General features: G+C 38.9%; 1 protein-coding gene and 1 pseudogene across 2 annotated transcripts; both read left to right on the top strand.

Moving 5' to 3' along the window:
- The first annotated feature begins 6,252 nt into the window (after positions 1 to 6,252).
- LOC133767314 (small ribosomal subunit protein uS2-like) lies at positions 6,253 to 7,185 on the top strand (annotated as a pseudogene).
- Positions 7,186 to 38,524: 31,339 nt separating this feature from the next.
- MYL1 (myosin light chain 1) lies at positions 38,525 to 60,073 on the top strand. Of its 2 annotated transcripts, none has more exons than XM_062201764.1 (7): positions 38,525 to 38,644; positions 51,580 to 51,607; positions 55,508 to 55,651; positions 57,909 to 58,082; positions 58,566 to 58,643; positions 59,252 to 59,294; positions 59,826 to 60,073. In XM_062201764.1, the coding sequence occupies exons 1-6, from the start codon at positions 38,525 to 38,527 to the stop codon at positions 59,278 to 59,280; spliced, it is 573 nt and encodes a 190-aa protein (XP_062057748.1). In that variant the 3' UTR covers positions 59,281 to 59,294; positions 59,826 to 60,073. The 2 variants fall into 2 exon arrangements, with proteins under 2 accessions (XP_062057748.1, XP_062057756.1); XM_062201772.1 differs by lacking the exons at positions 38,525 to 38,644; positions 51,580 to 51,607 and adding exons at positions 50,504 to 50,552; positions 51,304 to 51,328.
- The last annotated feature ends 12,016 nt before the right edge of the window (positions 60,074 to 72,089 follow it).

Genomic DNA, 72,089 nt, shown 5'->3' with positions numbered 1-72,089 from the left:
TATGATACTGAATCAAAGTGATGAAAATGTTTATATTTTAACTTTTCCTTAATACATTTGTATCTCGATGTATTACATTTCTAGACCAAACTGGTTTGTATGTCTCTGTTGCTTCAGCAGGAGGAAATCATTATAAAGAAAAGAGTTATTGAAAATGGTCCATGTTGTGTAATTCCCAAGATAAATGGGCTGGGTAGCAAATATTTCTGTTGTGAACTGTTTTATACTGAAATATGCGTTATTAAATCCATTTGTTGAACACAAAATAAATTATATCTTCTAGTTTTTTATAAATACACAGAAAATAAGTATTATTTATTTTCAACTTATTGTGCAATAGTACCTCATACATTTATAATCCTATATAGCTACATCTAGTACCCATCAATCAACATTTCCCCATCCCTCCCTATCCACTCCCCTCCCTCAGCCTCTGGTAACCACCATTATATTTTTATATATGAGATCACCTAGTTTTTTAAGATTCTGCAATGAGTGAGATCACATGACACTTATTTTTCTCTGCTAGGCTTCTTTCATTTAGCATAATGACGGCCAGCCAGTTCCATCCATATTGTTGCAAATGACAATATATTATCATTTTTATGACTGAGTAATATTCTACTCTCATATGTACATTTTTTCGAGCCATTAATCAGTTGTTGGACACTCAATTTGTTTCAATTTCCTCGCTATTGTGAATAGTGCTGCAATACACGTGGGAGTGCAGATGCTTCATTTACAGATGGGTTTCTATATCCTTGTATACACACCCACGGGTGGGATCACTAGATTGTGTGGTGGTGTTCTTTTCAGGTTTTTTAGGAATCACCATAGTGTTTTCCACAATGAACATATAATCTTACATTCCCATCAACAGTGTTCAAAGGTTCTCTCATCTCCACATTCTCAACATGTATCTTTGTCTTTTTGATAATAGCCAATGTTACTGAAGTGAAGTGCTATCTCATTGTGACTTTGATTTGCATTTCCCTGATGATTAGTGATATTGTGCTTCCATGTACCCATTGACCATTTGTATATCTTGCTTTTAGCAATGTCTGTTTAGATCTATAGTCCATTTTCTAAATTGAATTGTTTACTATTTGCTATTGAGTTGTTTGAATTCTTTATGTATTTGGGATATTAATTTCTTGATAGATATATAGCTTGAAAAGTTTTCGCCCAGTCTGTGGGTTGTATTTCCATTCTGTTCATTGTTTTCTTTGTTATGCAGAAAGTATTTAGTATGAAGAAATACCTTTTGTCTAGTTTTGCTTTTATTTCCTGTACTTTTGGGGTCTGATCCTGAAAATCCTTGCTGGTCTCAATTTCCTTCCCTATATTTTCTCCTAAAAGTCTCTTAAGTCTTAGGCCTCACATACAGGTATTTAAATCATTTTGGGTTTATTTTTTAAAAGCTAGTTTATTCATTTGAAAGGCAGAGTGATGGAGAGAGAGACACACACAGAGAAAAAGAAATCTTCCATCTGGTGGTTCACTTTCCAAGTGGCTACAATAACCTGGACTTGACCAGGCTGAAGGCAGGAGCAAGTGACTCCATCTGGGTCTCCCACATGGGTGGCAAGGGCCAAATACTTGGGTCATCTTTCACTGCTTTCCCAAGTAAATTACCATATAGCTGGATCAGAAGCTGAGCAGCTGGGACTCTAACTGTTGCTCCGAATTGGATGCCAGCATTATAAGCAGCAATTCTGACCACTGCATGAGAAGAGTAGCCCCTTGAGCTGATTTTTATAGATGGTATAACTTAGTTTCATTCATATACAAATTCATATACATATACGTGTGTGTGTGTGTGTGTGTGTATAAATTCTATGCTCCCAACACCATTTATCAAAGTCTTATTTGATGTTTGGAATACTTAATTTCTTTTTTTTTTTTTTTGACAGGCACAGTGGACAGTGAGAGAGAGAGACAGAGAGAAAGGTCTTCCTTTTTGCCATTGGTTCACCCTCCAATGGCTGCCGCGGCCGCCGCGCTGTGGCCAGTGCACCGCGCTGATCCGAAGGCAGAGCCAGGTGCTTATCCTGGTCTCCCATGGGGCGCAGGGCCCAAGCACTTGGGTCATCCTCCACTGCACTCCGGGCCACAGCAGAGAGCCAGCCTGGAAGAGGGGCAACCAGGACAGAATCCAGCGCCCCGACCGGGACTAGAACCCGATGTGCCGGCACCGCTAGGCAAAGGATTAGCCTGTTGAGCCAAGGAGCCGGCCAGGAATACTTAGTTTCTAATATTTCTGTTTGATTTTCTTCAACATATCTATCTCTTTGCAGAATTTCCCTTCTGTGTCATGTATGTGTTTCCTTATTTCACTTAACAGCTTCTCTGTTTTTGAGTAACCTTACAATCCTTCTTTTGAATTCCTTTTCAGGCATTTCATCAGTCTCCCTTTCACAGTCCAAGATTAGTGTATTGTGTTCCTTTTGGGGAGTCATATTGCCTTCTTTGTTCATGTCTCCTGTGTTTCCATGTTTGTTTTGATGCATCTGTAGGATCACTTGTTATATCTTCTAGGTGGGATTTTTTTCTCAATTGGAAGATTTTTTTTTTTCTTGGAAATGTGCTTCTGTGGTTTGTGGACTGCCCAAAGCTTAAACTGGAGTTACAAGGCTGTGTGCTGGGTGGGTCCAGGGAGCTCTGGCCACCATTTGTGGACTGAGCAATAGTCCAAGTTGGGCATGATGTAACATGTCTGGCTTCAGTCAGTAGTGGGAGGGAATGCTAGGGGTGGCTAGTGTGTTAACAATCCCAGCCCTTCTCTATGCCAAGAAGAACCAGTTGGCTGACAGTCTCCAGTGAGTTCATGTTGCCTGTGCCCTGAACCCATTCAGGCATCATACAGAACACCAACTCATTTCTTAGTGTGTCTCCCTACCCCTCTGGGAGACTTGTCCTCCTTGTCAGGAAGCTCCGAGTCTCTGCAGATGATGTGGGTGCACAGGAACCTAGCCACAACCTGTACCCAGTTCAGCTCCACGGTCTACGCCTAAAACACGCACAGTCACAGGATGCAGGGATCCATTCTTCACTCTGTGAGCTCACCCATCCCCTGCACAATCTGCCCATCATTCCCTGAGTCAAGACAGTGGTTACAGTTCCACTCCAGCAAACTGAGTCTGCCACTTTAGAAGTGGGAAGAGAGGGATGCACCATGGCTTCCCTTCACGGAGTAAAGTAGTTACTCAGCACCCCACCAGTTCTCCAGGCTGTAATCAAAGCCAATGAGGACCATGGAATTATCCTTCAGTCAAAATCACCAGTTATGGGGGCCACAGCAGCCTCTCTAACCTTGCCCTCTGAATATGGTGCTTCCTGTCCAGGCACGGAGTATGTATATTCATGAGGCACTGATAGCATGTGGCTGGCCATTTCCCATGTCTGTTCTCTCTCCTTTCTGCTCCACACAGTGTCTCTGTTCTGTTCTGTCTGTTTTCCACTAAAAATTGTACCTATGAAACACATTGAAATTGTTCTTTTTATATTAATAAAAGTAAAAACAAATTTTTAAGGAAAAAATTTCTCTCAATTAGTTTCCTGAGAATGTGGTCCTTCTTTTAATTTTCTTATATATTTCTTTCTTTTTAAAGTTATTAACAAAAAGATTTCATGCATTCCATAGGTTCAGTTCAAAGAAGATAATCACACTTCCCTCACTATCATGCTCCCCTCCCTCAGCCCCCATCCCTCCCTCATCTATCTTTACAAGTTTTTGCAAAGATATAATTTTAATCCACTCTGTATTCACAGTCTTAATTTGCCATTAATCATAATATTCAACAAGTAAAAAAGTAGGAAGTTCTTTGTTGTATCTTTTTCTGACTTTGGAATTTAGGTGATGCTGCCCTCATAGAAGGTGACTGGGAGGATTTTTGCCTTTTTAATTTTTTTCAATAGGTTGAGAAAAATTGGAATTAGTTCTTTTTTAAAAGTTTGATAATTGGCCGGCGCCGCGGCTCACTAGGCTAATCCTCCACCTTGCGGCGCCAGCACACCGGGTTCTAGTCCCGGTCGGGGCACCGATCCTGTCCTGGTTGCCCCTCTTCCAGGCCAGCTCTCTGCTGTGGCAAGGGAGTGCAGTGGAGGATGGCCCAAGTCCTTGGGCCCTGCACCCCATGGGAGACCAGGATAAGTACCTGGCTCCTGCCATCGGATCAGCGCGGTGCGCCGGTCACAGCGCGCCTACCACGGCGGCCATTGGAGGGTGAACCAACGGCAAAAGGAAGACCTTTCTCTCTGTCTCTCTCTCTCTCACTGTCCACTGTGCCTGTCAAAAAAAAAAAAAAGTTTGATAATTGTGGCCAGTATTGTGGCTTCAAGGGGAAATCCATATCCTACCATGTTGGCATCCAATTTGGGTGTGAGTTTGAGTTCTAGATGCTTCAATTCTGATCCAGCTCCCTGCTAATGTGCCTGGGAAAGCAGCAGAAGATGGCCCAAGCTCCTGGCTCCCGGCTTTAGTCTGGCCCAGCCCTGACCATTGAGGCCATTTGGAGAGTGAATCAGTAGATGCAAGATCTCTGTGTGTGTGTGTGTGTGTCTATGTGTGGCTCCATCTCTCTGTATAACTCTGCTTTTCACATAAATAAAATAGATATTGAGAAAAAAAGTCTAGTGGAATTTATCAATGATGCCATCTGGCCCTGGTATTTTTTGTTGGGAGGGTTTTTTTGTTTTTTTTTTGTTTGTTTGTTTGTTTTGTTTTTTGGTTTTGTTTTTTTGACAGGCAGAGTGGACAGTGAGAGAGAGAGACAGAGAGAAAGGTCTTCCTTTGAGGTTGGTTCACCCTCCAATGGCCGCCGTGGTAGGCGCGCTGTGGCCGGCGCACCGCGCTGATCCGATGGCAGGAGCCAGGTACTTATCCTGGTCTCCCATGGGGTGCAGGGCCCAAGCACTTGGGCCATCCTCCACTGCACCCCCGGGCCATAGCAGAGAGCTGGCCTGGAAGAGGGGCAACTGGGACAGAATCCGGCGCCCCGACCCGGACTAGAACCCAGTGTGCTGGCGCTGCAAGGCAGAGGATTAGCCTATTGAGCCACAGCGCTGGCCTGTTGGGAGGGTTTTTATTATGGGTTCAATGGCCATCTTGGTTATTGTTCTGTTTAGGTTTTCTATGTCTTCATAATTCAATTTTGGTAGATTATATGTGTTCAGAAATCTATCTATTTCTTCTAGATTTCCAATTTGTTGGTATATAACTGTTTGTAGTAATTCCTGATGAGCTTTGTATTTCTCTGATATCTGTTATTACATCTCTATTTTCATCTCTGATTTTATTTATTTGGGTCTTCTCTCTCTTTTTGGTTAGTTGGGGCATGGAGTCATCAGAAATTACTGCAAAGAGCTGTATGCCAGCAAACTGGGAAATCTAGAAAAATTGATAGATGCCTGGACCTGCCTAAATTGAACCATTAAGACATAGAATACTTAAACAGACCATAACCAAGTCAGAAATTGAATCAGTAATAAAGGCCCTCCCAACAAAGAAAAGCCCAGGAGTGCATGGATTCACTGCTGAATTCTACCAGACATTTAAAGAGAAGAACTAACTCCAATTCTTCTCAAGCTATTCAAAACAATTGAAAGAGAGTGAACACTCCCAAATTCTTTCTATGAAGCCAGCATCACCTCAATTCTTAAACCTGAAAAAGATGCTATTCAATACAATATTGAAAGTTTTAGCCAGAGTAATTAGGCAAGAAAAAGAAATCAGGACATACTAAGTAGGACATACTACAGGGCAGCTGTAATCAAAAGAGCCTGGTACTGGTACAGAAACAGATGGATAGACCAATAGAACAGAATAGAAAGGCCAGAAATCAATCCAAACATCTACAGCCAACTTATATTTGATCAAGAATCTAAAACCAATTCCTGGATCAGAGAGTCTATTCAACAAATGGTACTGGGAAAACTGAATTACCACATCCAGAAGTATGAAGCAAGACCCCTACCTTACACCTTACATAAAAATCCACTCAAATGGATTAAAGATTTAAATCAAGGACCTGACACCATCAAATTATTAGAGAACATAAGAGAAACCCTGCAAGATATTGGCACAGGCAAAGATTTCTTGAAAAAGACTCAGAGGCACAGGCAGCCAAAGTCAAAATTAACAACTGGGATTGCATCAAATTAAGAAGTTCTGTACTCCTTTCCGCGCTGCCCGGCGAGGGGTCCATACGGCATTGTTCTTGGTTCCCAGTAACTTAAGGGGAAGCTGTCACAATGTCCGGAGCTCTTGATGTCCTGCAAATGAAGGAGGAGGATGTCCTCAAGTTCCTTGCAGAAGGAACCCACCTAGGTGGCACCAACCTTGACTTCCAGATGGAACAGTACATCTACAAAAGGAAAAGTGATGGCATCTACACCATCAATCTGAAGAGGACCTGGGAGAAGCTTCTGTTGGCGGCTCGTGCTATTGTGGCCATTGAAAACCCTGCTGATGTCAGTGTGATGTCCTCCAGGAACACTGGCCAGAGAGCTGTGCTGAAGTTTGCTGCTGCCACTGGAGCTACTCCCATTGCTGGCCACTTCACACCTGGAACCTTCACTAACCAGATCCAGGCAGCCTTCCAGGAACCACGGCTTCTGGTGGTTACTGATCCTTGTGCTGACCACCAGCCTCTCACGGAGGCCTCTTACGTGAACCTGCCTACCATTGCTCTGTGTAACACAGACTCTCCTCTGCGCTACGTGGACATTGCCATCCCGTGCAACAACAAGGGAGCCCACTCAGTGGGTCTGATGTGGTGGATGCTAGCCCGGGAGGTTCTGCGCATGCATGGTACCATCTCCCGTGAACACCCCTGGGAGGTCATGCCTGATCTCTACTTCTACAGAGATCCTGAAGAGATTGAAAAAGAAGAGCAGGCCGCCGCTGAAAAAGCTGTGACCAAGGAGGAGTTTCAGGGTGAATGGACAGCCCCAGCGCCCGAGTTCACTGCTACTCAGCCTGGGGTTGCTGACTGTCTGAAGGCGTGCGGGTGCCCTCTGTGCCTATTCAGCAGTTCCCCACTGAGGACTGGAGTGCTCCGCCCGCCACTGAAGACTGGTCTGTGGCGCCCACTGCTCAGGCCACTGAGTGGGTGGGAACAACCACTGAGTAGTCTTAAGCTGCTTGTCATGGAAATGAGGTTGACGGAAAATAAACACCAGTTTCTACAGGAAAAAAAAAAAAAAAGAAGTTCTGTACTGCAAAAGAAACAGTCAGGAAAGTGAAGAGGCAACCAACAGAATGGGAAAAATATTTGCAAACTATGAAACCAATAAAGGATTAATAATAAGAACCTACAAAGACATCAAGAAACTCCCCCACAACAAAACAAACAACCTACTTAAGAGATGGGCCAAGGACATCAATAGACATTTTTCAAAAGAGGAAATTCAAACAGCTAACAGACACATGAAAAAATGTTCAGGATCACTAGCCATCAGGGAAATGCAAATCAAAACCACACTGAGGTTTTACCTCACCCCGGTTAGAATGGCTCACATACAGAAATCAACTTAACAATAGATGCTGCCAGCACCTTGGCTCAACAGGCTAATCCTCTGCCTAGCGACGCCGGGACACCGGGTTCTAGTCCCAGTCGGGGCGCCGGATTCTGTCCCGGTTGCCCCTCTTCCAGGCCAGCTCTCTGCTATGGCCCGGGAGTGCAGTGGAGGATGGCCCAAGTGCTTAGGCCCTGCACCCCATGGGAGACCAGGAGGAGCACCCGACTCCTGGCTTCGGATCAGCACGGTGCACCGGCCGCAGCGCGCCAACTGCGGTGGCCATTGGAGGGTGAACCAACATCAAAGGAAGACCTTTCTCTCTGTCTCTCTCTCTCTCTCACTATCCACTCTGCCTGTCAAAAATAAAAAAATAAAATAAAATAAACAACAGATGCTGGCGAGGAAGTAGAGGAAAAGGCACACTAATCCACTGCTGGTGGGAATGCAAACTGGTAAAGCCACTATGGAATTCAGTTTGGCGATACCGCAGAAATCTGAATATAGCCCTACCATACAACCCAGCCATCCCACTCCTTGAAATTTACCCAAAAGAAATTAAATTGGCAAATAAAAAAACTGTCTGCACCTCAATGTTTATTGTAGCTCAATTCACAATAGCTAAGACATGGAAACAACCTAAATGCCCACCAACGGATATGTACTCTATAGAATACTACACAGTGGTAAAAAAAAAAAAAATGAAATCTGGTCATTTGCAACAAAATGGAGGAATCTGGAAAACATCATGCTGAGTGAAATAAGCCAGTCCCAAAGGGACAAATATCATATGTTCTCCCTGATCGGTGACAACTGACTGAGCACCTAAAAGGAAACCAGTAGATGTGAGACTGACAATATGAGAAGCACAGCCCTTGTCCTGACTGTCAAGAAAGAGCTTACTCTTTTATTCTTTTTAGTATTTTCTTTTTCTACTTAATACCATTGGTTGAAGGCTTTACTTGACTCAGAATTATTCTGAGGTGTTTAAATCCAATTGAAGATTGATTCCTGTTAAAAAAATAACAGTGGGAATAAGAGATGGAGGAAATGTACAGTTCAGCACAAGTTCCCTTGGACTTACCCCTAAGGCTAAAGCTACAAACTTGCCATGGACTCCAAATCCCATTAAGATGGCAGGTACCAATGCCATATTACTAGTTAACGTGATCAGTTAAGTTCATAACTGATCATAAAGATAGGATTAAGTGTCAAAAGGATCACATAAATAATACCAAGTGTCTGCTAACAATAATTGATAGAATTAAAAAGGAAAGAACAATCCAACATGGGAAGCAGGACACACAACACTCATAGAATGGCAAATGCCCTAAACAGCACTCTGGCTTCAGAATCAGCCCTTAAGGCATTTGGATCTGGCTAAAAAGCCCATGAGAGCATTTCAGTCTTGGAAAGCAAAGACACTATGGCAAAAAATGACCTACATGAAAGATTTCTGTGAGTGAGATCCCGGTGGAAAGAAGGGGCCATCAAAGAAGGAGGTACCTTTCTCTGAAGGGAGGAGAGAACTTGCACTTTGATTATGGCCTTGTCCAAGGTCAGAGTTTGTGAACTCAAGAGGCTTCCACAGCCTTGGCAGCTCATGGCAAAAGCCTCGGGTGACTACTGACGTCATAAATAAGAGTGTCAATTGTTAAATCAACAACAGGAGTCACTGTGCACTTACTCCTGATGTAGGACCTCTGTCCTTAATGTGTTGTACCATCAGAATGAATGGTAAAACTAGTCTTCAAAAAGTACTTTATACTATGTGTTTCTGTGTGGGTGCAAACTGTTGAAATCTTTACTTAGTATAGAGTTGATATTCTGTATATAAAGATAATTAAAAATGAATCTTAATGAAAAATGGGATGGGAGAGGGAGTAGACTGTGGGATGGTTTGGGGTGGGAGGGCAGGTATGGGGATAAGAACAGCTATAGTCCAAAAGTTGTACTTACAAAATTTATATTTATTCAATAAATATTTCTATAAAAATAAAATAAATACCACAGCAGGTTAGGTCTGGTTACCTAGTTTCTCTGAGAAGAGGCTTTGTTAAGAACAGGATACTTGGACACACGGTTCCATTTGCCCTCCCTACTTGAGAATGAGAGGATTTTTCTGCAATGTTCATCTGAGTATCTGAGCTCTAGAATACAAGTGTGGACTCCCGCATGGCTGAATCTCTGCAGTGTTTAGAGTTAAGACTTTCTGGTTTTTTTGTTTTGTTTTGTTTGTTTGTTTTTGACAGGCAGAGTGGACAGTAAGAGAGAGAGACAGAGAGAAAGGTCTTCCTTTTGCCATTGCTTCACCCCTCAATGGCCGCTGCAGCCGGCACACCGCACTGATCCGAAGCCAGGAGCCAGGTGCTTCCTCCTGGTATCCATGCGGGTGCAGGGCCCAAGTACTTGGGCCATCCTCCACTGCACTCCCAGGCCACAGCAGAGAGCTGGCCTGGAAGAGGAGCAACCGGGACAGAATCCAGCGCCCCAACCGGGACTAGAACCGGGGGTGGCGGTGCCACAGGTGGAGGATTAGCCGAGTGAGCCGCGGCGCTGGCCAAGACTTTCTTTATTGAACCAACTTAACTAAATTTCAGATTTTCCTACCTAAGCACTGATTTCTCTGGCAGTTTCCTCCCATGAATCTCTGCAGCAATAAGTCATGACTGCCTGCAGCTGCCTGTCTTAGAGGCAGCAGTTATCTGTGTTCTCGTTTCTCTTATAGAACCAAGAAAAGGTGCTCATTTTTTCAGAATTTCAAATTTCTACTTGTTGTTATGATGGATTAGAAACTTCAGAGTTCCTTATTGCGGAACTGGAAGCTGGAAATCTCCTGAAGTGACTCTACACACCGTTCCATATGAAGAATATTTATAACAAGGAAAGAAAAAACAGAACTTGACTGATGAGTTTGAACTGCAGTTCTGTAGCTATGTGTATCCAAGCCAAGTGCTTATCTTTGCTGAACTCTGCTTCCTCATTTCTTAAGGGATAATCATATTGATCTTAAAGAGTAACTTCAACAATATGTGTAGGAACTTGCCTCACAGTAGCTACTCACTAAATAAATTCTTAAAATAAATTTAACAATTGCTGATGCTTAATATGACAGTACCTTTACTACTATTGTGGCTTTAAAGATGAGTAAGAAATTGTCTCTTGTTCCAAAAGACCTCAGTATAGGGTAGTTTTATTATTTGGGGTAGGGGAGTAAAGATATCTACAAACTATATGAGTAAACAATAACAATACAAGAGAGAATATCCTCTAATAGAGCTGTGTGCAAGAAATGTGATAAACCACTTGATCAGAAATAATCAGTGTGTCTTCATCCCTCATTCCCCCTACATCATACATCAAATATTTTACCCTTACATTTAAGGACCTTCACAGCATGTTCTACATATATTTTTGCAACTCTTATGTTGCACTCCTTCCCCCATCTACACATATACTCCACTCTCAAATTTGCTTGACTATATCACACACTTTAAGATTAGATGCTTTTGTTAATATTGTTTCCATTAAGACTTCTCCTTTTCCACTGGTCAAAATCCAACCCAATCTTAGAGATTAAAATAAAACACTTTTTGCTACTATTTCCCCATTTCCCTCCATCAGAATAGTCTCTCCTCTATTCTACCAAGCACTTAACCCACTGCTATGGAATCTAAATACAATCACTTTGGATTGTAGTTTCTCCTGCATGTCTCTCTTCTACTAGATTGTTGTAGGAAGGATCATAATCTACTCATTCTTGTATCACCACTATACATAGCATATGGTATTTGTGTACTAAATATTTATGTTTTCTTTCCAAATGGAACAGGCTATGATTTCCATGAATGTGAATAGTCATGACAATAAAAATGCTCTAAATCAAGTGCCTGAGCATAAAATTTTGAATGCAATTGAAGTATGAAAACCCAATCCACATATCTTATATTAAATGACCCAGATTTAGAAATACAGTATACTCCACTATGAATGGAAAAATAGCAAGTATGTATTGTGAACTAAAACAAAAGGTTATGGAGCAAAATATAAAGTAATATTTTGTTTTGCTAAAAAAAAAAAAAGCCATTATTGGAGACTTTAACATACTGCTGTGGTGCAGTGAGTTAAAGTTCCAGCCTGCAGCACCAGCATTCCATAAGGGTGCCTGTTTGAGTCCCAGTTGCTCCACTTCAGATCCAGCTCCCTATTAATGTGACTGGGAAAGCAACAGAAGATGGCTCAAGTGCTTGGGCCCCTGCAGCTATGTGGGAGACCCAGAAGCTTCTGGCTCCTGGCTTCAGATTGGCTCAGCTCTAGCCTTTGAGGCCATTTGGGGAGTAAACCAGCTTAGGGAAGACCTCTCTGTCTCTCTCTCTCTCTCTCTGTAACTCAGTCTTTCAAATAAATAAAATAAATCTTTTTAAAAAGTCATTATTATTATATACATTAGGTATATATGGAAAATATGAAAAATACATGTGAAATTATTATTTCTAGGAGTGAAATTTTGTAAGTTTTCAAGTTAAATATTTCTATAGTATTAAGTATTTACAATGAGCAATTGTTAGTTTTATAAAAAGAAAAATAATTTTTTGGCCAGCGCCGTGGCTCAATAGGCTAATCCTCTGCATGCGGCGCTGGCACCCCGGGTTCTAGTCACGGTCGGGGTGCTGGATTCTGTCCCAGTTGCTCCTCTTCCAGTCCAGCTCTCTGCTGTGGACTGGGAGTGCAGTGGAGGATGGCCCAAGTCCTTGGGCCCTGCACCCTCATGGGAGACCAGCACACCGGCCGCAGTGGCCATTGGAGGGTGAACCAACGGAAAAGGAAGATCTTTCTCTCTCTCTGTCACTGTCCACTCTGCCTGTCAAAAAAAAAAAGAAAAAAAATAACTTTTAAAACAAATAATAACCCAAAAAGTTATATCATTGAATATTTTATCCACTATTACTTTCATGTTAAAATTTCTACTTTTTTATCATAAAAAATGGGACTGTTCCTAAAATAAGCAAGTGGTAATCCTATCTTAAAATTTTTCATTTCTTATCATATTTGAGTGTCAGAGACAGATGAAGAGGTCTCCCACATACTGGTTCACTCTCCAAATTCCTACAACAGTCAGGACTGGGCCAGGGCTAAACAAAGAGCCAGGTCACATGTCAAGCCTTCTCATATGGGAATCCAATTACTTTGAGCCATCACCACCACCTCAAAGAGTCTGAAGTGTCAGGAAACTGGAATCAGCAGCCAGAGTTAGGAACTGAAACTAGGCATTTGGATTTGGGAAGTCGCTATCTTAATCAATATCTTAACTAACTCTTAGGCTAACTGCCTGTTCCATCATTTTTTTATTATTTTAAAAATTTATTTTATTTGATTGAAACACAGAGTTGGACAGTGAGAGGGAGAGACAGAGATAAAAAGAGAGAGAGAGAGAGAGAGGGAGAGAGAAAGGATCTTCTATCTGCTGCTTCACTCTCCAAATGGCTTCAATGGCTGGGGCTTGTCCAGGCCAAACTCCATCTGGATCTCCCCTGAGGGTGGCAAGGGCCCACGTACTTGGACTATCTTTAGTTGCTTTCCCAAGCACATTAGCAGGGAGCTTAACTAGAAGTGGAGCAGCCAGAACTTGAACCAGAGCTCTGATTCAGGATGCTGCTGATGTCACAGGAGGCAGCTCAACCTACTGCACCACAATGCTGGAACCCTGTTCACTAATTCTATCCAAACACTTTCCATGCCTCTCTTTCCTCCTTTATTTGATACTCAAAGAGGTAAATAACCTAGAATTGTAATATTTGGTGTCAGAAAAAAGTCAAAAAATTAAATGAAAAGATTTCTTATGGTTTTTATTTTCTGTCCCCATTATTCGGAGATACATAAGCACTTCAGCTTTAGATCTGATCTTCTTGCATGCTAACTGAAAGAAAAAATTCTCGAATATTCCACATAATGTCTCAAATGGGAACCAGCAAAGTTCAATTTCTTTTAAAAGAATTATTTATTTATTTATTTATTTGAAAGGCAGAATTACAGGCAGAGGTAGAGAGAGAGAGAGAGAGAGAGAGAGAGAGAGAGAGAGAGAGACTTTCATCTGCAACAGCTGGAGATGCACTGATCTGAAGCCAGAAGCCAGGATCTTTTTCTGGGTCACCCATGGGGGTACAGAGGCTCAAGGACTTGGGCCATCTCCCACTGCTTTCCCAGGACATAGCAGAGAGATGGATCGGAAGTGGAGCAGTCAAGACTCAAACTGGCACCCATATGGGATGCCGGCACTGCAGGCAGCAGCTTTACCTGCTATGCCTATAGCACCGGCCCTGCCAAAGTTCAATATTGATTTAGCAGAAGGATAAGGAAATAGCACTTCAATATGCTCCTAACTGCCTTGGGGAGGCTAAGAAGAACTTAATTCAACCTGAAGTGGCATAAATATCTTGAGATGGAGTCCCTCTCACATGCACACTACTGAACAGAATTGATGTGCGATAGCTCACCGCAGTCTCTAAGTGAAAAGCACATCCTCTGTGAAGAAGCTTCAGCTGTTCAGGGCAGAGGGCAGTGGCACAAACATGTGGGCGTGGGGAATGGAACATGCTTTTAGAACTGGCAAATACATTAAAAATAGGCCTAGAACTATCATTCATCAAATGTTCTTTTCAAAACCTAAGGTATCACTGAGAACGCAAAAAAGGGAGCATATCTCATCTTGAAGTGTCCTTGAACATTCAGTGTTTGATTTTATTCTGGGAACCTGTTAGTATTGGGACAGATGTGAAATGCCTCCTTCTTGCTTCCTGTGAGAGGAGTATTACTGAACTCAAACCAGACTAAGATGAGAAGCAAACTCCATTACTTTTTAGGATTAAGGAGAATTAACATTGCAAAATATTTATCTTTCTTTTCTAAAGTGTCAGAGGAGAGAAAAGAAATAGGGAACTCTCACCTTTATTTCAGAGCAGTTAGAGAATTGCTAGGTGATTTTTTTCTCATGAGCATTATTCTTTCACTGAGCATTTCTCTCATTATTCCCTACTTTGATTCACTCGTTCATCTGTTTATTCGATGAATGTGTATTTTATGCTTACTATGTCTAACGTACTGTTAAGTATTTGTCATGATTCCATTTCACAGATGCTAAACATCCATGGACATTGTTAACGGTTTTCTGCTTCTACTTATTCAAGAGGAAGGAATGAACGTTATACCTCCTTTCCACTCAGGCTGTCAGCTCTCATTTCTGACTGTTGTTGATTTCTATTCTTTAGTTACCTTTATTCTGCATGAGCTGATCCAATGGTGGTTAGTTCTATATGTGAACTGAAAGCAATAATTTTAAGCTTTTCTTATTTATTTGAAGACAGAGGAGAGACAGAGAAGGAAAGGAAGAGGGAGAGAGAGAGATAATCTTCTGTCTACTGACTCATTCCTCTTTAGAGGAACACAACAGGGCAGGGACATGAACTGACACTCTAAAATGAACTGTTGGGTTAAAATATGGAGAACTAACCCACCCCACCACAATGCCAGCCCTGAGCCTTTATAATTTTGAAGGATGTTTCTTCTATACCTAATTTGTTAGGAGTTTTTATCATGAAGGGATGTTGAACACTATTAAGTGCTATTTCTGCATTTATTGGGATGATCAAAATGTTTTTAAATTTGTTCTGTTGATGTGGTTTATGAAATTCATTGATTTACAAATTTTGAATCATCCTTGCAACTTGAAATAAATTCCACTTGATTATAGTGTATGATCTTTTGGATGTGTTAGATTCAGTTACTTTGTGTTAGATTTTTATTATGTCATTTTTATATATTTGTTAGATTTACTATGTGTTAGATTTCAGTTATTTAATTTTCTAATATTCTGTTGGGAATTTTTGCCTCTATATTCATCAGTGATATTGGTATATAGTCTTCCTTTTATGTTGTGTTTTTGTTTGGTTTGGGAAACAGAGTAATGCTCTGTTACCAAAAACAGTGTTTGGTCAAGTTCCATCCTTTTCAATATCTGGGAAAGGTTTGACAAGAATTGGAATTAGTTCCTCTTTAAATGTTTTGTAGAATTCAGCTGTGAAGTCATCATGTCCTGAACTTTTAATTACCGCTTCAATCACATTACTTGCTACGGGTCTGCTCAGATTCTGCCATATCTTCTTCCTGTAGGTTGTACATATCCAGGAATGCATGTAGTTCTTCAAGGTTTTCCAATTTGTTAGCACAGAACAATAGCGACAGCTGCTCACAGTAGCGTCTTATGGTCCTTTGCATTCCTGTAATAGCAGTTGTAATGTCTCTTTTGCATCACTAATTTTTTGGAGTTCCAACCTCACCCATCTCCTTTTGTTAGTCTGGCTAAAGTTTCATCTATTTTTATTTTATTTTATTTTATTTTATTTTATTTTATTTTATTTTATTTTTGACAGGCAGAGTAGATAGTGAGAGAGAGAGAGACAGAGAGAAAGGTCTCCCTTTTTGCCGTTGGTTCACCCTCCAATGGCCGCTGCGGCCGGTGCATCGCACTGATCCAAAGCCAGGAGCCAGGTGCTTCTCCTGGTCTCCCATGCAGGTACAGGGCCCAAGCACTTGGGCCATCCTCCACTGCCTTCCCGGGCCATAGCAGAGAACTGGCCTGGAAGAGGGGCAACCGGGACAGAATCCGGCACCCCAACCGGGACTAGAACCTGGTGTGCCGGCGCAGCAAGGCGGAGGATTAGCCTGTTAAGCTACGGCACTGGCCTCATCTATTTTCTTTATCTTCAAAAGAAAGCAGCATTTGGTATTGTTGATCTTTTACAATTTTTTAATTTGAATTTATTTATGCTCTGATCCTTATTGTTTCTCACCTCCTGATAATTTTGCGACTGATTTCCTCATTTTTTTTAAAGATTCTTTTATTTATTTTGAAAGTCAGAGTTATAATGAGAGAAAGAGACAGAGAGAGAGAGCAAGACAGTGAAAAGATAGAGCTCTTCCATCCACTGTTTTACTCTCCAGATGGCTACAATGGCCAGCACTGAACCAGGGCAAAGCCAGGAGCTTCTTCAAAGTCATCCATGTGACTGGCAGGGATCCAAACACTTGGATGATTTTTCTGCTACTTTTCTCAGGCCATTAGCTGGGAGCCTGAGCAGAAGTAGATCAGCCAGGACAAGAACCAGCATATATGTAGGATGTTGCCATCACAGATGGCAGCTTTACCCTCTACTCCAAAATGCCAGCCCCCTTTCACGCTTTTCTAAATCCTTGAGAGGCATCATTAGATATTCACATATTTGTACATTTCCTATTATTCTTCTTGTTTCTTGATTTCTACTGTCATTCCTTTGACATCTTAGAAGATACATGATATGATTTTAGTTTTTCAGTTTTTAAAAATTTACTAAGCCTTGGTTGTAGCTTAATATATGGGTTATCACAGAAAATGCTCCACATACTTATGAGGTGAATATATTTTCTATAGTTGTTGGATAAAATGTTCTGTACGTGTCTGTTAGGTCCAATGTTTTATGTATGGTTCAGTTCTGATGTGTGTCTGTTGATTTTCTGTCTGGATGATCTGTCTACTGATGACAATGGGTGTTAAAAATTCTGCATTGGTGTCCATCTCTCCCTTTAGTTCCAATAATATTTGCTTTATATATTTGGGTGGTCTTGTGTTGGATGTATATACATTTACAACACATAATGTCCTTCTTTGTCTCTTTTTACAGTTTTTGACTTAAAATTTGTTTTATCTGATATGTGTATAGCTACTCCAGCTCATTTTTGGTTTCCATTTTTATGGCATGATTTTCACCAATCCTTCACCTTCAACCTGTGTAGGCAGCATATAGTAGAGTTGTCACTATGGATTTGGTCCCAGGGAAGCCAGAAATGAAGTCCATGAGTGATTTCTTCAGCTGCAATAAATATCGGCACTGTCTGAGTGTCACAGTTGTCTAGTCTACAGCATTCATGAGGCAGTAATATGTCTTTAAAGTGGATGTGGGCTTCCAAAGGTGTGTGTCTTCAGCCTCTGTGGAGCTGGGTGACAATCACTGTGGAGGTGTGTGATGGCTATAACCATGCTCTTGATGCCATGAGATACAAAGAGGGCTACTCCCTTGACCTGCCAATCATGCCTGAGTAATGCTGGGCCTTGATGCACCAGTCCCTGTGGCCCTGGAACTGTGTGATATGGATGGAACCTTGCACAGGTCCTACTGCATAGCTGTGGATGATGCTGGGGCTTATAACAACAAAATCTCTAGTCTCAGGACTGGGGTACATGGAAAAGAGCTTTCTGGGAGTAAATATAGATTATTTGTGTTCTAGCAAGTGCAGGCCTGGAATTTTGGAATGCAGGAAGTGTCTTTTCTAGGTCTAGGTCGCACAGCATGGGTTCCAGAGCTGCAGGACTGGAACCTTGTTCAGTTATCACAAGAAAATATAGGTTATGTTAGAGATTATACAATTGCAAGCATGGACTTGTGCAGTGGAATGGAAATAGAGCTTTCTTCAGGTTCTGCAGAGCACATGCAAGTGTTCCTGTGACTTGTAGAACCAATGTCCCAGTCGCAGACCTTCAGGACGCAGTGCAGATCTCACCCAGGTCTCACGCTATGCTGGGGATTGTGCACTGGCAAGCATGGGTCTGGAGCAGTAGAATGCAGACAGGACCTCTCCTCAGGCTACCTCAGGCTACATGGGGGCAGTGCAAGTGGCCCTGAAACTTACGGTACCAACTCTCTCAGTCCTGAAACTTCAGGATGTAGTGGGATCCTTACCAGGTCTCAAAGGCCAAGTGCCAGTTATGCTGGGGAATGTGGGCCAGCAGCCACCAGCCTAAAGCAGAGAAGTGCTGGAAATGCATCCCATAGATCAGTGCTAATACCAACAGCCAGTGTCTGAGAGCTGCAGGACACAAAAGGCACTTCACCAAGTACCCACAGGGCATGCGAGGGTGACACTGGAGCTTGTGCCATGGCCATCCCAAAGCTTGTGTCAACAGATGCAGAGAATTTCCTCAGATCTGGTTCTCTGGGCTTGTGTAAGGGCTGCTGCTGTGCTGAGCTCCAAGAAATAGAGGGAAACTTGCCCCGATAGCATAGAGTGAACAAGCACAGCTCTGGGCCTTGTGCCTGGAAATCCCACAACTGTGGGATGGAGCCTGCTCTCTACCCTTTGTGCAGAGGTGCCTTGAAACTAGCTCTGGAGGCTTCTGGTAGCAATGGGGCTGCCGATGTAGCAAAAGACATTATGGAGTTTAGCAGTGACTGCGCTGTAGCAACCCAAGTCTAGCACTTTGAGCGTGAAGGGAGGTACTGCAGGTTCCTTCATCAGAGCAAAGCAGCCAGCCCACCTCCAGGCAGTTTTCTTGACTGCATTTCAAGTCAGCAATGATTGCGGAATTCTCATGTCAGTGGTAGCAGAGCTTTCTACTTACCTTTTCCTGATAAGATAGTGGAGCCAGGCGAGGAGCAGGAGCGGCAGTGTGCTTTATTCCTCCCTCTCAGCTGGCTTTCAGAATCTGTGTGCTGTTTACAGCTTCTGTCACTTCTTTACTGAATTGTTCCCTCAGTCAGTCTCCTGGACACTTGGTCCTCCCGTTGTTATTCTGGGTTTTCCCTCAGTCCATCTCCTAGCAATGTGTTCTTCCCTTTGTTATTCTGGGTCTCCTCTGTGGCAGAGACACATAGCCTCTATTCAGTCATCTTGTTTTGGTCATTGCAGCTTGGAAATTCTTAAAAAGTTAATTCTCCATTTTGGAAACCTAAATTTATTTCTTAAGGTTTTATTTATTTATTTGACAGGTAGAGTTATGGACAGTGAGAGAGAGACAGAGAGAAAGGTCTTCCTTTCCATTGGTTCACTCCCCAAATGGCTGCTACGGCCAGCACTGTGCCTATCCGAAGTCAGAAGCCAGGAGCCAGGTGCTTCTCCTGGTCTCCCAAGTGGGTTCAGGGGCCCAAGCACTTGGGCCATCCTCCACTGCCCTCCCAGGTCACAGCAGAGAGCTGGACTGGAAGAGGAGCTACCGGGACTAGAACCCAGCGCCTACATGGGATGCTGGCACCGCAGGCAGAGGATTAACCAAGTGAGCCACGGCGCCGGCCCTAAGGTTTTATTTTTAATACTCAAATTTTTATACCTAAGTCAAACATTACAGCCAAACAATGTATTAGTTCAATAATTTTCTAATACAATCAACTCACAAGGGAAAGTGAAGGAGGGGTATAGCTCATTTTTCACAAAATAATTACATGGATAAAGGATGAGGTCAATCTTGGAAATAGGGAGGTCAATATTATAAGATACAGAAACTGCAGTAGAGCCTGTTGCCTAAATTGTTGTTTGTATGTATATTGAGGATTGTTCTTTCTTGATTCTATCACAGGCAACCAAGTTTATAGTACTCAGAAGATTTTGGCACTTCATTTTCAATCATTAAGTATTCTACAAATGATAAATATGCCTACCATTTGTTGCAAGAAACACTACAAATACATTTAAATCCCCCTATCTGCCATCCCTGATCCCATTTATTCTCTCTTCTACAAAGAAAATTATATATTTAATTTGGTACTTATCATTTTGATTAATATTGTGGTACTTGCATTGTCTGCCTAAACCTAAAATAATATACACAATGTTTCGCACATTTTAAGTCAAATAAATGGACTTAGATGCTATGCCTTGCTTTTTGTTTTTCAGTATATTGTGTGTGAGATTTACCTGTGTTGACATATCTACTATTTGACTCATTTTCTCTTCAGGAAAATATTTCATTGCATGAAACGTATCAATAGTTCATGTTTTTGAACAGCTTGTATTGTTACCATTTGTGTGTTTTTTTTTATGTTTTCCAAATTTTTCTCTGTACAATGCATACTTTCATGCTCATGTGGTTGAATGTCCCTAATACATATACACAGGACTGGAATTAATGGGCCATGTGTTATATACAGTTTCAACTCCATAAAATATTGTCAACTTGTTATCCCATCAATATATACTCCCACAAGCACTAGAAGAGACTAGCAATTTTTAATTTTTCTGGCATTGTTCTAGATATTCTCTTTATCAAAGCCCAGCTACCAAATCACTGAAATAAGAACCATGGTGTACAGCATTCTTATGATATAAAATGTCACCTTGTATTCCATAGCTAAAGTTTGATCTTAGAGACTATGAGTTTTTTAAAGAAAAATAATATAGTTATATATTAATGAACTGTGGATATGTAAAAATTTCCAAAAGTATTTTATGATTCAGTAAAATTTAGTGATAATAATTGTGTTCATAGGGAAACCCTCTATGTCAAGTCTGATGATAAGCTATGACTAAGACAAGTAGGAAGATAAATATAATTTAAATATAAATTTAAAAATTCCCATTCTGCTGATTAGGTATGACTGAAATAAACTCCATCAAATGCAAAAAACAATTTTTTTAACCAAAGAAAAATAAAAGGATGGGGCCGGTGCTATGATGTAGTGGGTAAAGCCACTGCCTGCAGTGTTGGCATCCCATCTGGGCACCGGTTCAAGTCACCGCTGCTCCACTTCCGATCCAGCTCTCTGCTGTGGCCTGGGAAAGCAGAAGATGGCCTATGTCCTTGGGCCCCTGCACCTTCATGGGAGACCCAGAAGAAGCTCCTAGCTCCTGGCTTAAGATTGGCATAGCTCCGGCCGTTGTGGTCATCTGGGGAGTAAACCAGCAGATGGAAGACTCTCTCTCTCTCTCTCTCTCTCTGCCTCTCCTTTTCTCTCTGTGTAACTCTGATCTTCAAATAAATAAATAAATCTTTTAAAAAAAGAAAAAGAAAGGGATAAGACTATCCATGTATTCTCTAATTTGTGTTGAGTGAGTTTTAAGTCTGATAGGCATCTACCCAATGAAAAGTGAAAGTTAATAGCACATTTCTTTTTTACTATAATTACTATGTAATTGTAAAGGCTGGATTCTGTTTAAGTCACAGCACAAAGCCTGTCCTCAGTTTCATAAGAGAAAAACGTCCATCCCAGTGCTTGTTGATTCCTTCATTCTTTCAAAATACTTTATATGATTTCTCAAAAATATATTTAAAGGGGGAGAGAAAAGGAAGGGGGAGAGAGAGAGAGAGAGAGAGGTTTTCCATTTGTTGGTTTACCCCCCAAATGCCCACAACAGCTAGGGCTAGACCAGGCCAAAGCCAGGAGGCTAGAACTCCATCTGGGTCTCCCAATGTGGGTAGCAGGGGCCCATGAACTTGGATAATCTTCCACTGCTTTCCCAAGTGCATCAGCAGGGACCTGGATTGGAAGTGAAGAAGCCAGGACTTGAACCAGTGCTCATATGAGAAGCAAGGGCCACAGGCAGCAGGCTTAACCCACTAAGCTACAACATAGATCCCAATTGTCCCCTCTAACATACCCACTGTTGCTGTGGATTCGTTTCTGGGAGGAGGAGCGTGATGGGGGCAAGAGGTGCAGAGTCACCACACAGACCCCAGGAGTCGGGTGAAAGCAGGCCTGAGGCAAGCAGCCTGCAGACTCGTTTATTTCAGTTGCTACAATAGCTTATATAGCCAAGGCAGCTAATCCAGTCAAGGGGCAGTCTATGCCCTAACCAATCACACCCTGTTGCCAGGCAGTTTCTGAAGCCATGCAATCACAGCCTGTTGCCAGGCAGTTTCTGTTGCCAGCGGCCATCTTGGCGTGGCCTTCTCATTCTACCACATTTCCCCCTTTTCGTTTATTTTTGAGCAATGGGAGGCATGATTCTTGGCCATACCATTGTTGACCCCGTTTCCATGTGGTCTCCGTACACAGCTGTGCCTGTCTTAGGTTGTCCCCCAGAGGATCTTTTTTTGTTTGTTTTTTTTGTTTTGTTTTGTTTTTTGTTTGTTTTTTCTTTTTAGACAAGCAGAGTGGACAGTGAGAGAGAGAGACAGAGAGAAAGGTCTTCCTTTTTGCCATTGGTTCACCCTCCAATGGCCGCCACGGCCGGCGCGCTGCGGCCAGCGCACCGCGCTGATCCAATGGCAGGAGCCAAGTGCTTCTCCTGGTCTCCAGTGGGGTGCAGGGCCCAAGCACTTGGGCCATCCTGCACTGCACTCCCTGGCCACAGCAGAGAGCTGGCCTGGAAGAGGGGCAGCCAGGACAGAATCCGGCGCCCCGACCCGGACTAGAATCCAGTGTGCCGGCGCCGCAAGGTGGAGGATTACTCTATTGAGCTGTGGCGCCGCCCCCTCCCCCCCCCCCCCCAGAGGATCTTACCCATTGTTGACTAACCAGCGCTCAAAATGGGAGACCACAGGAGTGCTTGCTCAGATACGGGTAGGAACGAGGAACAATGGAAATCAAGAATGGCATGACTGCACACAGGCTGTGGGCCATTTGAGTGGCTGACCAGAGCTAGTGGGGTATAACAACACAGGTCCCAATTGTCCCCTCTAACATATCCATATTTGTTATTTATGCCAGGCACAGTGATAGGCCTAGAGATCTCCATGCATGTAGAAATTAATATTAATAAGTATAAACAGTACTGTTGTCTTGCATGCAGTTCTTTAATGTGATGGTTCTTTATCCTGTAGGGTTGATAATGCTGTTAACTGAGTGAAACCGAGAAAGGAAAGCCCTAGAAACGAAAGAATGAAACCACACGGGGATTTGCAGATGCCAGCCTCCAAGAGGGCTTCTTGCCTTCTGGCATACACTCCCATTTATAGTCCCCACTCACATCAAATAGGAATGACATGAGTAACAATAGTATATTGAGACTCCTGAAGCAAGGTCATAAAAGACGCTGCTGCTTAAGCTTGATTTCTTGGGTCACTTGCTGCCACTGTGTGAAGACACTCAAGCAAAACAGAGAGAGACCCACAAGACAAAGACCCCTGAGCTCTGCTGTGGACATCCAGTCCCTACTTTCTTGAAGTGGATCATTCAGTCCCAGATCAGTCTACAAATGCTATAGCCCCAATCAATATCTTGATCACAACCTCCTAAATTCTCTGAGCCAGAAATACTCATTGAAGCTGGTCCCGAATTCCTAACATATAGAAACTGCACAAGATAATTAATGTTCATTGTTCTTTTAGGCTGCTAAGATTTGAGGTAATTTGTTAGGGAGCAATAGATAGCTAATACATAATTGGAAAGAGGAAATGAGAACAACTATCTCCTTTCTATAAAGTTGTGATGAATTTTCCCTTTTCTTTTTTTGGTTGAAGAATTAAAACAGGGACTGGCATTGTGGCACAGTGAGTTAAGCCATTGCCTGTGACACTGGTATCCCATATGAACACCAGTTTGAGTCCTGGCTACTCCACTTCTGATCCATTTGCCTGTTAATGTCTCTGTGAAAGCAGCATAAGATGGCCCAAGTGTTTGGACCCTGCATTCATGTGGGAGACCCAGACATAGTTCCAGGCTCCTGGTTTTGACCTATCCCAGCCATTGCAGCCATCTGAGGAGTGAACCAGCAGATGGACTCCCTCTCTCTCTCTCTCTCTCTCTCTCTCTATATATATATATATATATATATATATACAAATATATACATATATACAAATATATATACATATATATTTGTAACTCTGTTGTTCAAATAGATGAATGAATAAATCTTTTTAAAAAATAAAAAGAATTGTAACAGTCTGCCAGAGAGAAAAACACCTAAGACACTAGCCCTAGGAAAGATTTAATATAGCAAAAAGAAAATATATCACCCAAAATATTCAACAAATGTTTATTGAGGGTTGGGCATTTGGCCTAGAATATAACACACCCTTTTCTATACCCATATCTGGCCTCTGACTGTGGTTCCCTATTAATGTAGACTCTGGAAGGCAGTGATGATGGCTCAAGTGATTGGGTTCCTGCTCATCCATGGGAGACCTGGATCGAGTACCCAGCTCTTGGCTTCAGCCCCAGCCAGAAGTCATTGCGAGCATTTAGGACTAAATCAGATGGGCGCTCGTTCTCTCCTTCTCTCTCTCCTTCCCTCCACCCCTCCCTTCCTCTTTCTCAAATAAGTTTAGAAACAAATGAAACAAGTATTATTCAGCTTATTATATGTCAGATACTACACCAAATTCAGAAAACCACAACAGCAGGCAAGGTAGCCATAAGCACTAATTCATTAAGTGTACATTATAATAAGTGAGATAGAGAAAAATCAAGTAAATAAATAATCCAAATTATTATAAATACTATTAATCCAACAAACAAAGTGTTGCAAGATGGAATGGAGAAGGTAGAACCTACTTTGGGTAGAAGGATAGATAAGGCCACTCGGAAGAGAAGACATCCTTCAAAGCTAGGTCTGGAAGGATGGGGGGAGAAACCATACCTGAAACAAAGTTCAGAAGGACATCCCAGGGAGAAAGACCAGCATATCCACAGGCCCTGGAGTACAGGTATACAGTGAATGAACTGAAGAAACCCAGAATTACAAGATTCCAATGTGTGACGATGAGAGAAGCACGAGATTGGGTGGAAGCTAATACATTTTTTTTCATTCCAAGAAAAACAAACCACTGCAGGAAGATACACTATAATAATAAATCCAGCTGGTGCCATGGTTCAATAGGCTAATCCTCAGCTTTGCGGTGCTGGCACACCGAGTTCTAGTCCCGGTTGGGGCGCCGGATTATGTCCCGGTTGCCCCTCTTCCAGGCCAGCTCTCTGCTGTGGCCAGGGAGTGCAGTGGAGGATGGCCCAAGTGCTTGGGCCCTGCACCCGCATGGGAGACCAGGAGAAGCACCTGGTTCCGGGCTTTGGATCAGCGTGATGCGCCGGCCGCAGCATGCCAGCAGCAGCGACCATTGGAGGGTGAACCAATGGCAAAGGAAGACCTTCCTCTCTGTCTCTCTCTCTTACTGTCCACTCTGCCTGTCAAAAAATAAATAAATAAAATAAAACAATAAATCCATGGGGCTGGCAGGGTGGTGTAGCAGGTGAAGCCGCCGCTGCAGTATGGCATCCCATATGGGTGCCAGTTCAAGTCCTGGCTGCTCCATTTCTGATCCAACTCTCTGCTATGGCCTGGGAAAGCAGTGGAGGATGACCCGAGCCTTTGGGCCCCTGCACCCATGTGGGATATCTGGAGGAACCTCTTGGCTCCTGGCTTTGGATCAGCCAAGCTCCAGCCATTGCAGCCATCTGGGGAAAGAACCAGCAGATGGAAGACCTCTCTCTCTGTTTGCCTCTACTTCTCTGTTAACTCTGCTTTTCAAATAAATAAATAAATAAATAAATAAATAAATAAATCCACCAGAAGTGAGTATTGTGGTACAGCGGTTTAAGCTGCCACTTGGTGTGCCTACATCCCACACTGGAGTGCCAGTTCAATCCCAGCTATTCCACTTCTGATTCAGTTTTCAGCTAATTCATCCTAGGAGGCAGATAATGGTTCAAGTTATTGGGCCCTTGCCACTCACACGGGAGACCGCAGTGGAATTCTGGGCTCCTTGGTTCAGCCTAATCCAGCCCTGGCTGTTTCTGACATTTGAGGAATAAACCAGATCAGTGATGGAAGATTCATTCTCATTCATTCTCTCTCTCTCTCTCTCTCTCTCTCTCCCTGCATTTCAAGTAGATGAAAATAAATAAACAAACACTAAAGAAAATCTCCTCCACACTGGTCTCCTTCACATCTACATATTTACAATTAAGTAAGAAATAGGATCAAACCAAGCATTAGACTTGAGTACTCCAGATCTGTGGGTTCTCATCCTACATGGCCCATGCAAGTATTTTTGCCATTGCCAGCATCCCTTGTATTTCTAGCTTGGCAATATCAATGTGCAGCTCTGTAGATGGTCTGTGCACACCCATGAGGACAGAGTCCAGTCTTAAAGCTAGAGAAATGTACAGGAATAATTTATAGTTATAGGAGACACAAAAAGGCTTAGTTTGGAACTTTCTGGCACTCCTCAAGGAATTATGGGACAACTTTAGAATTCAAAGACCACATCTCCTGAGTGTTCTGATTTAAGATTCTGTCTCTGTGTAAGACCTTTCAGACTGTTTGCTGAAGAAAGAGACTGAAATGTAAGGCTTAGAAGTCACACTGTAACATTCCAGACTGGCCAGGTGTTGAGGGATCTCATGCTATTTATTTAGCCATGCTGCAATGCCCTTTCCAATCCCAAATTCACTCTTTTTTCTAGAAGACTATTGAAATAGGACTTGTGAGATATACAGCCCATCTCAACAAACAACAATCTAATTCTTCCTTTACACATTCCAAGAAGAGAAAAAAATCCCACCTTGCCAGCGGGTATACAACCTGAGGTGCACCGAAGCTACCAGAATTCTAGCTGCCAGGAAGGTACCAGGGAGGATTTTAATATGCAGTACAGATGTGTCAGAAGCAGTGTCTTATGAAAGGTTTAATCTGTCTGTTTGAAAGAGTGCAGCATGAATGGTCCCCACGGGGCTCACCTCCAGGGCAGCCAGCATTTTCTCTCTGTAAAGAATCCCGCTTGATGAGAATCAATATGTGTGCTTGGTGTTGACTACAAATATTTCATTAGAAGCTGAGAAGAGAGTTATTGGTCTCTCTGTTTTACCTTCTTCCTGGCTTTAATAGTTCCAACTCCCTCCTTGTCAGAAAAGTCCATGATTATTTGATATTAAAGAAAATATCAGGCAAATTCAAAAGCTAAAGACCTCAAGTTGAAATTTATAATTACAGAGGAACAGGTGTTTTGCATGTTTAAAATCCTGGCGCCAGAACTGAAGCAGGAGACACTTGCCCCTTTGGTGGATCCCCCCTGTGGCAGATGTCCTGCCAACACAAGGACTAGGGCTGTGTGTCCCTAGGGAATGCCTCCCATGCCATAGTATAGCCCTCTGGAGACACAGATACTCTCCTGGGCCCGAATTAGAAAGCCTTGACCAAGACAAGAAGAAGCAAGTGCACTGTCAGCCATGGGCTATTCTGGTCCTTGCAGTTGTGCCCTTCCTGAAAATGGAGACAGTCACACTCACTCTACCCGATGACCCTAAAACAAGATTGAAGACAGGATCCCTGCAACCCTGTGAATCTGTCCAGTGTCATTTACTCTACTAGGAAATATTCTTTTCTGTATCCAAATTTTTATTAAAGTATAACACCCATTTAGAAAAGACACAAACATCTCAAATGTAAGTTTGATGAATTATCATGAAGTGACCATATTCACATAAGCACTGACCAGTTCAGCCACCAACACTACCCCCACCCTTCTCTCTAGAGGTAGCTACCATGCAGTCTCCTACTGCCAACAGCTAGTTTTACCTGGCTTTGAACTTTTCATGAGTAGAATTATAGAGTATATTGCTTTTATCTGAGTTCTTTAACAAAACATTATGTGATCCACCTCATTAATATTTTTTAATTAATTTTTTTCATATTAAACTTGTAGTTTTATTCAGGTTTGATTTTTAACCAATGTGTCGGGGAAGAGAGCCTGCAGGAAAAGGGTGAAGCCCACGGGGGCAGGGCCTCCCAGATGCCTGAAGAGGGGGGCAGGTCCCCTCCCTTCCCCTCCCCTCCCCATCTGAAGGGGTTTGAGGAGAGACCCAGGTGGGGGAGGGGCTAGTCCCCAGTCTGTGGGGAAGGTGCTTAGGGTGAAGGCTATGAGGAACAGGAGACCAGACCAGGGATGAGGAGGGGACAGGCACAAGGACCATTTGCCAGAATCCACAGCTTTCTGATTCCAGATTGAATTAAAAAAAAACAAACAACAACAAAAAAAAACTAAACCACAAGCAGCACCCACCCCCTCTCCCCTACCAGGGCTGTAGTGCGAGGGGAAAAGAGGAGGGCAGCTTCATCAAGGCCACTGTTCACTAGCTCTTGGCCAAGGGAGCTGGGGGAAGGGCAGCGGCTCCCCGACAGATTGAAGGGGTGGAGGAAAACCAAAATGATCGATGAAGTTATATTTTCATAAAACTCTTTCTGCAGGAAATTTTTGAAGATCTCTTGTATGAATGAATTTTTAAAATTTTGTGAACCAAATAAACTTATCTTTTAAGTCTACTTCCCCTGAACATTTTGAAGCCCCCCTCAGATTTTAACTATTCTGCTGGTTTTTTTTTTTTTTTTTTTTTCGGACAGGCAGAGTTAGACAGAGAGAGAGAGAGAGAGAGAGAGAGAGAGAGAGAGAGAGAAAGGTCTTCCTTTTTCCGTTGGTTCACTCCCCAAGTGGCTGTCATGGCTGTTGCATTGCAGCTGGCAGGCTGCGCCAATCTGAAGCCAGGAGCCAGGTGCTTCCTCCTGGTCTCCCATGCAGGTGCAGGGCCCAAGGACCTGGACCATCCTCTACTGCACTCCTGGGCCACAGCAGAGAGCTGGACTGGAAGAGGAGCAACCAGGACAGAATCCGGCGCCCCAACCAGGACTAGAACACGGGGTGCCGGCGCCACAGGCGGAGGATTAGCCTAGTGAGCCACGGCGCCAGTCTAGTCTGCTGTTGATCGGCATTTGAGTTCTTTTTAGCTTCAGACTACTCTGAATACTGTTGCTAAGGGATGTTTGTATACATCTTCAAGCAAATACATACACATTTTTATGGGGCATACTACTGGCTTTCAGGAGTGAAATTATTGGCTTTTAAAATATGCACATGGTTATAATTTCTTCTGAATATTTTTGTTCTAGAGGATGTTTACCACTTTATTTCCCAGAAAAATACCAACACATAAAGTCCCTTTTGCCAGTTTCTTCTTGGAGCTATACTAAATATTGCAGAATGATAGTAGATTCATGGCCAGATTCCTTGACCTTGGGCATTTGTGCTGTCAATTCTCTTTCTCAGGATGTAATCAAAGATTCCTGAGGGGGAGTCTGACCAATTGGTAACGCTTCTCTTACTGTCACACCCCTTTTCTTGAGATAGCATCACATCGTGTGCCCTTTCATGCCACCGTCTGGGATTTTCTGTCCCTTGCATGCTCTCCTCTTGCCAGAATCACATACTACAGTGTCAGAATTACACAATGAAGCAAGCGCTGAGTAATTTTAATCACACTGAATGTCCTTCCTTGAGAAATCGTACACCCATACTTCCAAGAGAAGCAGCAGGCTAACCATGTAAAGCATTACTCAGACTCCTTTTGCACATGAATTACTAACTCCTTTGTAAGACAAGATTCCTGAGCCATGGTCTCAGCTTGGCCCTTGCTGTGGCATTGACCTCTACCAAGGTAACTCTAAGAGCCAAAGGAAAATATAATACCTGCCTCCTACTTGCACAAGAATTGGATCTATTGACTGCTAAAGAAACAACACCAGTTAAAAACTGAGTGATGACAGGAGTATAAATATTTTTAAAAATCATCCTTATTCAGTCTCAGTCCCCATTCAAGCTTGAACTTAAGCACCTATCTATTTGCAAGAGGTCATAGTTTATGGCAATTCAGAACATAACTGGAGTATCTTATAAACCCCAGGTAGCAAGTTATTTACTTTTTTTTTCAAGATTTATTTATTCATTTGAAAGTTAGAGTTACAGAGAGAGAGAAGGAGAGACAGAGAGAGAGAGGTCTTCAACCCGCTGGTTCACTCCCCAGTTGGCTGCAATAACTGGAGCTGCACCAATTCGAAGGCAAGAGCTAGAAGCCAGGAGTTTCTTCCAGGTCTCCCATTTGGGTGCAGGGCCTAAGAACTTGGGCCATCATCTACTGCTTTCCCAGGCCATAGCAGAGAGCTGGATCAGAAGTGGAGCAGCTGGGACTCAAACTGGCAACCATACGGAATGCTGGCACTGCAGGCAGCGGCTCTACCTGCTACTCCACAGCCTGGCCAGCTCAAGTTATTTGCTTTTAACTGAAAATCCTTTCACTCATCCATGTTAGTCTCTAATAGCCAATGACTACTTTATTTTTTTTCTTTTTATTTATTTATTTTTTTAAAGTTGCCTTCAGAGAACTTTTTTTTTTTAATTTGACAGGTAGAGTTATAGACAGAGTGAGACAGAGAGAAAGGTCTTCCTTCCATTGGTTCACTCCCCAAATGGCTGCTACGGCCGGCGCTGCGCTGATCCAAAGCCAGGAGCCGGGTGCTTCCTCCTAGTCTCCCATTCAGGTGCAAGGACCCAAGCACTTGGGCCATCCTCCACTGCCCTCCTGGGCCACAGCAGAGAGCTGGACTGGAAGAGGAGCAACCAGGACTAGTACCCGGCACCCCAACCGGGACTAGAACCCAGGGTGCCAGTGCCGCAGGTGGAAGATTAGCCAAGTGAGCCACGGCGCTGGCCAATGACTACTTTCTTAACAATAACAAACCCCACAGTTTAAAATTGCCTTTTTAAGATTTGTTTAGGCTGCCGCCATGGCTCACTTGGTTAATCCTCCACCTGTGGCGCTGGCATCCCATATGGGCGCCAGGTTCTAGTCCTGGTTGCTCCTCTTCCAGTCCAGCGCTCTGCTGTGGCCCAGGAAGGCAGTGGAGGATGGCCCAAGTGCTTGGGCCCTGCACCCGCATGGGAGACCAGGAGGAAGCGCCTGACTCCTGGCTTCCGATCGGCGCAGTGTGCCGGCTGTAGCAGCCATTTGGGGGGTGAACCAACGGAAGGAAGACCTTTCTGTCTGTCTCTCTCACTGTCCAACTCTGCCTGTCAAAGAAAAAAAAAAACTTTAAAAAAATCTGAATTATCACTATGTTTCTAAATCTGCATATATGAAAACATGAACTTGTATACCTTGAATAACATTTTAAGGATATCTGAATGATCCCGTGTGGTAGCTATGAAAAGGTGCACTGGAAAAGTGTTTCAGGAAAATGATCCAACAATGCCAGGCCTGAGAACAGAAGGTCAGTAGAACTAGAATATGACCAGCAAAGTGAAGAGAACTATGAAAGGCGCTCTGTAAGGCAGGTGGGATAGATAAAATCCAGCCCTGTTGGCCACTGTTAGGAGGTCACCTTATAAGTTCTACCTGTGATGATTCTATGAATGACTGATCACAGAAGCATTAGATAAGAAATACTGGGCTTATGGCCACTTGATAATTGTCCTTCCTTTTTTTAATTTTTTTTTTTAAATTTTTGACAGGCAGAGTGGACAGTGAGAGAGAGAGACAGAGAGAAAGGTCTTCCTGTTTGCCATTGGTTCACCCTCCAATGGCCGCTGCGGTAGGCGCACTGCGGCCGGCGCACCGCGCTGATCCGATGGCAGGAGCCAGGTGCTTCTCCTGGTCTCCCATGGGGTGCAGGGCCCAAGCACTTGGGCCATCCTCCACTGCACTCCATGGCCACAGCAGAGAGCTGGCCTGGAAGAGGGGCAACCGGGACAGGATTGGTGCCCTGACCGGGACTAGAAGCCGGTGTGCCGGCGCCGCAAGGCGGAGGATTAGCCTAGTGAGCCGCAGCGCCGGCCATGTCCTTCCTTCTAATCTGTGATTCTGGTATATCCAAGATCTCTCTGCCATTGGCATTGCCAGCAACCCAGTGTTTTCTTTCCTTCATTCAGCTCCTTTCCTTCTGAAACATAACCTTCATTTTCTTCACAAGCATAAATTTACTTCTAACATAATTAAATGGCTGAAACACAATCCTCATAGATTTTCACATGCAATTATCTTTCTTTTCATCAATAAGAAGCAGTAGTTGAGAGCTGACTTTAGATTGCTTCAAAAATTAGTTTTATTTCTGTTTTTGACTATTTTACTATGTGTAATTAACATGCTAATTTACCTTTCTGGGTCTTTTTATCCATTAAGTGGTTTTTTTTAAAGATTATTTATTTATTTGAAAGTCAAAGTTACACAGAGAGAGGAGAGGCGGAGAGAGAAAGAGAGAGGTAGAGAGAGAGAGAGAGAGAGAGAGAGGTCTTCTATTTGATGGTTCACTCCCCAGTTGGTTGCAATGGCCAGAGCTGGGCTGATCTGAAGTCAGGAGCCAGGAGCTTCTTGCGGGTCTCCCACACCGGTGCAGGGAACCAAGGATTTGGGCCATCTTCTACTGCTTTCCCAGACCATAGCAGAGAGCTGGATTGGAAGTGGAGCAGCCGGGTCTCAAACCGGTGCCCATATGGGATGCCGGCGCTTCAGGCCAGGGCGTTCACCTGCTGCGCCACAGTGCTGGTCCTTCCATTAAGTGTTAAATGATAATACCTACCACAGAATTGTTATAAGAATTAGAAGAAATGACATACATCAACCCTCAACAGATGACCATCAAGAATAATGGTATGTTAGGGCAGCGTTTGACATAGCAGTTAAGATGGCACATGGGAGGGCTGGCATTGTGGCTGGGTAAAGCCACTGCCTGCAACACAGCATCTCATATGGGCACCAGTTTGTGTCCTGGCTACCACACGTTCAATCCCTCTGCCTGCTAATGGCCTGAGAAAAGCAGAAGATAACCCAAGTGTTTGGGAGATGTGGATGAAGCTCCTGGCTTTGACCTGGCCCAGTCCTGGCCGTTGCAGCCATATGGGGAGTTAATCAGCATAAAGAATATTTCTCTCTCTCTCTCTCTCTCTCTCTCTCTCTCTCTCTTCTCTCTCAACTCTGATGTTCAAATAAATAAATAAATAAATCTTTAAAGGAAAAAAAAAGAAGATAGCACTTGGAATGTTCACATCCCAAATTGGTGTCCCTGGGTTTGGATCCTAGTTTCTCTGGTTCAGATCCATCTTTGTGCTAATGTGCACCCTGGTAGGCAACAGGTGATGGCTCAAGTACTTGGGTCCCTGACACCTAAATGGGAGACCTGGATTGTATTCCAGGCTCAGGGCTTTGTACTAGCCAGCCCAGCCATGGTTGTTGCAGGCATTATAGGAGTAATCCAGTGGATGCAAGAGTCTTTCTTTCTCTCTCCCCCTCCCTCCTTCTTCCCGTTTCAGTTTCAAATAAAATGAAAATAACAAACAAAACAATAATGATACACTTCAAAAAGCAAAAAAAAGAACTCTTCATTAAAAGACACATGTATTTTACTCTATTCATTCCTCTAATTTTGTGTTTAAAGCTCTCTGAAGCTAAAATAATTGTCAGCAGTCACACAGCTAGTTGTAAACCAGATCTTCCTAGTCAATATTCTAATAGAGAAATAATTCAACCATTCACCATTTGCCTTAGCCTTGAGGGTTGGCTTTATGAACTACATAATCATTCTCTGAATCAATCATAAAAATAGTCTGATACTCACTAGGGCAAATTGAGATTGGCATAGTGTATGGCTTAATAAATGCTACTTATTAGGGCTTGGAAGATTCAGAACCATAAATGACACTTTTTACTCAATTTGTTAAGGGGAAAACATCAATAAGAAGATGCAATTTCCATACAAACCTCACACACCAAGTGTGGATTATGATTTCTACACAGTTCATATGAGGAAATAAATTGTAGGAAACGCAAAAGCTTTGATAAGCAAATTATTGGGCACGGTGAATGTGTCAACTAAGGCCTAAAATGTAGAAAAGCTGTTGTGGTGTGGAGTGAGGCTAAATTACTTACTTCAGGAGCCTTCCATCGGAAAGTTTTCAAAGAGTTATCAGGTACTCATGAAATGAGCTATATGAGTATGAGGAATAAAACCTCCTGAACCCAAACAAGAGTTTAAGTTGGCTTTTACATATACTTATGATAATGTCTGGTCTTTATTTTTAGCTTTAGAAGTTTATTTTAGTATTTATTTACTGTGGCAGCAAACCAATATCAGAAAAGAAATAAAGGGAACTATAGACAGGCAAAAGGAAATTAATCCACAATTCTGCCATTCAGAAGTAACTCAATATCTTGGTGCTTACACACAAACATACACACACACACGCACAAGTGCATGCACACACACATGTATACACACTTTAATTTATACACAGAAGTTAATTTTTTTGCCAGAAAAGGCTGATCACAGGGAACTAATGTAAGCTTTCAAATGTAGTTTAGCACTTCCATTATACCAAAAAAAAAAAAAAGGTTCATGCAAATCAAAAAGACATTTTATACCAAAAACTTCAAAATTTCACAATTGTTGTACACTTGATTAGCAACCATTTTTCATGAATGTTTAAAGGGCTATGACAGAAGATCCAATTCTAGTTAAATAAGATTTTAATAAATACCTATAGTTCCAATATCGGAGGGGTGGTACTAAATCTATCTGTGCTTTAGAGAAATTATTCCTGCAAGGAACACACACAAGTAAATTCAATTACATAGGTAAAACAATTGGTAGGAAGCAAGAAATGCACACTGAATTTCTGTGCTGAGTAGGTCAATATCCCTCTTCTTCAATATTTTCACTACAAAATGGAAATAACACTGATTTCTCTCCTCTCACAAGAGTATTAAAAAAGCAGATGAAATACATAATGCACATGGACTCTCAAGATGTTTTAAAGTTTGTTGTCATCTACTTGCTATTCCAATTTGCTAGTTGGATAGGATTCCTACTTTGTAGATATAGACTTACCCAAGCATTTTTTTTTATCTTTTTCTTTTTCTTTCTTTTTTTCCCAATTTATTCAGAAAGGACAATTGGTACAGTTTCTCTAAGTTTACTTGGTAATTTTACTCTCATTTAGTTCATTGCTGTAATTTGCTTCAATACATCTGTACACAAACATCACTTTTAGTGTGTTTGGCAAATTCTTTTAGGATGCTTCTTTTGCCTAGATTTATCTTCCTCTCCGCTTTCACCTATAAACTCCTCTCATTCTTTGGGTCTCAGCTCAATTATCCTTTTCTTTGTGTTGCCTTTGCTGATGCCTAAAAGTCATGTTTTCCAATTCCTTATCCTCATAGCCGCCTTTATCCTTTTCAACTATTCATCTCCGTTCCCTAAGGGAACAGGAGGTAAACGCACCTTGTCCACCCGGTAACACCCAGCATCTGGTGGTATATGCCTACCATATTTCCTAGCACATACTCTATGACTAGAATAAGTGAAACATGGTGGTTACCTAGTTAAATGGTAAGTATATTATGCCGTTATATGGACCAGTGAGATGAAGGGAAAACACTGGTTGCTTCATTTCTCAGTCCCAATGTTTCCAAATAGAAAACATTTATTTTATCTTAGCCAAAAAAAAGATTCTTAAAACATACATTAAATAAGAAACAGATTCTTGTGTGGCAAATCTTGACCATGTGGCAAAGGAAACAAAATGGAATGAGAAGAGAGAATAAGACGAACCACCTGTAGGAAGGAGTTTATCCCTTCTCTGCCATTCCCCTGCACTGTGGTAAGCATCTAAAAAAACTTAGATAGCAAATGGGACAGTTAAGCATGAGGAATACTTGGAAGATCCAGGCACAGAGCATGTCAGCTGTCACTAAGAACATGAATTCTCAGCTGTTACCTTTGTTTCTCCTTATAAGCAAGTCTTATCCCATAGCCCCATAAAGAGGAGAAGTGGGAGGGATTTTAGAAAGAAATCTCCCTTTGATTCTGATCATGATATTAAATCAATTATGAATAGCTTGATAAAACCTCTATAATCTTCTTCACATGTAATTTCTGTGTGGAAATAAAAATGCCTAACCAAGAGGCAAACCTATGCATTGTGTCCAGTTTGGAATAACAATTTCGAAACAGCCTCAGTGTAGTAAATTGTGAATATTTTTAAAATTTCCTTCCTTTCTACGTCTGATCAAAACCACAAAGAATATTAAGTAGGAAGGAGATCTCACATTTCTTTCAAGTTAGGCTGAAACAGTCTGTATTTATTGTTCTTGAGGTTTTTTTTTTTTCATTTTTTTTAGAATATCTTTGAATTAACAACAATAAAAAAGCTGAGATTTCTAGTTCTCCTGTACCTACACCAAGTTTCCTCTGCTGTTCACATCTGTCATTAGTATGATACACTTGTCATTATTAGTGAGCCAACACTGATTCACTGTTAAAGTCCATGCTTAATTCAGATTCCCTTAGTCTTTTGTTTTAAAGATCTATTTATTTATTTGAAGGCAGAGTTACAGAGAGAGAGAGAGAGAGAGAGAGAGTGAAAGAGGTCTTCTATCCACTGGTTCACTCCCCAGATGGCCACAACAGCTAGAGCTGAGCCGATCCAAAGCCAGGAGACAGAAGCTTCTTCTGGATCTCCCACACAGATGCAGGGGGGTCCAAGGACTTGGGCCATCTTCCATTGCTTTCCCAGGCCATAGCAGAGAGCTGGATCAGAAGTGGAGCAACCAGGACTCAAACTGGTGCCCATAAGGGATGCCACACTGCAAGTGGTGGCTTTACCTGCTACGCCACAGTGCCAGTCTCTTCTTAGCCTTAATGTCTCCGTTTTACTCCAAGATTCCATTCAGGACACCATATTCCATTTATTCAATACGTTTGCCTAGCCTTCTCCATACTGTGGCAATTTCTCAGACTTTCCTTGCTTTGATAACTTTGAGAATTTTAAGACATTCTCCTTCAATTTGGATCTGCATGGGTTTTTCTGTCACTATTAGACTAAATTATGGGTTTGTGGTACTCAAACACTACCTCAGCCATGTGGTCAAGGTTAACATCCACAGCGAAATCATGCCGATCACATGTATCCTTGATGATAAGAATGGTATTTTACATCTGTTATTTCTACCTTTTAAGAAGGAAATTCTGTGCCAACATATTGTCCTCTATACTTTTGCCAAACCTATGTTCAAATCGTTATGGCTGTCTTATATGTAAGAAATGAGAATATCCAAATAAATTTAGGTAATGATTAAGGCCTTAGTACGAGGAACCGGGGGAAAGGAGTAATCAAAAAGCTGCTCCTGAACTTTATGAATAAAATAAGTCAGTAGTTCAGGCTATTGTGTGATAAAAGGAGACTGCCTATGGATCAGCAATAACTTAGGTGCATTATTGCTAATAAATCTCAAGCTATTTTTACCAATTAATAGCTATTAATAATTAAATATCTCACAAGTTGAAGCAGCAGAGGTGAGAATATAATAAGCAATAGCTGATTGCTATTGTAACCTTTCTGGGAAGAATTTACCAATTAAAAAGTTATAAAGTTTCCATTGATTATCATATACTTCTTAACATGGTTCTAGCCTGGGAAACTGAGGAAACCAAGGACACAAACAAAACAAAACAAAACGAAAAACCTTCCAAGTGATTTACCAAAATGTAGACAGTACTGATAACTAAAGTCCTTTTCTCTCCTTCTCTCTCTAAAAATGCTTGTTGGATAAAAGATGTAGATGATAAACAAATAATTGAACTTTATGCCATTTAGAAGGTAAAAGGGAAAATATCAACTAGGTTACTTTGCTATTAGAAAAGTTGATTCACAGTAAGGTTAATCTTTCTGTCATTACCATCCCAATTATTATTCTTTAATAAATTATGCAAAGAAAAATAAAATATAGGAAATAGTTTTCAATTAGTTTTCTTCGGTGTGGATTTCACTATGAGAGAGTGAGAGAGAGAGACCTAGAGTTTGTGCTCCCTAGAAGGGAAACCACTTTTAAGACTTGATGGGCTTTCCTTATACGTCTGCTTTTTATTTTTAAACACCACCTCCTCTTTGCTGACCAACATTTTCTTGCAAACTATGGCAAGGAGGGAGGAGCAAGGAGCTGGATGAAAGTTCATGATACTCCCTGCCAAAATTCCAAGTTGAAACCAAATCCTTCAGTAAAGTTCCCAAGGCATGGGGGGAAAAAAAGATTTACAACTTCAGCAGAACTGTAATTCTACCAAGAAAAAGTGTGTCAATGTACTGTCACCAAAGGCTCTGAAGCTGGCTTTGCCGTACTTCTTTCTTCTTTATACATGCAGGTGGGGTGGGCGGAAGCACGAGGAGCTTAAAAAAAATTAATGAAGCCCTCACCCAAAGATTCCATTTATAGTCTGAGGCGGAATGCCATCCCCCTAGACCAGCGAACTGTCCAATCCAGCCGCTTGTGTCAAGATTCTATTAGGCACTAAGTGAAATATATATGCATGCCCTTATACCACTTAGCTCTGGGTCCACCTTCAAGACACCAGGCTGTGGATCAACCAAACCAACACTTCTCTCCACGCATCATTTTGACAGGTTCTGCTGGAGGAGCTCCTTATTTTTTAACCCATCCTTTTTTAAAAAAAAATGGCACCAAAGAAAGATGTGAAGAAACCTGCTGCTGCTGCTGCCCCAGCCCCTGCCCCAGCACCTGCACCTGCCCCAGCCAAACCCAAAGAAGAAAAAATTGACCTCTCTGCCATTAAGGTAACTAACCGAGTGAATTGTTTGGTCACTGAAACATCTTTCAACAATAGGGAACTCTAGGAACTCACAAAGAAGTATATTTTTCATTCAGAGGAATGGCAATACTCAGAGAACTGGTAGAGTTTGGATGAAAAAGATTGGGCTTTAAAAAAAAAGTAACATACAATTGCAGTAAAATTATCAGGAGTATGGTATCTTATGTGGAACCTGTGCTTGTTCTATTGTTTGTTCTCTAGGTTCCATTTTTTTTTTTTCTAAATTGACAAAGTACAATTTAGGAAGAAAGTGTACAAATATAAAGGTGTTGCATTTACAAATATTTAAATCAGTAATTTTTGGTTTTCTTTTGAACAAAATCTCCCTCACCTCAAAACTACAACGAAAGCCAAATTTTAGCCCCTTTATCTTTCCTGAAGTTTAAAAACAGGTGATGACCCAGTTGTCTTGCATAGATTTATTTGACAGCTGCTTTATTTAATCTGAAGAAAGAGAAGATCTTTGCAATTCAAGTTAATTTCCCTTTCAATTTTGCTTAATAAAATCTGAAAAAACACTAAACCAGAGCTCAGAGCAGAAAATTATGAATTCAGGGGTTTCAGTGACTATAATTATCATCTTGTTTATTTATACTCAGTATATAATTCATAATTTTGTGAGTTTTTTCTAAATGAAACTAACCCCTCAAAATACTATAAAAGTTGCTGGTTATGTGGCTTATAGTGTATGTCTTTGAGCTTTACATACTGATCTTGAACTAAAGAGAATGTGATTGATTTTTGTGTAAACAATTTGCTGTAATCAAAGTTTTCAATGGCTAAAAGATCATCTCTGCTTTTGGGAAAAATGACAGAATTGATGTGCCTGTTAACTCTTAGTGATGTGACCCATCAAATGTGAACCTTCTCCTCATTCTCTGGGATCTGACTGGTCCAAAGAAGAGCTTGAAATCCTCAACTAATGAACTCTGCCTTTTATGGAAACCAATAAGCAAAAGTGGCTATGAGGTGATATTTTTACTGACACCAAAAGTTTTGTATGTAATAAGCCTGAATTTTGCTAACATAACACAGTTTACTTTCAACTCTGATACTGATCTTTAAAAAAAACCTATAAAATGGACTAGTTAATATGATCATGGATTTTTTTTTAAAAATTCCTGAAATAATTATTGAATTGTGCCATCTTTAGATACAATATGAAATTAAATTGAATATTGTTAATGTAATGAAGGGTTTTAAAAAATATCCCTGAAATAATTACTGAATAAGATCACCCTTACATACATAATATAATTAAACAGGTATATTTATAATTTATAGCATTCCAGTTAAATATGAAACTATATTTCCAAGTAAGAGAAGATTAGCACAAATATTTAATCTTTTGTTTGTAGGTACTTGAGTTGTATTTGAAAAAAGTAGGCCATAGAATCTAATGTTGGTTAGGAATTATTCTTCATTGATATTCTAAATGACTCCGAAACACATGTCAAATTTTCAAATAAGTGTTTTTCTACCTTAAGGATTGCATGTAAACACTTCATTAAAAGAAATCAAATTTTTCATCACAAGCATGTTTTTAATGTATCTTTATAGATACACACTGACTACATTATTTAGCAAGTGTGATTACAACCACTACAATAAATCTTATTGTCTCTATTGTTTAACTCTCTACTCTATAGTAATATTAGAGGTATGAATAAGTGTCAAAGCTTGTCCTCTTTATATTTATTGTGATTTATAAGACAATATCATGTGTTTGTGATTGCAAGCTACTGGAAAGGAAAAACAATATGCCTTCTTCACCTACAAAGAAAAAGAAGCATCCAACTAATGAAAACAGACATTAATTTTCCTCCCCAAGGAACTGTATAAGAATAAGTAAATAAATAAAAATATAGCTTGACAGGTGAGAAGCCTCCAAGAAAAGACAAAATGTAACTTTTTAAATACAGTAATTATTCCAATTACTTGCTCACAACTAGCAAAGAAGTTGTACTGAATCTTGAAAGTAAGTTTATCCTTCTCCTGTATGTTGAATTAAGGTAGTATGAGCTAGTACAACTAAGCAAAGTAAGGAATACTCCAGGAGAATCTCTGTAGGGTTGGATGTGCTTTAGCTTCACTATTTCATGGGAGAAGAACAGATGTGGTGGATTCTTATAAGGGACACGAAACAGGAGAATTTAAATGAATCTTGAAGAAACAGGAGGAAATTAAACTATATCTTTCATTCACCTACAAGGGTCATTCCTAACAGAGAAAAAAATAAAGTAATTGAAATTAATGTATTTTTGAAAAGGAATTTAAATGCCTTCAATGATTTCCATTCATCGATGTGAAATCAGTGTGTATTTATTCTAGCATAACCAAAAAATTTGGTACAACCTGAGGCTTTTTAAAATTTCAATTTCATCCTAATAGGTAACAGGGCTAATTAAAATGTGCATTAAATCATTGATGCTTCTAATCACCTGATGATATTTCTAGATAGATTACCTCATATCAGTTACAAACTTTTTTCATGCAGAGAAAATTAACTCTACAGAAATTAATAGTGCTTTTATATGTGTTTATTCACTTTTTGAAAACTTGGTAAATAAAACTCAACTGGATTACAAACTTTCATGAATCATACAACATTAAAAATCTTGCTATCCTTTAGACTTTGAGTCATGCTGTAGTTTAAGTACAACTTTCTGTGCAGTACATGGCAATAGTAAAATCTGATTCCTTAACACAACTCTCAGATAACATCCAAGTTCCATATTACAGTAAACCACCTTTAATAACCACATACTGGACTCCCTATAAACTGTACAATCTTGCATATTATTAATTAGCTATATCACTTTCTTAATTGTACCTTCCAATCTGATTTTCTAGGTTGTTGGTTATTGGTTTAGAATATTTATACAGGTTGTTCCAACAAAACTGTTGGTATTCTCTAAGAGATGTTTATCTAACGTCCTATATAGTGATGTCCATTATATATCCTATAATCACCCTTTCCAAACACAAAGTAAAGCTGATGTGTGAATATTAGAGTCACTGTCCTTGGTGGTTCTAAGTGTTGTTTGTCTTCAGAGACTGATACTTCCAACAGCAATGCCCAGACAGAATCCCAACAGGAGTTAAAACCTACCGTAAGTGTGGTTGTAGGTACAAATACAAGAGTCAATACTAGTTGCCCAAAGCTGCAACCAAGTGAAATACTTAAAGAAAAAATGAGATGATCATGTGCCTACATTTTTAAAAATCTTCAGTTGTGTAAGTGCATTTTTTGCATGATGCATGTACTAACCAATAGATATGCCAGAAATGCTGTGAGGTGACAGAGCTTTGAATTGTGCATCTCACTCTGCTGCTTCAGTTTTACTTCTCATTGTATTCACCATTGAATCAAGTCATTGTTGCTTAGATAATGTGAACAATACTGCAAATGGTGGTAATAGTACAAAATGCATTGACAGAAACTCTTAAATAACATATCTTGAAGCAACAAATAGCAACATGCTTATGAAGATTTAAATTTTCTAAGTGATAAAGTAGAAATCTAGTGCTTCCAAATATATTTACTAATGGGTGATCAGTGGAGGCAGATAGTTGTGTATCCATTGTGACACTAAACTTGCTTTGTCGCAGGAACAGGATTATTTGTGGTAATCTATAAATTCTTTTTTTCTAATTTATAACATGGATAATCTAAACCCAGTTCAGTTTAGAAGACTGGGAAAATAAAATGAAGTCATGCTCCATGAAAGGTTATGAAAATTATAAAGCTCTTTATAATGTATTCATTATGAATTTACTCTGTGCCCTATAACAAAACACCACAAAACATTCATAGAAAATGCAGTTAAAAATAAATTTATTTTAATCCAAAAGTTTTGAAATTCATCCTTATGAGAATCCTTCAAATCTTTCATGAAAAATGCATATTATGAGAGAACTATTTGTGGATTTCAAAATTTTTTGCACCAAAATAAACTCATCTTTTAATTCTATTTTTCCCCAAACTTTTTCAAATTCCATTACATTATTTTATTTGATCCTCAGAATATTTCACAGAGATTGTTTTTATCCTCATTGTGCAAGGAAAGAAATTGGGCCTAAATGAGGTTAAGAGTTATGCCTATGTTCCAATAACTAGTTAAGTGACGGAGCTAGGACTTAAGCCAAATAGAGTATTCTGTGTTAACTGTATCATAAGCCAATTAAGGTTTATGAAGAGTAATTTGCTGTTTCTGAGAGTGTATAAAAAAGCCCTTTTTGCTCTTCAGGGTATGAGATACAGAGGTTCTTATATTGTCCTGAACAGTCCTGTTTAGAAGGGGTAAAAGGCACACATATGATCAAGTTCATCAAGACATTTGACTATGACAGTCAATATGGTTTTGCTCTCTGCAACTTCTCTTATCCTAGCACCTATTGTAGACAAATTGAGTGCTGTCTTTCACGGATGGAGGGTGAAATAATAGGAGCTTAAAATGATATCTAATCACTTTGTTCCAGCTTCCTGTAAAAAGTTGTAAATAGAATGTTAATACCAAACAAATGTTGTTAAATGAAATGAAGCTCATTAAATTTTTAAATAATTTTGTTTTTGTTGTTGTATAATTAAGCATATACATATATAAAACTTGACCTTCAAATTTCATCATCAGTTTAACATTCTGAAAAATTCTGAAAAGAGTAAGAGATCTATATTTTTCTTATCAATTAATAACACAATTTAAACTGGAAATCCCAACAAACATTCTTTGAAGTGACATCAAGAAATACAGTGCCATATGTAGAACTATGGTTAAATCTTAACTTTAATTAGTTTGAGAGAAAGAGAAAGAACTTATATAGCCAGTTTCAAATTAGATGAAATTACTGTAAACATTTATAAGTTGTTTCTAAGTTTTTGATAAATAATTTTAGGAATCTTTTTTTCACCCAGATTTTCAATAGTACAAATTAGTTTTTAATATAGTTTTAATGTTAACCAGTTTTAATGTTAATCTCTTTGCAATGTACATATAACTTCAGAAGCAAATAAAAATTATTTGAGGTATCACTAGACATAGGTATTATATTTCTTCCTTGAAATATCTATGTTATATAAGAAGAAAACAGGTGGATGGAGTGGCAAACATTAAAGGGCATTTTGTAACTCTTCTGAATTATGCAAATAATGTTTCTTCAAAGTAAAATACAGTTTGGAACTGAAGAGATATGTTGACCAATTAGTAATGAATAGAACTTTTAAATTTTAAAGATAATGAAATCTTTGCAAGACAAGGAGACCACAAAGTGACAGTGCCAAATATAGCTCTTGACATTTTAGTTCTGCAAATGAAGCCCCTGGCAAGTTGTCTTTAGAAGTCCTTCCATAATTACGCAGTATTAAGCACCATCTGACTCATGGAAATTGTGGAAAGGATTATATTTAGTCTGCTGATACTACACTTTCTTCTGCTTCTCTCCAGACAGCAAGACTTTTTGTATGAAAATGGGATTTTCTATAGTTTGTTTCTACATCAGCTTCTAGAGTTTGTTTGTCACCTGAAACCAGAATTTGGAGAGTAAAAAACATATGATACAAAAGTAGTAATGGCTTCAATTATACTAGTTAAAACTGAAATTATATGAATGATAAATCCTGACAATTCTGGTCACAAGTTAATAATAGTGAGTTGCAGCCAGAGAAGAAAAGTTTCCTTAAACATAAAACCATTTTATAAATTTTATATCCTTCCTTCTACACTATGAGAAAGGTTGTTAATATCATTAAGTGCCCAATAGCACACTGCCTCCTATTCATAAAAAATCCAACTGCCTTAAACATGGCATTATGAAATTATATTTTGCTTAACTCCCATATATTTAAATTACAAAATAATGGTATCTATTGAATAATTAGGTATCCTGCACTTTTCCATAAATAAAGTCAGTTGGGTAAATTCTAATGATCACAAGAAGGAAAACTCACAAACTATAGCCTCATAAGCAACACTAGAAATCATGCAATATGACATTTTATATTACAGAAACTACAGTTAACCAATATGCTTTTCTATGAAAAAGAACAAAATTCCTGGTCTAGTTCCCTTTCTATCACATCAAAAGACTTGAAGGCTCCAGAATGGCAATGCCAAAATTTATGTATTCCTGTTGTCACAAAAGGAGCTCTCACTACAAACAACTAAGGAAAAGCAGATACTTATAATTTTCTTAAAACATACACAAGGAATTTTAGTAATGCTTACATTTTAGAACAAAAATGTAAAAGAATGAATAAAAACAAAGTTTGATTTTTAAAAAATCACATGCAAATAAATGCGCAAAGGAAAGAAAGTACAACTCTCAAGAAATCTTAAATTTATCAATTAAGCTGAAAAAAAAATGAAAAGTTGTGGACTTGGGTAAATTTTTTTATTTTATGGAAATTTACTTAGATTAGACCTTTGTTAGTTCTTGTAGATCTGAATCTTGTTCGCTTAATAATTCGTCTTCAGTCTTATAAGATAGAATTCAGTTGACAAGTGTAGGCCTTCTGAGCACAGAATTATACATGTCCTGTTCCATTCAGATCAGTTTGCCCAATCTAACCATCAAATCTCTCTTTTACATGTAACCTGGGCTAGTACTGTATCCTCAATGTTCTTCATTTCTCTTCTACACCATAAGTATAGTAACCAATCTTAGTTTATATTTTGTCGAGGTCAACAATGCATGGAAACATATTCATTCCCTTTAATAAAAATAAATTATTTTGAAGTACAGAATCCTAAGAATTCCAAAATAGTGCTTTTGCTTGTCTTTCACAGTGAGTACTGGAAACTCTGTGAAATAGGAGTGAAATTAGCTTAAGATTTTCCCAAGGGTTTATATATATACAGGTCTTTTGTCTCTTTGACAAGCAACATACAGCAATGTTGTCTTGATGGGAAACTGGGCCTCATGAGATTAGCCTTACTGGGGTCATTAATCCCCACTGTATTCTGCTGGGACTATGAAATTCTTTGGAAGATTGTTGTCCATGTGTCTTCCTAGGGCATTTTATTGCACATCACTCAGGTCATCTTTAACTATATATTTTCTTCTTTTGCTACACTAAAGTTGAACAGATATCAATTTCAGAATCTCTTGATTAACTGAATTTTAAAATTTTACTATAGGTCAATTCCTTTAATATACCAGAAACTTTTCCTTGTTTTTAATCATTTCACATATTTCATGATTATTATAAAGATGCTTCTCAAAGTTAAAATGAATCTATAAACATTGTACTAAAAAATCTTTCTAGTAGCAATATCTTATAGACTATAACTTACCTAAATCTAACAACAAATTATTACACATGAACCACAAAAAAAATGCGGACAGTATCTATCTATGAATAGTCTGATAAGAATGTAAATTAACATTTTTAAAAAGATTTATTTTACTTATTTGAAGAGCAGAGTTACGGGGGGGGGGTGAGGGGAAGAGAGAGAAAGAGAAAGAGAGAGAGAGGGAGAGACAGAGGGAGAGAGAGAGAGAGAGAGAGAACCTCCCATCTACTGGTTCACTCCCCAAATGGCAGCAATAGTCATGGCTGGGACAGGCCGAAGCCAGGAGCCAGGAGCTTCTTCCACGATTCCCACATAAGTACTAGGGCCCAAGGACTTGGGCCATCTTCTGCTGCTTTCCCAGGTATATTAGAAAGGAGCTGGATCAGAAGTGGAGCAGCTGGGGCTTGAACTGGTGCCCATATAGGATGCTAGTGTTGCAGACAGTAGCTTAACCTGCTACACCACAATGCTGGGTAATAAATTAAGATTTTTTTAAAGCCTTTAAAAAATAAGTGGAGAGCTGTCAAATTACAAGTCCAGATCATAAACATTTACATAAAACCTAAGGAAAGGTGTTAGAAATATAAAGGTGTGTGGCTGGCTTAGTAGTGTAAACCTCTGCCCACAGCCAGCATCCCATATGAGCTCCTGGTCAGCTGTTTCACTTCTGATCCAGTTCTCTGCTAATGGGCTGGAAAAGAATGCAGATGATGGCCCAAGTGCTTGGGTCCCTACACCCACTTGGGGGACTGGAAGAAGTTCCTGACTCCTGGCTTCTAAGTGGCCCAGCTTCGGCCATTGCGGCCATTTGGGGAGTGAACCAGAGGGTTGAAGACCTCTCTCTGTCTCCCTGTCTGTCTCTCTCTCCCTCTCTCACTCTCTTGCTCTTGCTCTGTAACTCTGCCTCTCAAATACATAAATAAATCTTTACTTAAAAAAAAGAAATATAAAGGTGCATACATCAGCAATTTAAAACAAATGTGCCTACCATGTGCTGAACAGTTCTAAGTACTAGAGATGTAGCATTCAATTGAATGAGCGTACTTGTACTTCCTCTAGTAGGCAGGGTCTTTGACAACAGATGAAGTCTCTTTCCCAGAGTGGCAGGGGCAAGGGGGGCAGAATAAAGTGTTCTATAGAAGGAGTTTATGTCTGCAGGAGAAGCTTATACAAAACACACACACACACACACACATATACACACAAAAACATACACATATATATTCTAAAGGTTTTAACAGAATGCAAATATATTCAGTATCTCATATAAGAAAGGCATTGTATGGAATTTTATCAGTGTTAAATCTAAGAATAATGTAGGAGTACTGTTCTAGGAGGAAGAAGTAGGGACAGGCCCACACCCAGGTCCATATCATGGACAAATGACTTTTCAGGAATGGCCTACAATTTCCAGAAGTTTAAATTAAGAAGATCAAACAACTTGCAGTAGGAGAAAGCAGCTGGTTAGAACATAGAGAAGAAAAGGTTCTTTCAAGGGGAAGAGATTTGAAGAATATTTAATTTCTTTTTTAAAAAAAATTATTTGTTTATGTGAAAGGCAGAGGTACAGAGAAAGAGAGAGAGAGAGATCATCCATCCACTGGTTCACACCCCAAGAGGCCACAATGGCTGGGGCTGGGCCAACCTGAAGTCAGAGCTAGGAGTCAGGAACCCAAGCACTTGGGCCATCCTCTGCTGCTTTCCCAGGTGCATTGGCAGGGAGTTGGATTGAAAGTAGAGCAGCCGGGACTCAAACTGCTACCCATATGGAATGCAGGCAGAGGTGTAACATTCTACTCCACAGTACTGGCCCCAAATATTTAATTTTAAATGAGAGATGAGAAGACTGCATGCCACACAGAAGAGACTTAAATCAATTTTTTAAAAATCAACCAAATGATGGTATCTCAAACTGAGGTAAAAATCAACTGACATTATGTATTCATATCATACCTTTGATGAAAGGGATGAATGTGTCATTTTAACATCAGGGAAGAGGTAAAGAGAGGTTTTGTCAATTATAAAAGTATACCAGAGAATAAATTATGTTTCCCATTTATTCTTTGAAAATCTAGAATGTCTAGATTTTAAACTAAAGTTTATCTCTAGACTAGGCTATACTGAAGACTTTCCCATTGTCAAAGAACGTGCTGAAATGTTTTTTCAATTCTCAAAAGGTACAAAGAAATTGAAATCTCATTCTCTATGTGATATATATAAAGACTATGATGAAATAGTTTGACAACTACTTACCATTTTATTACTTCTATTTTAATAATAATAACCTTAACATGATATCATAGTTGCTACGAATAGCTTATTCATGACATGAATGTAACTTTTAAATTGGCTTTCCAGTTTATCCAATAGATTTTATTCAAACTGACCATATTTTATATGTATGCAAGGACACAGTTTTTCTACCTGGAAAGAAGTATGAAACATGAAAATGATCAGTGTGTCTGTCTAGTAGAGCAATTTTGATGGTTAATTTTGTATTTTTAGCTCTACTAAAGATATATGCTAGTTCTCAATAGTAATCATATGGCAATTCAAATTTAATGACAAAATTATTTCAATATAATTACAAAACTTAAAAAGACCACAAAGAAAATTTGTTCTGCTCTAATGACCTCAATTTGCATCTCAAAAGCGATTCCAAATCACTTGATTATGATCGGTTATAAATTTCTACCTTTGTCCCTCTTTTCTGTTTTTCCATAATGATTCAAAAATGTTGAAAAATTTAAAAACTAAATATTTAATTTTTCTATTATTTCCATTTCACATTAACATCAAAATATATATTTATGAAAGATTACCTGGGTACTAATCATTTAAAAATTATATTTTCAAACCTCATTTTGGGATCTAAGAACCTATGACTTTTTTCCACCACTTGTAAAATTTGGGCCAAAAGTAATATGTATATAGACATTAATTTCTTCTAGAATGGTCTGAAAAGAAGCTACAAAATTTCTTTCTAGCGGAGAAAACCTCATGCTTTTTGTGACCATTCCTTTAAAAAATTACTGGGGTAGTACTTAGGAGATAGTTAATATATTTAATGCCTATGAGCTGATTTAAATATGTAGAAAACACATCAACATATAGTCTGAACTTTCGTGGACCTCAGATTAATCTATTCCAGTACCACATTTCCTATTTGAGGAAGGGTGTTGCCCCTATTTTTAGGAAAACTCCCATGAATACCACTGTCAACCAATCATTTAGATAACTTTAAAATTCCAATGTGTGGCCGGCACCGCAGCACACTAGGCTAATCCTCCGCTTGTGGCGCCAGTACTCCAGGTTCTAGTTCCGGTGTGGCGCTGGTTCTGTCCCGGTTGCTCCTCTTCCAGTCCAGCTCTCTACTGTGGCCTGGGAAGGCAGTGGAGGATGGCCCAAGTGCTTGGGCCCTGCACCCGCATGGGAGACCAGGAGGAAGTGCCTGGCTCCTGGCTTCAGATTGGCGTAGCGGCCATTTGGGGGTAAACCAACAGAAGGAAGACCTTTCTGTCTCTTTCTCTCACTGTCTAACTCTGTCCAAAAAAAAAAAAATTCCAATGTGCAATTTTGCACATAACCCCTTTGTCAGGTTCCTTTGGTTCTCAGTCTGAGACAGAGCCATAAATTGTTGGAAAAACATAAACAGAAGGAATACATTCTAGTAAGAACTTACACAAAATTTCAAAAGAATATGCATACAATGAAAAGAGATGAGTGCAAAAATGGTCTATTAGCTTTCCTGATTAGAAGAACTTCAGAAATTTACAAGACGTGACCAGTCAACCATTGTAAAGATAACACACAGGGTGACAGAGAAACACTCAGATCCAATGTCAAGAAACAAAGAGAGCAAGGTAAAAACTATTTTAAAAAATGATCAAACCATTCCTGGCTTAGATAAGACTCCTGAGAATACAACTTGCAAAGGAATGATCTTTACTTGGAGATATCAAGACCTGACACAGTTGTCACCTGGGGGCAACCTAAGGAACATACAGAACGTGCATGGCCTTCTCAAATCCTCTGAACTTTACCATAATAGATAGAGCTCGGAGGATGTTCCTTCTATGGTAGTTGCCATTTGAAACCCCAAACCAGTCCCATCCAAGAACATTCATAAATCCAAAACTTGCTGACTAGAAATCTGTAGAGTCCGGAATTCACTAAGAGAAGGGGTCAGCCTGAGTCGTCAGAGAAATTCTGAGCTCCTCTGTCCCCACGTAAATAAGAAGCTTCTCAAAGGAAGATGCTCCAACCAACAATCTTGGCGACAAAGACCATAAAAGTACTGACAGGCCTCAGTCTCACTATGGCTGTCCACTCCTGGGTTCTGGCTTCCTAAAAATAGCCCTCAGGGTACAGATCCCTTTTTCCCTTTGCCCTAAGAAAGCTAAAGAACTCTCCAAGGGGAGTGGCAACTTCCTTCTGAAATCCGATGCTGGGGGTGAGGTCACAGACTGCCCAGAAATAAAAGGAAGCCTCAGCAAGGGAGGATTCCACTCAGGGATTGGAGCAGCCCTCAACTCACTCTTCCGCTTCGCCGCTGTTTTGCAGCCCAGCAGCTCCATCATGGTGCGTCCTATGAGAAAACTGTTTCTCATTTACAGAAGGGCATAGATAGCAGATTTGAGCTGAGAAGGAACATAGACAAGGAATAGAACTGAGGAGAGAACATACTCAGTATGAACCTTTAAAATCGACTTGTTTTTCCTTTGGACGAAGTACACTGAGGATAGATGAGATTACTTAAAGCTGTTATGCCAACTGGAAAAATGCATATTACTCTAAGGGTAGAACATTATTTTGCCATATCACATAAGGTTTATAATATCTAAATCTGTTTTTAAAATCTTACAACTATCATGAAATATTATACCTTAAAATACAATCCAATGAAACCGATAGCTAAAATTGAGGAAGGTGTTTCTGATGCATTGGATGTTAAATACTAATATAAAAATATATTGGCTAAACAAAAGACCTAAGGTGGTATTTTTAATGCAATATATCTGTACTTTTTAATATAGTGTATTTTATTAGACACATCTTAAATACACCAGAGATCATTATATTATTCTAGGAAGTATTTGATTTAGCAGTTCTTAAATTATTGATTCATTGATTAAGATACAGAGAGATGTTCACCAATTATCTTTTGCAATAGCTTCTTTTATGTTTCTAGATTCAAACCCACCCTAAGGCAACCTTCCTATGCTATGACATCCACACGGCTCCCTAAAGATTGTCAGGGCAGAGCGCACGTCTGTCAATGCATTTGAAAAAGTACTAGTTGTTTCTTTCTTTTTCTCTCTCACCACCACAGTCCTTCAGTGCTGACCAGATTGCTGGTAAGTGAACTGAGCTTCTCTACTGCAGATGTAGGCAGAGTCCTGCACTGTTTCTGAAATATCACTTGATTCAAGGCATGTTGCTTTGTGGCTCAATCTGTAAGTGTCCAAGCTATTCCTGAACTCTGAAAAGTAGGCTGATTTGGGGAGCTTACTTTGAAGATAACTCAGGAAATGAGCTGGATACACTTTAAAATCAGGACATTTTTGTTTGGTTAAAATATTCTTTGTGGTTAATTTCTTTCTAACAGATCGAGTTCTCTAAGGAACAGCAGGATGGTAAGTTTAAAAGCTACAGTGGTTAATATGTGTACACTCATAAAGATGGTATGTGAGAAAGCCAACTCCTTTGGGAGGAGCTTAGCTCTTCCTAATTATCCCCACTGGTGTTGTGACTCTAAATATAAATTGCCCTCAATCACTCTAAATATAAATTAGCTCAACCTGAAATGCTTGCTTATAAAAGTAATCAAAGTTTAAAGCAAACAAAAGCTAAATGCCAGAAGATAAGTCCTTAAATTCACTGATTTCTAAATAAAGGTAGTTTGATGCAATATGATAGATATATATATAGTGGATATATTATATATTATTTTATATGCATGTATAATATTGATATATTATATACTATTATATGTTTTAATATTGTTTATATATTTATGTATATTGCTATATATACTAATAATATGTATCCATAAAAATATATCCCATTGCATATATAATATATATCCAAAAATACATAGATTTTAGATAGTAATCTGTTAATCAAATCCAAAAAAGGATATCCCTCCATTGAGATGCAGGACAAACTCTCATAGAAATAATGTGACTTATTCATGGGCCCAAAGAATTAGTGATAGAATCAAAACCTGGAATTAGTGGAAATTTCTTAGATAAAAACAATTATTAGCTAGAAGACACCAAACATTTGAGATTCAAGATTTTATGGCATGAAAAATGTTCCAATTTCTAAATGAACAGAGATATATCTGTAAAAGAGAGAAGAAGAAAAAGTTATATGGTATTTTTTAAATCAGAATATTGGTCATAGTAATGAATATTCATATACCATGTATATTAAGATAGATAAAATATAAATAATTATAGGTGATTAATGAGGAATTATGCAAATGCTTCACTGTCTACCTAAAAGAGTCCACATTCTTCAGCCTATTTCAGGTTCACATTTGTCATTGCTTGGATATCAATTAAGAAAAAAAAGAAATTTGCCATAGTGCATATTCTCATGCATCTACATTTTGGTTAATGGTCTCATGTAGTCAGATTAGTTTGATGATTCATAACTCAAGATTATTTGAGACTATACTGTGAAGGACTTTTTTAATTGAAAAAAAAAGAGTTGATTTTACTACAATTTGATTTTTAATGCTTTTGAAACTAGTGGTTATGCTACATTATCAGCTGCTGTAACCAGTCCTCTCAAATGTCTAATTTGCAGTGTCATTATGACTATAAAGCTATACGATCAAGCAATGTAAGAGTACAACATCCTTGCAGGGACAAAAGGATTTACTCTTGAGCATTAAACCTATTGCTCCTCAGGTGAAATAGGTTTCAGACACACAGGATTTCAGCAAACACTGGTATGGTGGATTGGGTTTCTCTTATGCTGAAAAACAAACATAAGCCTTTTAAATTACATGGAAATCTTACTGTTTCTGAAATGAAGACTACTTTAGATCATTCCCTTGTTTAATGATTAAAGAATTTTCTGATGACTGCTCTATTTAAATGTATCATAAGATTGAAAGGGGGAAAATCTAGAAAATTATGGTTTTATAAAGGTATAAGTCCTGTGCTGACCAGTAGAACAGCCACTAGCCACTTGTGGTTATTTAAGCTTCAATTCATTAAAAATAAGAAAAATATGAAACCTATTTCTTCAGTCCCAACTAGTCATGTTTTCCTCTTACAGAGGCACAGCTAGCAGCTTCCTATCTGTTCTACACGTGCTGCTCTAGAGGTCAGGGAACCTTTTCTTAAAGGATCAAATGATAAATGTGTTAGGCTTTGCTGGCAGGAAAGTCTCTGTAAATACAACCCCACCGTGTATCCTCCCTTATCGGCATTCTGGTGTATCCTTCTAAAATTGCTGTTATTGTCATTTTGAAAGGGAAAACACGGTGTGAAAACAGCCACAAACAACACTTAAATGAATGGGCATGGCTGTATCCGAATCAAACATTATTCATAAAAACTGCAGCCAGTCCCTGGGAAGTAGTTTGCCAACCCATGTTCCAGACTCTTCAAGAGAATAACTAAGCCTTGGATTAAAAATCTATAGTGAAAAGAACAGTATTTTCTGGCCTCTGCCTTTAAATCACGACAAGGGTTAATGTCAGAGTGATTCTATTACAGCCCATAAAATCATATCTCTACATCAGCAACTGCCCAGGGTAATTGTAAGCCCTCTTGAGCAGTCTGTGCAAGAAAGCCTGGAGCCAATAACAAGAATAGTCCAGGTTCACATGTCCCTTAGATAGATGAAAAATAATATTGAACTAATGGCTCCATAATACCATTGGCATGATTTTTAGATTAGGGTAATGATCTGTAATTGCACAGAATTTGAGGGGGCAGTTTTAGCAAGGAAAGATACCATGAAAGACAGCTAAGTGTGAATATAATGGTTGGTACAATCAGATTAGGGAGTAGAGGGTAGTAAAATAGGGTATATGGATGAGTAATCTTTCTAGATGGCACCTTTTGACTTCATAACCTAAAAAGAATGTTTTCATCTCTACCAGTCATTCACAAATGGTTTTCTGACTGTTGTTCATTGTAACCCCAATAAGTCACCATAGTACTTTTAGGTTTCCCAAAAATTTTCATTTACTTAAGTTTGCCTAAGTTTAGAAGTTTCATTTAAAATGGTTTTCTCACCCCTAAATCCATAGTTATCTTCCATGCTGCCTTACTGGTATACATCAGAAACTGGGATTATGAAGAATATCAGTGCAGTTTATCAACCTGAATATCCTGATTCTGAAATAAATAGATTTCACAAAATGTTACCATTGGGACAAACTGCTAATATTATGCAAGGAACTTTCCTGTATTATTTCTTATGACTGTGCATGAACTCTACAACTATCTCCAAATTTTTATAAAAATGGTATACTTAAGTTGTAAAGCAGAGGCTGAGGTGGCAAAGATGTTGATCAATTAATATTAAGTTATAGTTGGATAACAGAAATAAAGCCCAGTGTTCTATTATACAGTAGCATGATTACAGATGATAATATAATGTAGAAAAAAATTTTGAATTTTGTCACTCACTGAAATGAAATGATAAACATTTGGGGAATTCAGTATGCTTAATCTGAGTTGAATATTATATAATGCATGAATGTATTGAAACATCACATGATACTCCATAAATTTAACATTTTTGTGTGAATTAAAAATAAATTTAAAAATTCTAAAGCTAATAAAGCAATGTTGTTATACGCAGTATCTGAAAAAGGTATAAAATGTATAGATTATTATATCAATAGGTCCAAATAAATATTTATCTCTCTGAATTAATTATGTCAGGAGACTAAAAGAGTAATACATTGAAATGATTAAGTAACACTATACAACTTATGGGTTTGTCTTACTCATCTACATTTTATCCAGAAAATGAAGTTATTCCTGGAAAAAACTAGGTAAGGGGAGACTCTAGTAAATATATACCTCAAATATTTTTCTATATAAAAATTTACCTTCTATATATAAGTATATTATATATGAAGATTCTGCATAATTTGGGAAGTTTTGTCTAATCTCACATAACACAACCCCAACTGAAAATTTGCTTTCTTGAGATTGTATTAATCTTGCTAATTATATGAGAAATTACTAAGATTTTATCAAAGTCTCAGAATTCTTAACGCAATCCCACTTCCCAGGCAGGTGAAGGAAATAGGTATAAATATGATCAATTACCATATCTGATTAATAATAACATATGACTTGAAATTGCAAAGGCTGCTTTAAAATAATCCCAGAGGATTTGTCAATGAATTTTGATATAGAAAAACAAGAGGCTTAATAATAACACTTTGAGTGATTGACAAAACAGAGAAAAGTGTTAACTGAATCCTTTATGGATTTAGGGCTAATGAATAGCTCTCAAGAAGAAAAAAGCATCCTAATGCTTATTGCTTCTTGCAGAATTCAAGGAGGCGTTTCTCCTGTATGACAGAACAGGTGATTCCAAGATCACTTTAAGCCAGGTTGGTGATGTCCTTCGGGCTCTGGGAACAAATCCCACCAATGCAGAGGTCAAGAAGGTTCTGGGAAACCCCAGCAATGAAGGTAAATTCATCAATTTTTCCAAGAAGTATTGAAGTGTAGGGAAGAATGTGTGTGTCTGTGAGTGTGTGCACATGCATGAGAGACAGAGAGTAAAAAACCCATTTCACATAATATGGCTCAGTTTGCTTCTGATGGTGGTAACTGTGACTCTTAACCATCTAGTATCCCAGCTCTTTAGCTCATAAAATAAAATAACTTTATCATGCTAATTAAAGGAAATAATATGCAATGCCAGCATCATATCAAATATTCATAATTTAAAGGATAATGGAATTAAATAATATTCAAACCAGCACAAATTTTCAGACTTCCAATTTCAAAGTCAAAAAGACATTTTGACAGATATTCAATATTGTAACAATATCAAGTAAATACAATAGCACATATCTGGAGAGAATCTGTTTTTTTATGTAAACTGTGGAAATAAAAATGTAATGTTTTAAAGTGACTGATAACATCTGAAGATTTGGCTCTGCACTCTATCCTTTGACTCCTTGTTCTGTGGCCACCTTAAAATAACCTTAACTATCTTAAAGAAGAAAATATAAGATGATGTCTTAATGAAGATATTTTCTATTTCTAAAGAATCATGAAGTCTTAATGAGCCTAAGCCAAAATCTTTATTCAATTCACCAAGGTAAATCCCGGAACAAAAATCAGTGGGATACAAAAGTAGAAAATTGCAGAAGTCATTCACTCAAAACAGCAACTCAGTTATTAGTCTGGAATAAAAAAGTTATTTTTAACCCCAATGCTTCAATGGCAAAAAATAGTTGATTGAAAAATTTTACTCTAAACAAAAAAGGACACAAAACAAGTTTTTTCAAGTAGTTATTTGAGCTGTTTATCTTTGCCATTAGGAAAAACAAGGAGAGGGAAGGCAAATACATTTTTTTGATAACTGAAAAATGTTGGAGTCTTTCCTTAGTAAAAAAAGAAAAACAAAAATGATTTCAAAAAATCTTATTTCCTAATTCTGGATTCTTCCTCAGATTTCACTTTCTTTGGAAGAAAATTTCCAGCTAAGTCATGCAGAAGTAGCTGAGAGCATGACACAGAGAAAGAGAGCAGTAGGCCAAACCTTATTTTCTTTTTCTTTCCAACTTTTATTTAATAAATATAAATGTTCAAAGTACAACTTTTGGATTATAGCGCCTTTTCCCCCATAACCTCCCTCCCACCCGCAACCATCCCATCTCCCACTCTCTCTCCCACACCATTCTTCATCAAGATTCATTTTCAATTATCTTTATATACAGAAGATCAACTTAGTATATAGTAAGTAAAGATTTCAACAGATTGCACCCACACAGACACACAAAGTATAGAGTATTGTTTGAGTAGTAGTTTTACCGGCCAAACCTTATTTTCAAATGTCACTTTCTAACTTACCAAACATCCATCTCTAAAGGAATTATTAAGTTAATGCTTATTTATTCCACACTCAAATTTTATCTTTTTAATATTACTCAATATATTTGACTCTTACTATATGAGAGAAAAGTAGTAAAAGGAAACTGTGATATGGGGTGTACAGAATTTTATCCAGTTGCATGTTTCTGGATAGTCTACTTATACTTTTGCTCTGAATGAGATGTACTTTGTCAGAAGATACCAACAGAGTCTTATCATCACTAGGTCTCTAAATTGCAAAGTAGGAGATTACAGAATATTTGATACACTCCCTCTCCAAATAAATTTCTTTTTAAAATTACTTAAAATGTAAAGAAACTGAAGGTTGTAGGAAAGTTCAGGACATAAGTGCAACATGTTAAAGTTAACTGTTACTAACATGGATAATCCATATGCGTGGATTTATTGTCTCTCAGTATATTTTTATGTTGCTTCCCTAGTATTTGTGGTAAATATTAAATTGACAATACTAATGAAATAGTGGTTAATACTTAGTAAAGACTCAGTTTGCCCAAAATAGTTTAATAATTTTTATCTCATTTAATTCTCACAATAACACTATGAGATGTCTTTATGTCCAACATGAAATATTGATGCTCAAAGGGGTTAACAAATCTACCCTGTCACATAGTTGTAAATGATGCCTTGGGGATAAAACTCATGTGGACACTGGGACACAAGAGCTCATGCTATTACCTTATTTCTGTCAGTTTAGTAATTTACCAACTGCAGTTTAAGATGTATGAAGATTTTTCAGATGATTCAGAATTAACTTGCAAGTTTAAGCTGTGATTCAGAGATGGTATTTCACCGTTACTTATAATTTCCCAAATTATAATTCCAGAGATGAATGCCAAGAAGATAGAGTTTGAACAGTTTCTGCCCATGCTGCAAGCTATTTCCAACAACAAGGACCAGGGCACTTATGAAGATTTTGTTGAGGGGCTGCGTGTCTTTGACAAGGAAGGCAATGGCACAGTCATGGGTGCTGAACTCCGCCATGTTCTAGCTACCCTGGGTAAGAATTCATTTCAGTAGATGTAATACAACAAAATATGTAGGAAACAGCATGGCAAGAGAGCCATATTATAAGTATATAATAGAGCATATTATAAGCATATAAGAGAGCATATTATAAGGTAGAGGGGAAGGCTACACAGGGGAAAAAAAAAAGAGTCAGAAGTTTTTAATGACTGCTTCAATTGGCCTCAGTGATATGAAGTTTGTTTTGGGAAGGTGGCTATTCAAAATACTGGAGATAAGTAAAGCAATATAGTTCTCATAGGATATAGTTTAGACAATCAGGGATAATTTGTATGTAATTCATTCATCCAAAATCAGTATACTGACAATCTAATAAGAGCCAGAGAAAAAAGAAGGCCACAGTTCCTATAGCCCTAAAGTTTAGTCAGTCTCCAGAAGGCCATGGCTGATTTCTCATGGTGTATTTTAAAAAAAATCCTCTGACCTTCTTTCTGAATGAGCAGTTTGGTTTTATCAGGTGAAAAGATGAAGGAGGAAGAAGTAGAAGCCCTGATGGTAGGTCAAGAAGACTCCAATGGCTGCATCAACTATGAAGGTACAATCAATGTGCACTGGTGGTTTCAGCAACTCTTAACTGACTGGGGTGATAACGAATTCCTTTTGAACTTAAAATAACTTCCCCTCTTCCTTTCTTATTGACATTTGTATGTCTATACAATGAAATTCTCTGAAGTCCTAGAAAATAAAGATACTTCTGTGCAAAGTTTTGGTAATATCTCCAAGATAAATTATTAAGACAGAAAAGCACAAAACAATGTCTGGAGTATGCCACTATTTGTGTAAAATATTTTTAGAAAGATGTATTTGTATTTCCTTGTATAGGTGAAACAGCTCCATCAATTTAGTGGTAGAGATAGGAACTGGCTAGCATGCAGACAGTGATGAGGAACATTTTTTGTTATATATCCCTTTATATTTTAAATAAACATTTTTAGCCATGTGAATGAACCATTTGTTCAAAATATTAAATTTACAAAACTGAGGCAAGAGTCTGAAATCTGGTATTAATAAATATGGGCTGTATGCAACTTAGGAAACTGAAGTTTACTGGTATAGCTAATAATTAGGATTGAGCTAACCTATGAAGCATCCCTTTTGTTAAAGTTGACTGCTTTCTAATTCTAAACTCTTTTAATCCTCCAGCTTTTGTGAAGCATATCATGTCTATCTAAATGGAGGTCTCCAGGTAGGTTTAAAACAATAACCTTCTCAAAATTGTTTTTTCTCTTAATTAACAACTTAATTTTATATCCTGTAAACATAATTAGGATTGCTTTCTCATTTAGAGTTATTTATATTAACCTGAAAACATCAGCTCCTTGAGATGGGTAATTCAGAATAGAGTATTTTTTGTACAAAGGTAGAATCCCATCCATTAAACCCTATCTTTTTAAACTAAACCACAACCATGCAGTGGAGACTCAACAAACAAGAAAATTGCTAACTAATTTAGTTGAAAGACAATACTAATACAAGCAAGGGCCTAAGGTCTTTGAAAAACTGAAATTTTTAACAACTACTGCCCTAGAAAATTGTGTTGTAACTATTCAAATTCAAGCATGGGTAAGGAAGGTAATATGGGTAGGAAATGACTTACCTTGCAAGTGCTATATGTTTTATGCGTTTTCTTCTTTTGCACTCAAATTACCTATTCCTGAGTTTTTTTTCCTGAAAAGATGCAATTAACACCTGACATGTTTTCCTTTTGTCTTTACAGAATGAGCATTATGCAGGAAGACTGGCTGGAACCTTACATTAATAACATCCATGACTAACAATCCATATTTGTTTATCATCTTTGAGAAAAATAATATTATCTGGGCTGTTCTAGAATGAAGGACTGAAGGATTCCCTGAATTTTTATATACTTGGAGCTTCTCTCTGAATTGTATTCATATTACAAAAACCAAATGCTGCTCCAGAGAACACTGACAATCGCAAATCCAAGCACTACTCTTTATTAATTACCTGGAGTCAACAAACTTCTTTAAATAACAAATCAATAAACACTTTGGTCAGTCTGGAATACTCAGGTCACACTGTTTTTATTTTCTTGCTCAATGAAGATAATTTTTGAAACTTCAATGTTTACACTAAGTGTATAGAATATCTGTGAATTATAAACTTAAAAGGATAAATCATTGCATCTGTACAGCACTAATACATTTGGTAATGAAGATAATCACATATTATGTGAAAAGAAACTTAGGATCAGAGACATGTTAATAAGAACTATTAATTCGAGATGAAAACAGCTTTCTTCAGATTTATATATATCATTTTATTCATGATTTGATCTCACTTCGATTGACAATCTAGTCCAGAAAAAGTTCTAATAATCCCTTGGTCCTTCTCCCTGAATGACTTCAAGGTTAAAATTTAAAGAGACCTTTCAGCGGTTACTTAAAAAAATTCCTAAGGACAAAATTTTTGTTCGAGTATTCAATAACCTGTTTGCTAATATTCTGTCTCCTACTATGATCCCTCCCACTTTCCATGTCCATGTCTCTTAAGTCTTGGTTCAATCTTTTTAATACATGTCAACAATACCAGGGCTAATTGACAGAAAACTTTAAAACGTATATTTATTTCATTATTTCAGAGTGCTATCATGTATCATATATTGCCTTTTGTTACAAGAGAATCTGGAGGTTCATAGTTGAATATTTAGAAGAGATGAGTAATAAAATAACTTTTCCCACCTCCCAAAAAAGATAATGGAATGCTTGGGAATATAAAATCTCTGATAACTATCTGCTTACCCCATAAATTTTTGGAAGCTGATACAACTTTTTCTTGACATTGGGAGCTTCAGGTCAGCAGACTCCTGGAATTCGAGTAGCCAACACTTGAAATTGAACCTATGCTTATAGCTAGTATGATGTTGGGAAAGTAAAATCACTCTTTTTAAGGTAAAGGCACTATGATGTCATGATTTTTAATGGCAAATTTACCTAAGGTTAGGATTTGGATATATCATGCAGCACCAAACTAAGAGAAACTGTTATGAAAACAGAAATTTGTATCTGCTTTGTCCTATATGATAATCACTAGTCACATGTGACTACTAAGCTCTTGAAATCTGGTTAGCGCAACTGAGGAACTGAGTTTTTCATTGTTTTTAATTTTAACGAATTCAAATTTGAATCTATATAGCCACATGTGACTCATGACTATTATATTGAACAGTGCAGCTCTCAATATTTATCTTCAATAATTATATCAGGCAAATAATTTGTATATTTACAAATATCACCATGTAGATAGGCTGACCAACACAGATAGTCCAAGCATAAAGGGCTCATTTTTGTTTTAGGATATGTGTCTAAATTTCTCATCTTTCTATATTCCTTTAAATTTTTTCAATTAGAAAAATATAATGTCTATCAGGTGCTAAATTTTTAGCCTCAGGCTTTATATTTCATGCATTTCCCTCAAGACCTTATAAAACTGCTTTTCCCCACAATGGAATACCATCTAGTACAGCATCATGGGACCTAACCTTATTAAATTACCATGTGTGAAATGTCCATATCTCAAGTGGCAGCAGGTGCAAACTAGACTAGCAAGCGGAAGAGTGACAGTAATTTTAACATCTACACCAGCTGGCAAAAATGACAGGTGCCTAATTCCTCAGTCTTTAAAAATAACTTGAAAAGCTTATGCTACATAAGCAAATATTTTCAAGCTTATTTTTTCACTATTTCTAAGTTACCCTTCTAGAAGAATATAATGTTCTGAATTAATTTTTGTCTCTAAATTATATCTGAAATTTAAATAGCATATAGGGACTTACTCTCCTCTATAAATGAAATAAATATCATTATTAAATTAAAAAATAAAGTTTTATTTTTAGACTTCACAGTAAAATTTCTCAGGAAATAGCCTGCAAGAGTTATGCTCCCTGAATTACTAAAGTAACCGAAGCCAAAGAAAAGCAAATTAAGAAATAACTCAGGTAATTATCTCAATTTTAGTTTGATGAGTAAATCCCTGACTAAGGAAAGTCATACAAAGTGATGTGCAATGATATTCCAAGGACCTGCTGGGAATCTTTCCAAAAATTTCATTAAGAAAGATTTTCATTGTTATTCATTAATATTTGGTAGGAGGAAATACTAGTCATATCTTGCCTAGGGCCTCATCTGCTTGAATGTGATTGACTACAACTATTCTGCGTCCACCATGACCATGGAGAATTGAGAAACAGTACCACTTTTAGACCAAGGCAAATGCAGTCCATTTTCTGGACTTCATCCATAAGAGGGAGCCACTCTGGTTCCTACAGCCTTGTCCCTAGAGCCAAGGAGTCCTCCCAGAAATACAAAATATCACTCTGGAATTCATGCTCCTACTCCAATACCATGCTTTGGATACTCAGGACCTCAAACTTTCCTGCCTGAATGTCTCCAAGCTCTCTTCAAGTACTTGGGTGGTACTCTTCCTAGAGAAAATCAATTCATCTCTTAATATTTTTCATATAGGATATGAATAAGTGCAATTCTAACAGCACAGTATTGTACTTACTGCTTTTTACTTTTCTATCTTCATCTGTTAAGCTTTCTTCAAAATAATAAAAGAGCAGGTGCTTTGGAATTAGCAGTAGTTGTGAATCCTACTGAACTGTGCGACCATGAGAATTCACAAGACCTTTCAAGTTCATCTTCTATAAAATGATGCTTTCTGAATTACAGTAAATTAAGAATACGAATTATTTGGTATGCAGCAAGCACTCAAATATTTTTCTTCTTGGTTTCTTTAGTACCCATGAATAGGCTATTGTCTGGGTTTATATGAATGTGTCACAACATTAAATTAACTTTATATATTACCTCCACAAAGATTAAGTTCAAGCTAGCAAAATATGTACTCAAACTCAACTAATTCATAAAGCCATCCTTTAGTTGACTTTACCCTCTAACTCACCCCTAGCCCTCTCATGCAATCAGTCTATAATCTATCTCCCCAGTCTCTTTTCTAAGTCCAACTGTCTTCATTTCCATTGTCACTACCTTTGTTCACACAGCCATCAGTTGCTCCTTAAATAACTACTGCAGCTCACCGACTGGCCACTTTGACTTCCATTTTACCAATCCCATCTGTAACCTTTTCCCCAATCTATTCTCAACATTCAACCAGAATCATCTTTCTAAAATGTAAACTGGGTGATGTCACTCTGTTGCTTTAAACATTTCAAAGGTTCTACTGACCCAGGATAATATTCAAAATTCTCAAATCCAGCTTGCAAAACTTTAGGTGACTAGTCTCTGCATACCTTCCCAGCCTCATCTTTCATGACTCCTCAGCTCCATGGTCATTCTCTACCCATATGTCATATTGATCTCCTGACTACTGCCCATACACCCTACACTTGCTGACTTCTGGAAATCTATACACCCTGCTTCTCCTCTTCAATGGATAACGGCTTCTTTATCTACCAATGGCTCAACCTTCACACCTCACTAATGTTCTGAAATCTTTTAGGCTAGATAGAATTACATAAATCTGCTCCTTTGTTCTAACACATCATAACGTGTATTGTCCAAATTTTAACTGTCAGGTCTTTTTGTTGTCAATATCCCATATTAGATAGTCAATCTGGGTATGTAATATCAAATATGATTGATTGGATTGAATAAGATCCTTGAGGATAGAGAGTCTTGTCTCTTCTTCAGCTTCTACTATGTCTCTTCATTAGAATACCTCTCAAGAGAACTTTTTATGCTGATTATATCCAATTTTTCATTTCCCAATAATTCATCAATGGGAAAACAGAACAAAAAACACAATTTAAAAAAAAACTTTATTTCTCTAAACAGTAAAATTACTCTCAGAAAAAATAGGGACCACACCAAAGGTAATTTTCTAGTTCTCAATCCCTGTGATACACTCATGAGGTTGACCTCTTAAAATTTTCTTTTGTGACCTCTGGGAAAACAGTTTTCTGATTCTCTTGCCCTGATTGCTCCTTCTCTGATCTTTCTGTGTGCTCTTCTTCCTCTAATGTTGCAAATATTTTATCTCCAGTGTCATTTTCTCTTCACTCTACATTTTCTCATTCTCTTATATTTCAAATTCAATATATCCAGATCTGGGAACACTCAGATCAATGTCTTCACCCAGACATTCACGAGCCTTAAATTCAGCCACTCATACACATAGCAGACATGCCTACTGAATATTCCAGGACATTTCATTTCCTACGTCATCAGAACCATAGTTTTTTACAGATTTTTTAAAAAAATTTTTAAAGATTTATTTTTTATTTATTTGAAAGGCAGAGTTACAGAGAGAGGAGGAGAGTCAGAGAGAGAAAGAAAGAGAAATCTTCCATCCACTGGTTCACTCTCCAAGTGGCTACAATGGCTGGGGCTGGGCCAGGCTGAAGCTAGGAGCCAGGAGCTTCTGCCAGGTCTCCCATGTATGTGCAGGGGCCCAAGCACTCAGGTGATCATCCACTGCTTTCCCAGGCAAATCAGCAGGAAGCTGGATTGGAAGTGGAGGAGCCAGGTCTCGAACCGGTACACATATGGGATGCTGGCATCACAGGAAGAGGCTTAACCTGTTACACTACAACACTGGTCCCAAAACCATAGTAATTGTCATCCCTCAAAATGTATTCTTCCTCTTTGTCTTACATCTTTTATCCTACATACACCTGGTTGCCCAAGGCAAAAATTTGGAAATCAATATGGAACTTTCTCTCACTCCACATCAATTCAACCACCAAAGCCTGATGACTGGGGCAAGCATTTTGGTGCAGTGGACTAAGCTGTCACTTGTGATTCTGGCATCCTATATCCCCACTCCCTGCTAATAATGCACTTGAGAAAGCAGTTTGGATATTCTTTAGGTAGCTGCTACCCATGTGGAAAACCAAGAAGCAGTTCCTACTGGCCCCTGAATTGGACCTGGCCCAAACCTAGCTCTTGCCACCATTTGGGGAGTGAACCAGCAGATGGAATGTGTGTGTGTGTGTGTATGTGTCTAAGAGAGAGAGAGAGAGAGAGAGAGAGAGTGAGAGAGAGAGAGAGAGAGAGACTGTCAATCTGCTTTTTTATAAATAAATAAATCTTTAAAAAAATACCTGAAGGTTCTCCTCTAGATTTTTTTTTCTTTTTTTACTTATTTTTTTCTAAAGCAACCTTTATTTAGAGTACAAATTTCATAAGTACAACTTTAGGAATATAGTGATTCTTCCCACCGTGCCCACCCTCCCAACCCGACTCCCACCCCACCCTCTCCCATTCCCAGTCCCATTATCCATTAAGATTAGTTTTCAATTAACTTTATACACAGAATACCAACTGCATACTAAGTAAAGATTGCAACAATTTGCACACACAAACACACACACACAATATAAAAAACTGTTTGAGGACAAGTTGTAGAGTTAATTCTGATAGTACAACTCATTGGGGACAGAGGTCCTGCATGAGGAGTAAGTGCACAGTGACTCCTGTTGCTAATTTAACAATTAACACTCTTATATATGATATCAGTGATCACCTGAGGCTCTTGACATGCGCTGCAAAGCCTATGGAAGTTTTTTGAGTCACAATTGCCATTAGTATTTAGATAAGGCCATAAGCAAAGTGGAAGTTCTCTCCTCATTTCAGAGAAAAGTACATCCTATTTTGTTGGTCCCTTCTTTCCAATGGGGTCTCACTCACAGAGATCCTTCATATAGGACATTGTTTTTGCCATAGTGTCTTAGCTTTCCATTCCTGAAATGGTCTCATGAGCTTTTCAGCCAGTCCAGAATGCCATAAGGGCTGATTCTGAGGTAGAGTGCTATTTAGATCAATTGTCATTCTATAAATCAGCTGTGTGGACTGCTTTCCATGTTGGAAGATTCTCTACTTTTTATTCTATCTATTGTTATTACCAGACATTGGATCTTATTTATGTGATCTTTTTAACACTAAATCCTATCTATATAATCAATTTAACACTTAATATGATCATTTTAACACTTAAGATGGCATTATTACCACCTAGCTTAATGGGATTTGGAGTTCCATGGCAAGTTTTTAGCTGTACCCTTAGAATTAAGTCTTCAGGAGTGTATACAGAACTATACAGCTTTATAGCTAAAACTTCGTCCTCCCTCTCTTATTCCCACTCTTATTTTACTGGGACCTATTTCAATTGCCTTTATACACATATAATCAATTCTATGTTAAGAAAAGATTTCAACCAATGGTATTAAGAAGAAAAAAAAACCATTCCTTGACAGGCAAGACAAGTGTTGTTAGAGTCATTGCTTCTCAAACTGTCAATTTCACTACTACGGGTTTCCAGTTAGATGCTCTGATAGGCAGTTATTACATACTAAGTATATATCCCAGATTCATCCATTTTGTTGCAAATGACCGGATTTCATTTTTTATCACTGTGTAGTATTCCATAGAGTACACATTCCATAATTTCTTTATCCAGTCTTCAGTTGATGGGCATTTAGGTTGGTTCTTAGCTATTGTGAATTGAACTGCAATACCCATGGGGGTGCAGATAACTCTTTTATTTGCTGATTTCATTTCCCTTGGGTAAATTCCAAGGGGTGGAATGGCTGGGTCATATGGTTGGACTATATTCAGATTTCTGAAGTATCTCCAAACTGTCTTCCATAGTGACTTTACCAGTTTACATTCCCATAAACAGTGGATTAAGGTACCTTTTCCCTCAAATCATCACAAACATTTGTTGTTTGTTGATTTCTGTATGAAAGCCATTCTAACTGGGGTGAGGTGAAACTTCATTGTGGTTTTGATTTGCATTTCCATGACAGCTAGTGATCCTGAACAATTTTTCATGTGTCTGTTGGCCATTTATATTTCTTCTTTTGAAAAATGTCAGTTTAAGTTCTTTGCCCATTTCTTAACTGGGTTGTTTGTTGAGAGTTTCTTGATCTCTTTATATATTCTGGTAATTAATCCTTTATCAGTTGCATTGCTTGCAAATAATTTCTCCCATCCTGTAGATTGCCTCTTCACTTTCCTGAGTGTTTCTTTTGCAGGTGTAATACCATTTGTTAATTTTGAATTTATTGCCTGTGCCTCTGAAGTCTTTTCCAGGAACTCTTTGCCTTTGCCAACGTCTTGCAGGGTTTCCTCAATGCTCTCTAATAATTTTATGGTATCAGGCCATAGATTTATGTCTTTAATCCATTTTGAATGGATTTTTGTATAAGGTGTTAAGGTAGGGATCCTGATTCATACTTGTGCATGTAGAAATCCAGTTTTCCCAGCACCGTTTGTTGAAGAAACTGTCCTTGCTCCAGGGATTGATTTTAGCTCCTTGGTCAAATATAAGTTGGTTGTAGATGTTTGGATTGATTTTTGATGTTTCTATTCTGTTCCATTGGTCTATCCATCTGTTTTTGTTTTGTTTTGTTTTGTTTTGTTTTGTTTTTTTACAGGCAGAGTGGACAGTGAGAGAGACAGACAGAGAAAAAGGTCTTCCTTTTCCATTGTTTCACCCCTCAGTGGCCGCTGCAGCCAGCGCACTGCACTGATCCAAAGCCAGGAGTCAGGTGCTTCTCCTGGTCTCCCATGCGGGTGCAGGGCCCAAGGACTTGGGCCATCCTCCACTGCCTTCCTGGGCCACAGTAGAGAGCTGGACTGGAAGAGGAGCAACCGGGACAGAATCCGGCACCCCAACAGGGACTAGAACCCAGTGTGCCAGCGCCGCAGGCAGAGGATCAGCCTATTGAGCCACGGTACCAGCCTATCCATCTATTTTTATACCAGTACCAGGCTGTTTTGATTATAATTGCCCTGTAGTATGTCTTGAAATCTGGTATTATGTTGCCTCTGACTTTTTGTTCTATAAGATTGCTTAGCTATTTGACGTCTCCTATGTTTCCATATGAATTTCAGCATCATATTTTCTAGATCTGAGAAGAATGTCTTTAATATTTTGATTGCTTCTAATTGCTTCTAATTAATCTGAAGATTAACTTTATGAATTCCATTTCTGGAATATCCTCAATATTTTCATCTTTACGTTCTACTATTGAAGAGTTGTATTGTTCCTTTGTGGGCTCATAGTATCCTCCTTATTCTTATTTAGAGTTTTTCCTTTGTTTTTTGGCATTTGTGTATTGGTTGCTTTTCTCTTTAATTTGTGCCTTTGTGATTTAGTGAGACATCTATACTTTCAGTAAGTCCCAAGAGGTGTGTGCTGGATGTGACCTCGGTGCTCTGTTCAGTATTCCAGGGTGGAGGAGGTATCCAATTTAAGGCCCCTGTGGGGCTTTGTATCTTTCCTCTGGCTTTTTGGTCAGAGGATGTTGTTCATTTCTATTGATGTAACCTACCCTTTTCCTCACAGTTGTGGGATGCACCGGCGTTAGTCTCTGGTGAGTTCAGTGTTACATAACCTTGCTTAACAAACTGTACCTCTTATCTGTGGAGATTTTCTTGTGGTGAGGTTTCCCTCTGTTATTAACTGCTATTTGTCTGTGTATTGCAAGCGGAAGCAGGGAGCTCCACCTACAAGAGCCCAGCTCACTTCTCAATCTTGTGGAAGTGGGTACAAACTGGTGCACAGAGCCCTGCCTACTGGGGCCCAGCTCAGTTCTCTATAGTGGATGGAACAGGCTCGAGTTTTTGATATTCAGGTCTTCTCCGTGTTGTACAGTTTGCATGGTGGGGAAGAAATTCTTCTGAAATGTTGTGGTTCCTCATTCCTGTGGGGGGGGGGGAGTGTAGTGAGGTGGCCCCCGCAATTGATGGGCATGTGCACAGGAGGCAAAGATGTCAGTCCTCTGCTTACATTCCAAAACGTAAACAAATAAGATGGCTTCTCCCAGCCAACTGCAGGTCCAGGTGTGTTGGGGGGGGGGGGGGGAAGGGGGGCGGGGGGGGGGGAGATGGACAGAGGGTGCCCAACCTCTCTGTTTGTTCCTCTATGCTATCTCTTTTTTCCCATGTGTAACTTCAAAAGCAGTTCACCAAGCCCTCCCTCCCACTGTTATTTGCAGCTCTGTGGACCCATGATTTTCTGTCTCATCTGGTCCACTGGGGGCCAGCGCCAGCCTCCCCAGTCCATGCCTCTGACATTTACCTTTCCACTTGCAGTTTCAGCGTGGACCTGCCCAGTTTATTAGTCTCCTAGGCTTCCTGTCACAAATTCCCGTGGCTCTATCTCCAGAGTGTATCTTCTCTCCTTTTGAATTATCTATTTTGCCCCACGTGACTCAGATCGTCCTGTTGCCCTACCGCCATATTGCCACCCCCTTGTCTAGATTTTCTTCTCTGGTTTTGCCCTCACTTAGTTAGGCCTCCATCCATATTGCCTTCAAACTATGGAAATAATCTATTAACTTGTCTCCCAGTTTCCACTTTTTCATCTGATCTTTCTAATCTAATATTTATAAATATCTATACTTTCTATGTTATTCTTCTAGTTTACCTCTTTAATATTTCCCCATTGCCTCTGGGATAAAGTTCAAAGGTCATCACAATACATAAGGCCATTTAAGAACTTTTCAGCTTTATCTACTGTATTTCTTTTTCAATTACTCTTCCTTCTAATGTTGCTGAATGGTATGATGGGTGACAGCATAGACTTGGGCTTCCATGTGTTTTGCCACATCATCAATAAGAACCATTATATCATAGATAGAATACCTACAAAGCTCTGTTGTGGGGATTCAATGAGGGATTCAATAGGTAAAGTTCCAGAAAAACTTGAAGGAATAGGGGGCTGGGTCTATGGCACAGAGGATAAAGCCTGTGACATTGGCATCCCAAACAGGCATCAGTTCAAGTCCCAGCTGCTCCACTTCTAATTCAACTCTCTCCTAATGTGTCTGAGAAAGCAGTCAAAGATGGCCCAAGTTCTTGGACCCCTACACCTGTGTGGAAGACATGGATGAAGTCTCTGGCTCCTGGCTTCCCTCTGGCCCAATGTCATATGTTGCAACCATTTCAAGAGTGAACCAGCAGATAGAAGATCTCTCTCTCTCTCTCTCTCTCTCTCTCTGCCTTCCCCTTTTCTCTGTGTAACTCTGCCTTTCAAATAATTAAAATAATTCTTTAAAAAATATTCTAAAGGATATAGAAAATATTCTAAAGGACATAGAAGGGACAGCTATTATACCATACCATCTTGTTATCAAAGTTGCCATAGTTCCCATTCAGAGAATGAGTTTACCTCTTGTGGGTATCACATCTTCCACTGACTTTTCTATGCTTAAACAACCTACAAACACCCACCAATGTATGTCTACAGAACCTTGTGTCTGTTGTCATAACAGAATTATTACTTATTAACATCAAAACATATCTGTATACCAAGAACCTAGGACAATTCCTGATAATGCTTAGTATTAAGTAAATATTGTTAAACACAAATGGATAAATGAATAAAATTACTCCCACTTCCAACCCATTGATTTTGAAGCTTAGAAACCTATTTTATTGTTGTTTGTATCATGAATGTTTGGTAGAATAATTAAACCCAATGGGTACTCAAGGGAGTTTAATAAATATACTCATGAATTATTGAACACAAGAATTTATTGATAAATAATAATTCCTAAACTTAGAAGTAAGATAACCCTGAATTATGTGTCCACCTTCTAGAATCAAATGGCAAATGAGTGCAAACCCTTTTCAATTGGGAGTGTTTGTCTGTAACACAGTTTTAATTGGGAATACAAAGCTGTACCCAAGTACAATTGGGAAGAATATTGTAACTGATTAGAACTGAAAGAATTTTTGTGAACATTGTGATTTCTGGCAGAGGGAGGCAGAAGTAACACATGCCATAAATTGCTGCTTCTGAGAGTCTAGGGAATTTTCTTTATCAATCAGACTCTTCCAATAATGTAAAATATTATGAGGAAAAATTGAACCAAACTATGTCTTGAAAATATTTGGCTTCTGTGAACATCAGTGAGTAACAGCATTTCAAAACACCAGTCTTGGGGTGGACATTATGGCACAGTGGGATGCTGCATCCACTACAGAGTACCAGTTCATGTCCAGCTGCTATGCTTCCAATCCAGCTACCAAATGGAAGGCAGCAGATAATGGCTTAAGTGCTTGAGACCCTGAAACCCACATGGGAGACCCTGATGCAGTTCTGGGCTTCTGTATTCAGCCCCAGACATTGTGGCCATTTAGGAAGTGAACCCAGGGATACACAATCTCACTCTCTCTCTCTCTCTCCCCACCTCTCTCTTTCTCCCCATCATCACTCTGCCTTTCAAGTAGATAATTAATAAATAAATGCGTAAAAGATCTGCCCTCATGGATTTATATTCTGCTGTTGGAAAAATAAAGAATCAAATGAATAAGTAAGCTATAAAGGTAGTTAGAACATGATAATTCTATAGGGAAATATAAAGTAAGGGAGGAGGAGGGGAATACAAAAACAAGGAGAGAACTATGGAAAAAATGGTAAAAATGGGAGAAGGTCGAGAAAAAGAATTGAAATAGTTTAACCCAATTATTTTATGTTTTCAATTCTAAAAACCATTTATTCTCTAGTGATATCTAAATCATATTTATTTCCTCGACCAATATGAGTTCAGCGTATCTGTCAATTTCTTAAGCTCCTGAATATCCCATAGAAATTAAAATATACTAGTGGTTAGCCCAGTATCATTTTTGTATTAATAATCCAAATTCAGGTTTCATAATTTAAGCAAATGAAATACAATTAAACTTTATGCTACAAAATATATACAAACACTAAAGTTGATAAGTATCAACACATTATTAATGATAATAGATAGGTAAAATTATGAGTGTTTGGCATACTTGCTTTACTTTATGTAAGCATTCTTAGCTTTTTGAAATTGGTAGAAAGTTATTTTGGAATTAGAAAGTAAGAAGAAAATAAAGGTTGCTTTTTTATTTTAAAGATTTTATTTATTTATTTGAGATGTAAGAATTACAGAGAGGGAGAGAGAGAAAGGTTTTCCATGCTCTAGTCCACTCCCAAAATGGCTGCAACAGCTGGAGCT

Source organism: Lepus europaeus, chromosome 1 (genome assembly GCF_033115175.1).
Source record: "Lepus europaeus isolate LE1 chromosome 1, mLepTim1.pri, whole genome shotgun sequence".
Taxonomy (NCBI): Eukaryota; Metazoa; Chordata; class Mammalia; order Lagomorpha; family Leporidae; genus Lepus; species Lepus europaeus.
The sequence above is the reverse complement of the archived record's forward strand: the minus strand, read 5'-3'. Positions and strand labels throughout refer to the sequence as shown.

Bases quoted from the DNA above. Each gene is read 5' to 3' on its own strand.
- MYL1 (XM_062201764.1), top strand. From the start codon at position 38,525: ATGGCACCAAAGAAAGATGTGAAGAAACCTGCTGCTGCTGCTGCCCCA. The intron at 38,645-51,579 runs GTAACTAACCGA...TCTTTCTAACAG, and splicing joins TTGACCTCTCTGCCATTAAG to ATCGAGTTCTCTAAGGAACA. The intron at 58,083-58,565 runs GTAAGAATTCAT...TGGTTTTATCAG, and splicing joins CCATGTTCTAGCTACCCTGG to GTGAAAAGATGAAGGAGGAA.